Source organism: Haliotis cracherodii, unplaced genomic scaffold (genome assembly GCF_022045235.1).
Source record: "Haliotis cracherodii isolate W230 unplaced genomic scaffold, xgHalCrac1.p SCAF_4, whole genome shotgun sequence".
Classification (NCBI taxonomy): domain Eukaryota; kingdom Metazoa; phylum Mollusca; class Gastropoda; order Lepetellida; family Haliotidae; genus Haliotis; species Haliotis cracherodii.
The window spans coordinates 62,077,615-62,149,703 of record NW_027266297.1 but is presented as its reverse complement, the minus strand read 5'-3'; the positions used below and the strand labels follow the sequence as shown (position 1 = coordinate 62,149,703).

General features: G+C 39.4%; 1 protein-coding gene across 1 annotated transcript; it reads left to right on the top strand.

Moving 5' to 3' along the window:
• Positions 1-50,818: 50,818 nt before the first annotated feature.
• LOC139479582 (uncharacterized) lies at positions 50,819-51,613 on the top strand. The gene has a single exon (XM_071262420.1). The coding sequence runs from the start codon at positions 50,819-50,821 to the stop codon at positions 51,611-51,613; it is 795 nt and encodes a 264-aa protein (XP_071118521.1).
• Positions 51,614-72,089: the final 20,476 nt, after the last annotated feature.

Genomic DNA, 72,089 nt, shown 5'->3' with positions numbered 1-72,089 from the left:
TTTTATCATGATCAGGTGTACAATCAGATCTCATCATTCTATGAAGGAGGTATGATAACGTCCTTTAACTGTTTTAGTTACAACCAGTTTGTGTAAGTGAATATATCGCATGTGTTTTAGATGAGGTTGGGAAAGTTTGAGATTGGAAGTAATACTTGAATAGAAGGAGAAAAGAGACATGCACAGTTTAACATAGCGATTAAATCCATGCACGTTGAGACATAAAGACATAAAACTAGAGACTAAGTGTTGCCACTGGAAATGTAATTAATGTCCTGGGACAATGATCCCTAGCTTACGATGGCCTACTTTCCTTTCACGCTGATTGCATTAGTTTACGCCTCGGAGAATGTCACTTTAATTTGGGTTGAACCACGGTATGAGTGGTCCAGTTATCTAGGACGCTGTCATTTTGCTGTGGGCCGTTGCATCCAACGGGCGTGGCTGAATTCTACGATGATCAGGTCGAATCCCTGTTTATGATTCTCGGTTTGTCAGTACCGTAGCTGTGTTCATGAGTCGCATGTTATACGTCCTAAACCTGCATCACTTAGGGATGCTTCATCCGATGTCACTCACTCACTCACTCACTCACTCACTCACCCACAGACCCACCCACCCAACCACCCACCCACTCACTCACTCACTCTGGTGGTGACGTATACTTTAACCATTGTATCACGACGCCTTAGACATCAAGTCCGGCAGTCGGGGCAATTATTTGTATTTACACTCGTCTTCATAACGTGCCAACAAATCACATTTTAACAATATCTAAAAAAATCTACCAGGAAGACTGGAACCAACTGCGTGATAAACATTCTAAAATCACATGATGATCAGTACACCTGCACTGAAGGAGGGGAGATCGTGACGGCGGAACTTTCCTAATTGACGATGGTGCTATTAGATTGTTTTTTTTTAGTGGCAAAGGATGCTGAGAGTGAATTTCTCTTTCATCCCTGATCTCGGAGAAGATGGCGCATTATCTGTACGTGGCAGATTCAGAGGGAAATAACCAACAGTCGCTAGAATGTCCTTGGTCGACATCCGCACCACACTGACGTCTTTGTCAATGGTTTATAAAATCTACCAGTGTAATACATTACACAACCAGCCTGAAGGTAGCGCTGTTAATATAAGTCGTGAATTTCAAAAGTACATTTTGCAAGGTGTGTTTGAAATACGTAATCCCTAAACATTTTTGCAGTCTGCATTTACCAGCCTTGTTACTGAATGAAGTATGTTTTGAAGATGTGCATTGAAAGGTTTTGAAGTCGTCCTTGATCTGTCTCGTGTTAGTATTCATTTTGAAAATCCTCCGAAACGATGCTTACTGACTTCAAGAATTGCATCTTAATAATATAATCGATGAAATATTACATATATTCAGTCCTTAAGACAACATAATAACTAAAATAAAATAACTCATTGTAATGGTTCTTATAGACCAATGATTAAGAATATCCTATATCAAAGCTGAATTAGTACAATAAACACACTTCTGATTATTTCAATTACTACAGATAATACCATCATCAGAGTATAAATTGCTTCATTGGAATCAGTTTCATTCAGCCAGACACAATGACAGAAACACGTACATCAGATAAGGGTTTATTAATCCCTTTGAGGAGAGTGCGCCAATCCTCTTTGTTGATATGACATATCGCGAATGCTTTGAACTTTGATAAAAGAGCCCTTTCAAGAAGTTCTAACTTATACAGTGCGCTGTTTTGTTCTGCCTCTGTTCTTGTGATGCGAGTCACCTGCTGTAACCTTATTACAGTAATGTAATGTAATGTAATGAGTTGGTTTCAAGAGGCTGCGGATGTTGGAAGTTAAGGCGAGATTGTTCCTCATCCAGAAGATCATCAGAGGATTGCTTTAATTATAGTAAGGTGTTGGTATCTTTGATAAAACAGAACGTCCTTATCAGAGGGGTTGTAAGAGCAAATTAAAGGTGATTTTGTCGTGTATCCAAATGTAATTAGGTATTTTAATTTATATTTACAAATACGTGTAAATGATCTTTCAACTGTACCATTCCATTGTTGCCATGTTATCTGGGATGAGTAAATGATGCAATAATTCTAGCGCTAAAGTTTCTTTAACAGTTTGTTCTAAACAGCGAATCGTTTTTTTTTTTATATAAAGGAGCATGACAGGAAATTGGAATGAACGTTGCTATTTGCACTATTGCTATTTCATCTGATAACATGTACTAACCATTGGTTAATTCTTATAATATCGATGCTTAAAAAATATATGTCAGCTGTGACGTTTACTCTGTTGTCTGGAAGGATGAAAATGTTCACAGTCTGCGCAGTGATCATCCATATTAATATCAACATCCAGATATCATGAGTTTGATGAACAACATATTCGCGATATGGTATGTTGATATTGACACTCTGTCGACTGTTTATACAATATCTGCACAAGGATGAAGTGGCCCGATAACTGCGATGAAAACAAAACAGTCAGTGATGCACATTTTTTAACGGGAAGATGATTGGTGATACGTCCCACCCCAGTCTCAGTAAAATCAGACCTTAGTGAATGCTAACTACACCAAAGGTCTGATGATATCCCATGACAGGTCAGAACAGTATGAGACCACCGAAATGACTAACAGGAAGTCGACATTAGACAGGCAGAAAGTTTTATGGCACCAGTTTCAAGAATGCGACCTCCATTCTAAACCCCGCTTTGAATTTGTTTTTGATTGAAAATCTGAAATCTGAAAAAAGAAAATTCTGTTGGAATGTCTAATAGGTGGCCGAGATTGTGTGAAAGTATTCCCACGAACTACAGAACATCTTCCGTTTCAATGTTTATCGCATTGAAGCGAGAGACAGACGATGTCCAGCGTTCGGAATCAGTCGTACAGTCCGTAACTGCCGTTTAATCTTTTCGAGGTTGCATGATTAGAAAACACATTCGGACTTTCATTTTCGCGACGCTCTGATTGTCCGGATGAAAGGTCGTGAGATTGGTCGCACTTCAAAGGAAGGTTCTACAACTGACCTTGTGTCACGTCACGCATGCGCCGGTAGGTGATTCACTGTGACTGATACATCGTACGTTGTGGTACGTCAAACACAACACAGGAAGTTAACTGATACATCGTACGTTGTGGTACGTCAACCACAGCACAGAAAGTTAACTGATACATCGTACGTTGTGGTACGTCAAACAACACAGAAAGTTAACTGATACATCGTACGTTGTGGTACGTCAACCACAGCACAGGAAGTTAACTGATACATCGTACGTTGTGGTACGTTAAACACAACACAGGAAGTTAACTGATACGTCGAACACTGTGGTACGTCAAACACAGCATAGGAAGTTAACTGATACATCGTACGTTGTGGTACGTCAAACACTTCATAGGAAGTTAACTGATACATCGTACGTTGTGGTACGTCAAACACGGCATAGGAAGTTAACTGATACATCGTACGTTGTGGTACGCCAAACACTTCATAGGAAGTTAACTGATACATCGTACGTTGTGGTACGTCAAACACGGCATAGGAAGTTAACTGATACATCGTACGTTGTGGTACGTCAAACACAGCATGGGAAGTTAACTGATACATCGTACGTTGTGGTACGCCAAACACTTCATAGGAAGTTAACTGATACATCGTACGTTGTGGTACGTCAAACACAGCATGGGAAGTTAACTGATACATCGTACGTTGTGGTACGCCAAACACTTCATAGGAAGTTAACTGATACATCGTACGTTGTGGTACGTCAACCACAGCACAGAAAGTTAACTGATACATCGTACGTTGTGGTACGCCAAACACTTCATAGGAAGTTAACTGATACATCGTACGTTGTGGTACGTCAAACACAGCATAGGAAGTTAACTGATACATCGTACGTTGTGGTACGTCAAACACAGCACAGGAAACTGACTGTTTCTGGTGTACGCCGCCGTGATATTGCTGGAATATTTCTAAAAGCGACGTAAAACCATACTCACTAACTCACTCAGGAAACTGACTGATGATACAGCGCACTTTATCTTCCATGTCGGCAACGGTACTGAAACTGTCAAAATGGCAAATGGCATGTTACTACGAAACTATACTCTTAACAAATTAGGGGATCATGAAATATAAATGTTATTATCAAGTATTAGAACAAAGATAAATGTTCACGACAAACATTCCTTGCAAGGACGTTTATGTCTGTAAACCTCAAACACCAAAACGTCACCTTGTAGTTTGCACGTGACTCGCGCAGTAGTGCCACACACGTGCGTATAGTGTCATTCCAAGGTTTGGCAGTTTCAAGAAAGGTCGATTAATCTCTGTGGACCATCAGGTCTGGCAACCCTATTTATACTGCTTATCATACAGACTTGATTTACTTGATTTCATTCATTATTTGTATGTGAACTAGCGATGCGACGTCTGCAACGCGTGGAACGTCCACGGGCTATTGGCATACTGAAAGCTGGCAGAAGTCAGCGTGCAGTGGCCAATACGTTCAATGTTTCACAGTGTGTGATTAGCAGGCTATGTTCAGGGCGTCCCAGGTCAAAGACAAGATTACAGGATCGATTGATCCGAGACCAGGCTCTAAGAAATTGAGCTCAAGCGGCGAATCAAATCGCTCCAAACTTTAATCAGGCTACTGGAGAACGAGTTACGGGTCAGACGATTAGAAATCGTGTACATGCAACTCATCTCTATGCTTAACGTGTTGTACCTCCCTTTACATTGACGTCATATTGCAGACAGACGTCAATGGAGTACATAACGTCGAGACCCGGGAAGAGAATATGTCTTCAGCAACCCATGCTTTCTGTAAAAGGCCACTATGCTTGTCGTAAGAGGCGACTAACGGGATCGGGTGTCAGACTCGCTGACTTGGTTAATGCATGTCATCGTATCTCAGTTATGTAGCTCGATGCTCACGTCACTGGATTATCTGATCCAGACTCGATTATTTACAGACCGCGAACAAATAGCTGAAACATTGCTGAGTGCGGCGATAAACAAGAAAGCAACCAACTAACCACAACGTCGCTGGTCACGACTGGCGACTTAAAAATGAACGTCAAGCCAATGTCAACCTGAGATCTGATGACAAAATTGGCTGTGATGGGTTATGGTGTGGGGTGGCATCATTTTGACTGACATCAAAGGATCACAAAGGAAACACCACTGGGCAGTACTATCGGGACAACATACTGACACCTTCTGTTGTCCTGCGTGTAAGATGTGTGGGTCGACGTTTTGTCTTTCAGGACGATAACGCCCGTGCTCACAGTGCACGAATCGTCAATGCTCACCCCCAGCAGCACAACATCCATAGGATGCCATGACCAGTAATGAACCTCGACTTTCTCCCCATTGAACACGTCTGGCACATGATAGGGAAACGTGTCCGTCAACGTCATAGGTAGTGGACCACGTTGGCTGAACTTGGCCGGTCTGTGCAAGAAGAGTGGGACAGACTCCCTCAAATCGCCATTAGGAGACTCATAAGCAGTATGCCTCGTCGAGTGAATGAATATTTCACAAAACGTGGCGATTTTACCACAACTGATCCAAAAACGTCACATTAAAATTTCCAATCTTGCCCCTATCGACCTTCACGATCGTTGGCGGTCATAACATCTACTGTCATACTTCGGTACTGGTTGTAACGTGTTCCCAATTCGTTCATTATCATCATACAACTATTTCTCTATTTCTAGAAACGTATATCTCTTTCAATTTTGGAAATTACAAGTTATGTCCTAGAATCATTTACTATTTTTAAAGACGACACTGAAATCAATGATAACTACAGATTGATCATAAAGATAAGATGATAAATATGTATTTATAGATTGACACAAAATATCACTTGTCAGGACAGATGAGGGTACATTGATGTTGTCTTAATACGTACGTACATTCAGCCCCCTCATTTCCTTTTCCGTCTCAGACTTTTGTACTTCTCTTGTCAATGAAACTAACTGGACATTTCGACATAAGTTGTTTAAGGAACACATGGTAAATGGCCAGAATTTCATTAAATTGTTTACTTCTGTAAAGTTTTTAGTTTTGTGCTTTTAAAGAGTGAGTGAGCGAGTGAGTGAGTTGAGTTATATCACTGCATGTCAGCTTAATGTAGGAGGAAAACCCGATGTAGGTCTCAGACGTTTACCACTTCTGTGAAACCCACGAGCACGGGTATGGTGCTGACAAACCTAAAAACATAATCGGGGCGAGCCGGGATTCGAACCCACAATCATAGGTTTCTGGCGTGCCTAAGGGCCGCAACTCTGCACAGCGAATCGCGGCGCCTTAGGCGACAGGGCCCCTCGTTCCCCCTGCTTTTAAAGAGATCACACTATGTTGTAACACCTCGATGGCTTGTCCCATTGAACATATCAGTACATTGCATTGAAATGCTATCCGTATGGTATGCAATCATAGGAAGGAGTCCACGAGAAGGGCAGTCACCAAATCCAGATGGCGGGTGGTGATTTGTGACTTTTAAGTAATGAGGCACCAGTAATCGATATGAATGATACCAGAATTGAAATGGCTTCGTATTCAGTCAGTAAATCATACATTCCGAAGGCTTTACTGCATCCTGGCGGAGTACTCTCATCTCAGTATGTACATGCATTGGAAATATTACTTCATGAACACTAACAATTCCATATTTTATTCGATTGTTGGTTTAAACCTTAAACTGAATGTTTCAGCGTTCATGACTTAATGAGAGCGATCTAGTGCTAAGTCGGAATCGTACCATGAAGCCTGCTTTTAGCAAAGATTTTATGTGATTATGTAGAGGGTTTTGTCAGTTTTATTTAAGAGAATGTAGTATAACGCATTATTGACGGCGACTGATATTTTCCTTTAAGGACGCAATTTGCCCACTTAAATTGAAGCTTTTACATAAATTCACCAATCTCATTAAACTTAGATCATTTATGTCGATATCGCACCGGGTGAACTTTCTGATCAAACCAAGTAGTTTGACGCTGATTGACGCTGATTGGTTGAACAGAATATATATATAGGTTTCGTCACCTAACGTTGCCATATATTTATATAGGGTATCTGTTCAATATTAGAGTGAGTGAGTGAGTTAGGTTTAACGACGCTTTTAACATTATTCCAGTTATATCACGGCGTGTCAGCTTAATGTGGGAGGAAAGCCCGAAGTGATGCAGGTCTCAGACGTTTGCCACTTCGGTGAAACCCATGAGCACGGGTATGGTGCTTACAAACCTAGAAACATAATCGGGGCGAACCGGGATTCGAACCCACAATCCAAAGGACGCAACTCTACGAATCGCGGCGCCTTAGACGACAGGGCCACCCGCGCCCCCTATTCAATATTAGATCACACACTCACAATCTGATATCGACCCACTTGACCCACATTGGGAGGTAGTTGGCTGATGATATAATCACCATATTGATCCAAGTGGAATTTTGTATGCATATATATTCAAAGACGAACCATGATAGATCTTATCTCCTCTAACATGAGCTATTTCACTCATTATTTAGTTACCCTATTTGTAATGTTCCCCCGACTTAAGGGGTGACTGACCGTACCATCTAGCAATAACGCACACCAAGGAGTCGGTGGAACGAGGGAAATTGAAAAAGTGTCATTTGTCACTTTGCTTTCTCAGCAAATTATATTGCTTCCGCCTCCTCCTCAAGGTCAACTGTTGACCGGAGTAGGTGCTGGATTCCCCGACGGCGTCCGTGACTGGACATGCAGTGACCACGCAGTCATCACTGGACTTAGGGGACGAACTGCCTCCACATACGTCTCGGTGTGAGTGTGAGATTAATTGACATTATTTCACACAGGAATGAATCCAGGAGTAGCATGTTGTCCTCATCCAATGGATGTTTGTTGAGTGCACAAGGCTGGACCAGATTATTTGATCATTTGAGGTCAATTTGGAGATAAACATGCTGTGTTTTCAATGAAGAGCTAGTGACCTCTAGATAAAATCTCGTTCGGTTCCAAATGTAATTGAGCGAGGTTAACCATTATCTAAATTGAAAACGAAGCATTTCTATCTTCCTTCTACCAGTACAAAAATTAACATTAACTCTTTGGGGTTAGCGAAGGTGTTGAGTGCAGCGGCATGGGTCCATTGTTTGGAAGGGCGTCGATTTACATTCAGAAGACATCGATTATGACCGTTAAGTAAACTAAGAATGGCGCTTTATGTGCTTGGATATTGTCTTTTTACATCACTTTATAACCCACACAATAAGAAATAACCGATCTCATAAAAATCGTATGAGCACAAGTACAAATATCACTTCTCGTGTACTAGTGCATTGTTTCCGTCATTCGGGTGGCATTGTTGACGTCATTCGAACCTCATAGTGACGTAAGGCAGGATTGACGTTACATTAGAAACGACGTCATAGCTGAAGATTGTTGAATTGGACAAATTGTGTTTTTTCTAGGACAGCGGTGGTGATCGATGCATTTTTTGTAAAGGCGAGCTCAACAGGAAGAAATAATGGGTAATAAAGAAGATATTACACTCACATGTGTGTCTCACTGATTTTACGAAACTCTCGCTCGGGAAATACGAGAATACTGAAACTCGTTCCGTAAAACCAGTATTACACACATGTTCGTATAATCAATCATCTTTATGTACTTTACTCGCATAATGATAGATATGATGTGTAGCACAGCCACGTGGAAAACCAAGATGACATAGGCACCCCAAAGAATGACTGCGTGAATTTAGTTTTACGCCGCTTTTAGCTATATTCCAGCAATATCAGGGCGAGGGACACAAGAAATGGGCTTCACACATTGTACCCATGTCGGGAATCGAACCCGGGTCTTAGGCGTTACGAACTGACGCTTTGCCCACTAGGCTACACGACCGGCACCCTGAAGAAGATCAGACACGCTTTGCTAGGTGTAGTTGTACATCGCATGTCACTGTTATGTCACGTAGCTCATTGTGATGCATTAAAAACTCCACAGTCGTTAACTCCATTGTCACGATATATCATTAGGACATTACTGTGAAATCTAGCTATTTTGACCTCCATTGTCTCGATATATTATTAGGACATTACAACCTGGTTAAGTCGACCTCTATTGTATCGCTATATCATCAGGACATTATACTGTGAAACCCAGTTAATTTGACCTTCATTGTCTCGATATATCATGAGAGCATTAAAACCTTGTATGTTCGGCCTCCGTTGTCTCAATATTGTCTCATTAAACCCTCGTTAGTGCAATCTCCACTGACTCGATATATCAGGGCGTAACAACCTCGTGAGATCGGCCTCCATTGTTTCGATATATTTTCAGGACATTAATGTGAAACCCATTTAATTTAATCTCCATTATCTCGATATATCTTTCGGACATTACAATGAAACCTATTTAACTTTACCTCCATTATCTCGATATATCATTAGGACATAACAACCTCGTAAGATCGACCTCCATTGACTCGATATATTTACAGAACATTAATGTGAAACCCATTCAATTTAACCTCTGTTATCTCGATATACCATTCGGAAATTTATGTGTACCCTCATTAACTCGACCTCCATGAACTCCATATATCATTCGGACATATTCCTCCTCCATTATCTCGATTTATCGTTTGAGAGAATGTAACGTCTTGGTCACGAGGGGGCATTGGAGGCCCAGTCGTCTCAGGCGCCGCGATTCGCTGTGCAGAGTTGCGTCCCTTAGGCACGCCAGAAACCTATGATTGTGGGTTCGAATCCCGGCTCGCCCCGATTATGTTTCTAGGTTTGTCAGCACCATACCCGTACTAGTGGCTTTCACCGAAGTGGTAAACGTCTGAGACCTGCATCACTTCGGGCTTTCCTCCCACATTAAGCTGACACGCCGTGATATAACTGGAATACTGTTAAAAGCGGCGTTAAACCCAACTCACTCACTCACTCACTTGGTCACGACGGTTCTTACTGTTACTATAAACACAAATACCCCTTACACGTCATCCGCATATTGTAGCAGCTTCATTCCCTCTCGTCCAGACAAGGATTTGTGTGTAATTGCCGACGTCCTCATCTCTGTCCTACGGATTAAGCTGTGTTGTTCCACAAGATATTCAGTCCAACACACTGGCGGTGGTTTGTTAGTCCTAAACTTGTTACTCAGGTCACACTGGTAGACGTTCTATTGGATGAGTTTGGTGGTTTATTTTCGTCGTTTGCGACCGGCTGTTATTGACTTAATGGCTTGAGGTCTCAACGCAATCCAGAACAGAGTGGCGGAGTTTCACAAGAAAATCAATCTAAATTAGTTTCTGGTGATTTTAGCTGTCACTGAACTATAATTCGCCATACCGTCACGAGGTGACCTTCTTGAATTATTGCTTAGTTGACTAACAGCTCTCTTACCAACAATGTCCCTCTCCATAGCAAAACATCTCTTACCAACAATGTCTCACTCCATAACAACACCTCTCTCACTAGACATATCTCAGTTCATAACAACACCTCTCCTACCAGCAATCTCTTACTTGAAGCAAAATCTCTCTGTCTAGCAATGTCTCACTCCTCGGCAACACCTCTCTTACTAGCAGTGGCTCACTCCATAACAACACCTCTCTCATTTGAAATATCTCACTCCTCAGCAACACCTCTCTTACCAGCAATGTCTCACTTTATAGCCACACCTATCTTACTTGAAATATCTCACGTCATTGCAACACTTCAACAATGTCTCTTTCCTCAGCAACAACTCTCTTCCCAGCAATTGTCTCATTTCATAACAACACTTCTCTTACCAACAATGTCTACCTCCACAGCAATGCCCCCTTCCCAACAAAGCTTCTTTTCATATTAACACCGCCCTTACCAGCAGTGGCTCATTTCATAACACATTTCTTTAAATTGTTTGATAGGCATTTACTTAGAAGTTGACGGATGACAAGATAGACACGATGGATAACAACTTTAATACTGTACTGTAATATTGTACTGTAAAAAGAGACGTTTCGGTATAGATCCTTATATTGTTGTAAAGCAAAGAGTTGGGGTTGAATGCCCCTTTGAACAGTGTTCCAGTCGTATCACGACGTGTTATAATTAGCTTAATGAGGGAGGGAAACCCGAAGTGATGCAGGTCTCGTTAACCACACAGGCACGGGCACTTAATCGGGGCGAATAAGGATTCGAACCCACAGTAATACGTTTGTGGCGTGCCCAAGGGACGCAGCTCTTCACCAACGGCCAGATCCCCCATCCGCCTATCTAATACGTCAAAAGACATATTTGAAGACAATTGAATTATTGGAATAATATAATCAGCCAAGTATTGCTTCAGTCGTTTGCAACTAGTATGTAATAAATACATGATAAAGTTATGCATGCATCTCATAGAGTACAAGAGACTCAAATTATGTTTAAATTATGATTTAAAATTTAACATTTGGAACGCCACCAAAATGTTTTACTTTTATTGTAATGGCGTTTGATGTTCATCTCGTAATTATAATTAATGTTGAAGTTTACATTCGTGAACGAAATACAAGTAAACAACATAAAGGGGTAATTTTTGGCATATCTTTTTAAGAAACGTGATTTATTAAGCATATGTTTCTTTAAAAAATCTACAAATTTGGTAGAATCTTTCATTTTTACTCAATATTTGCTTTGAAGATAAACTTTAGAAAAAGTAGCTGATTAATAGAACTATTGTATTATATTTTGCCACTGATATATTTTGCATGTTTTACGTTTGTAACAGAACAGAACTTTGTGTGAAACCAACAAACAACCAGCAAGTTGTATACCATCAACAACTGTATTACAAAAATCACTAACTTTACAAATCAATACAAATTTCTGCACAGCAATTACAATGGTACTTAAAAAATAGAGTAGTAGGACAATATTCAATGGCAATAAATAATATGATGGCAGTGGCCAGTATAAAATACAAAATACAGTGGCGAGAGCAAAAGCACCCGAGGTGGGCTATGCAGGGAATCAGGGATGATGTGCAATCCTCACATAAAAAAGGGGGTCCGAAGCGAAGAGAGATCCGCAAACACACCACTGCCCCCTTATATACAACCTACCCAGCAGCTGGAAAGTTGGAAACATTACAGAAATGTCCAAATGTTTCTACGTCATACTATCACCGTCCGCGGTATACAGACCGCATGCTTACACACCACACTAGCATTTAAACAGAGTAACTTCCTGACTACTGATCACTGCCCAAAAACAATGTAACACAGAAAACTAAACAATAAAATCCTTTGCCACATAACAGATTTCACACTCCGATGTGGAGATAAAGTTCACATTCAAGTTGGTATTTCCGCTATACAAAGTGTTCAGTGAGGCCGCCTAGATCTTATTGTTAATGGTCATTTTGGAGTCATAAATACGAAGTTAATTAATGCTAGCAAAGACCACTCCCATTTTACGCATTTAATTCACGCTCGCGTTATTTTCAAGATTTACAGTGCGTGTTTGTTTCATGTTTAGCAACCATCAGACGTATGTCTACCTTCTTATATTTATTTGATAGTAATTGGACAGACACTTCAAGATGTTTCCGAAACAACTCATTCCTCAATCGTTCGTTTTCTGAATAAGTCTTACAAATTGCGCCCACGCAACGTCCCAACATATGTAACTCAAGTAGACGCTGGAAAATCATAGATTTCAAAGGCTAAATATTGCCCTGGTTAATTCGTGTGATGGGAATATGATGTCCAAACAGGGAACGCTCTTTTCGAAGATAACACTAAATCACAAATGATGTGTTCGTATATCCAGTTTCTAAAATACATTGGAGTTTTTTGGAGCCTGGAGATCTCATGCTTAATCTCCCAATGCCATTGGTTTAGAGGGCTGCCAGTAGCGTCAAACTGGGGCTCCGTATGTACTTATGATCCGCTGATAAGTTCCGTCGTATTAATAGGCTTCCATTTCCCAGATAGATGAAACAACAATATTTTCAGCACAGTGACATTTCAGATCATCAATCGACCCAGCCATATTCCATGGAGATGAAGTCTCCGATTCCTTGTTATTCCTGATTATTTATGCTAAGATTCACATATATCTGATGAACTGCACCATCATGTGTTTCCCGGTTTCCATGATACTCGTCAGTCGGTTGAAATCCCAAGCGACCAGACAGGGGGCAGGTGGGAATGGTCAGCCTTGCTGTGACAGCATCATATGTCATGTATCATTCGCCATGTCATATTGCATGCCTCCTATGGGTCTCAGTTATCATCAAACTGATACTATAAAGCTGTGTAATAAATACAATATACCTCAAGACAGTATCGCTCAATGGAAACATGTCCCATGATCCAGACATGGAATGCATGAACTGCACTAAATTAAACATTTGAAATCTCAAGCTGCTGGGTTGCAAATTCAATTGAAAGTGATTGAATGTACAGGTAACTTAGATCTAAAAAGCAGTGTTTTAATGTCTTATTGTTCTTGTCCCTACATCTTTCTGTTACAACAACCATTTTCAGATTAGAAACAACAAAGAAATGAAAGGAAAAAGTATTCTTACTGTTTATTTGACAAAAACTCTATTTTAGCCAAGATATAATGGAACATGAGATCGGCGAGAACTGTAATAATGACAATTTGGAAACTGTTGTCGAATGATTTCACCCTATTCTGCTTGTGATCGCTTTAAGCGGTTAATCTCGTAGGTATTAATGGGCTTAGAGACCAAACGTTCTGAATCCTATTGGCTTCATCTTCTTTAAGCATGAACACTTTGGCCTCATCAGTCATGTGCGTGATCCATTCATATAATTCTCACCACTATTTGGCATATTTGGGTAGAAAATCGAGATTGATTATTCTCTGGTGTGGATGTTTTGAATTATTGAGGCATGAAACATTTACGATGTTATGTTAGATGTGGAATAAAAACGGCTTAAACGGAATAAATTTACGGCTCCTATTCTATACTAAATACGTTTATGTAACTGACTCGTTAGCACCGAACGGAACCATGGAATATCATTTCTTAAAACTCACATACATGTTCACTTGAAACGGATACCCTGCTGAATATGAAACATCATTGATGCCATGCAAGCTCATATAATGCTTGTGATGCCATTTCTGAGATCAATAATGTTTGCATCATGATCATATATCATTTTGAACATGCCAGACAGTTGATGAACTATGCGATGAAACTCAGCAGCTTTTGTTGACCATGATCTGTGCTACTGTGATAGCAATATATTTGAGGTCCGAGAAATATCGGGCACGCAGTTCTGCATTTTCAAACGAGGCCGAGCATGAGACCACAATTTCACTTTCATTTTATACAGAACATAAACGACTAGAATATGCAATGTGTATAATAATCGTACATTACCGACATTTTGACTGACATTTCCCACCGATGACGACTGTAATGAGAACTATAGGTTCAGCTGAAAGATTTAGTTGTTGTGTTTCTGTCTACTTGGCCACCACATCCAGCAATCGATGTCCCTTGCCAGGTGCTTGTTTTCCTGCCCATTACCGCCTGCAAGAAAAAATGATGTACTGGTCGGAACATTCAGGAAAAAGAAGAATCTGCAAAAAATCATTCACCAGCACCATTTATCTTAGGTTAGAAGAGTTTTCTCGTAGAATAAGTTTTGTTGTTTGTTGTTTGTTTAACGCCGCATTCAAGTAATATTTCCATGTGTATGACGATGGTTTCTAACTTACTGAGTTTGGACCAGACATTCCAGTGACTGATCTTGTGAATAACGATCCACGCCGACGGGCTACGATGACACGCACTCAACCCAGTCACAGAACCTGACCACCTGTTCTATTTTGTAGTCTCTGACGATAAGCACAGGGTGCAGGGGATATGTTCAAACCCGGAATCCCCGCGGTGTGTTGAATAAGAAGACGGACTATAATTCTGTGATAATCTGGAATTAGTTTTATATTGAGGTATTTCGATATTATGCACAGTCGTTTCTATCTCCCATGATAATACTGAAATATTGTCATTAAGTAACCTTGTATTTAGCATGTCCTGTTGATGTTAGTGATTATCGTGTTATGGTGTGAAGAAAATGACTTTGATCTACCTGGGAATCCTGTTTATGTGATGTGTAGAGCTAATGACATGAAAGCAGTTTCGGACAGTGCCTTATTCCAGAGAATAATCGCTAGATACTGACACGGGATTAGAAACATCAGCTGGATACACAGACAAATATAAAAAATATTTTTACTATCCACATCCTCCGAAATCAGCAGTAGTAATATATGTTGTGTTGACGACCATGTTGTGGCGCTGACAGGACCAACATGACACCAACAATGATACACTTTGATGTCATTACTTTTGTAGCGCCGTTATGTAAAACATTAAATCAGCAATGTTTTTTTCACCATGTCAACGAAATTAGTTGCATCACATAAGCAGTGCTGCAGAGTTATTTTTCCAGGGGACATCTCATTACCGTTTATGTTTTAAATATGGCGCAGGAAATCATTTTAAGCCTTTCAGGTTAACTCTGTTCTCAAAACTGAAGACATTGATATGGCAGATATAGTTAATACATATAGTTAATTTCCCAACCCTGCATTACCATTCAAGCTATACACATTTCTCGAAACAGATAAAAGCTGCTCAATTATTAATTCGTTACGATATGCCAGATGTGCAAGGGAATTTAGCTCTTTATCTCATAAGGAACATACGACAATACCATTTGAATACTTCTGTTCCTGAACTTTGATTGCTAGATGTGATTAACAGCTGATTAAGATGTGTGTCCGGTTGTTTTAGCGAGTCCATTTTACGATACAAGTATGCATAATATCAATACAATCCGATAAACGATAACATTAACCACATTACTGTTATCACCTTGTACAGAAAACGAAAATTCCCTTCCAAATCATGGTGATTAACATTTGTGCACTCTGAGTAGTACTCAAAACTCCATGTTCTTCCGACATAACGTCCTGTAATGATATTAGTAAAGTTCTTGTCATATTTTTCTGAGATACTTCTAAACAAAAATTTGATTACGAGCGTTTCATGTTAGTGTGTTTCATGTTTATCCTGTGTGATCAGGTTAGATTTGTTTCCCTGAAGAAAATACCCATCACCGAGATGCCATTAACCTAAGTTTACAGGGGGATTCTTTTTCTGTAATAAATTTAGCAAGTACCAGACTTTGAATACTTTGCAGAACTTTCCCAACATTTGCAAGATTTCTAGAAACATTAATTTATCACCGTTTGATGTTTGAGCTGAGTTATTGGGTAGTGGTCTCAATCTTTCACAATGAGTTCGGCAGGGTCAGGTCTACTAAAGATGCATTGATGACTATTACATTCATGAATGCCACTACGTCAACAATGATGCATCATTCCATTTTTGCATGATTATCGGTGACGTTGATACAATCTAATTATCATTGAGCACACAACAAAGCTGCCCATCACATCCGTATTGATTGAAGTGTTCTATGATGTGTGATCATCGCTCTGACATAATGTCCGTTGTCATTCAACGTTCTATTACATTATACATGAAGCTCACAGAGTATAACTTCAGCTTGTCAACCCTGTTCGGTGTGGTAGGTTTCTCTAATGGCATTGATGACTCATTATTAGTGTCGTGTTCTTGTAACTGGTATGAATGGCACACGTATTATATATAATAAGGTAACAATTTGAAGAATAATCCAGGTGTTGATATAAAATCTGCAAGAATTCTGTCGTAAATTTACTCCAGTGGAGTTTTTCTGATTTTCTCAGAGTGAGTGGCACATCACGGCGGAGTACACCAGAAATGGGCTTCACACGTTGTACACATGTACCAAATTAAACCCGGACATTCAGCATCATGAGAGAATGCTTTAACCACGTGGCTACCCAAACCGCTACTCCTATGTACTCAATGACCTAACAGTCACGGAGGCTATGGTCTCCACACCTTAACGTCGTGATAGTGCCAAGAGTGAAATCGTCAGTACAATTGCCCTTTATTTTGCAACATGGAAGTTCAATTTTCAGTGGAATCATAACGGAAAGTATGTTGATGTTGCACTTCTATCGGCGTTACTTGCTCCTGCACAAGAATACCTACTGGGCGCACATTGGTGTTGTCTTGTGTGGTGGATGGGAGCGCTTACCAAGACACTACGTAACCACCGACCCAATATAAACTGGGTTTATGAGATGGGAACGACTAATTGACTGTATATCCATGTGATATTACTGCCTGAATTGCCAATACATGGTGGCCTGGGCACCAAGGTACAGACACTGTGACAATAACGGAACTAGAACACCCAGCAGTCTCACACAGCAGAATCGTTTCAGGCTTCCAAATTATAGCGCCAAAGTGTACACATGAAGCTCATACACAACGCACAGGGTAATGTAAAGGCTAAATGTATCTGTAGGTCGGTATTCATTGCCGGGGAAAGCCCTTACTTGACAGTGAAGCTATTTTGGGAGGGTATAAGTTGAATGAAATACCCCATCTTGTCTCTCAGTCGTTTAGTTGGTAGCAGATCAGTCCCATGTGGACAAATTCAGTCTGATTCAATTGAAATACTGCTGCGATATCCGCTCTGATTTAGTCAGCGCTATATTGGCGTACTCTTTGTTGTCACCATAACAAAGTCAAACGGTACATTTCAATTTAAATCTGGCAGTTCATCATAAAAAATTGAAAAGGTGTTGCAGGCTTGGTAATGTAAATGTCTATTTCGAGGGACGCTTTTTCGACATTTTTTGCTGTTTATATTTCTTGAAAGCAATCTTCGTTTTCAAGTACCAGACCATGGCGGTGTATTTCAATTTAAAGATGGCAGTTTATCATAAAAAAATCAAAAGTTGTAGCCGGCTTGAAAACGAAGAAATGTAGAAGTCTGTTACGAGGGACGCATGTTCGACATTTTTTGTCGTTTATATTTGTTGAAAGCAATTTTGTTTTTGAAGCACCTGACCATTCATAGTATTATAGCTAATCTGTCATGGCAAGACGGATTAACGATAGTAATATGAAAGGATCGGTTATCCTTAACTTCTTTTGAGTAGTATATGTTCATGAAATTAAAGAGACCAAACGCATCGCGAATAACTTGATGTGATGCCAGTCGTTAAAGACCATTGAACTCTGTGCCATGGAATATCAACCTAACATTGGCACAATTCAAGAGATAAAAAAAATCCCCACAGAATACAAAGTGTAGTTTCTTGGGATATAGATTTGTAACTACCTGACGGAGTTGAATTGTACTGTGACCGAGGCACCTCAGCTTTCACATCTAAGGCAGACAGTTTATGATGTAATCAGAAGCACAGGCCGTCAAGTGCAGATCAATATAAACATGGCGTATAAAGTTAATATTTCACTTCTAAAAGTAACGAGGCCAGATTAATTGACGTGACATATTAGTCAGACAGTATCTATCTCTAACTTAATATGGACAAAGATAATGGTTTGTTTGAGACACTTTTAAGTGACGATGCACAGAAACGCGCATGTCATAATTGCGCGGAACGACCCGTCTTATCGTATTGCACTTTGAAAAAAAATTCTTAAAAAAGACATGCATATATATGTCAATCGACAAATGATCTTTGATAGTCGTACTATTTAGAAACTTCTACTTCATGTCAGTTAACATGCCATGGCTATGTATAGGCAAAATGCAGAAAATAAGGAGCTAAGTGACATTGTCGGTCTTGCCCCACACAGGAAGACTAATGGATCATACAAAACACTAATGTACAGTATCAACTCAGATGTACATTGATAGCGTCAGTATCAGTGTCACGCTGTATCTCAGTATAGGCGTTTATGTTCATGGGCGGTGCCTGTGCTGCCACACATATGCATGGCGACATTGATGTGAAACCAGGCGAAGTTTAAAATTTATAACTGAAATTTCTCCAAGACGAGGATATGAGACGTGTTTTGCTGTGCACTTGCACTTTTTTTGAAAGAGGGGTGTGATGTATTTTTTAAGCGTTTATCACAATCGTTATCTGGCCTGCTGATGCATGTGTAGAATGGAGAGCTAGTGACGTTTTTTAACAATCGTGAGCAATATGTCAATTTACTACTGTGGTAGATTACAAAGTAGAAACCTGTGTTTACGCGAGTTCTAAATTACCTACACATTGTGCTAGGTTTCGGCATCGCAATTTTTGTTGTAATTATGAGTAAAATATTATTGGGATTGTAATATTTCATGTTACATCGGGTCACCCTGAAAGTAACCTCCACGTCGTTATGCTTTCTTGTAGCTTCACAGCATGATGGAAATACGAGCAGAGAAAGGGTAAAAAATAACCTCATCAGAATTATGCATTGCCTTTCTCGTTTTACAAAGAGCGGCAACATTCGTCATTTGTAAAAGCAAACGATGAACAAGGAACAGTTGCTTTTACTTGAAAACGAAAATGTTCGATTGGCAATACGAGCTGAAAAAATACACCCTGTGAGATCGATTCATCGTGCTAGTGGGTGGTCAGATCATGTATGATACACTGAGCATATTTTGTATGCCTAACTACTTTTTAGGACCTATGTCCAGTGAACGATGCATGGTTTTGGGTATTTTCTGAGGACAAATGATTGTTTCCTGCACTTTTAGGAATAGATAATTTAAAACCAAACCCTGGGCACTGCTAGTGAAGTGTGTTAAACAGAACCACTAGGTTAAAATCTAGTGTTTGCTCTCTACACACAAGTATAAAGACAGGTTATCAGAAGAAGTTTTTTCGGATTGCAAATAGCCTGTATTAGGAATAAACCTCGTTTTTAACGATCTTTGGATAGACAAGAAAGGCGCTATGTTTGTTTGCAAACACTAAAGAAGTAGCTACCTGACTTTTAACACTTGCATATGTATTTATATGTGAGAAAAGGGTTGAAAAAACTGAATGGAATTATGCATTGCCTTTTTAACAAAAAAAGCGAATCCACCTCACAGCATCGAAATTCGCAATTCATAAGACGTTTTGAACATAGAACATTTTCGCTTTCATGTCTAGAAAATGTTCGATTGGTAATACGACCTGAACAATTACAGTTTTGACGATCGATGGCTCGTGAAGATAAGATATGTGTAGCATGTTACACTCAGCATTACGTGTCTTATGACCCTCAGCATGTTATTTGCTAGAACATCCAGTGAAAGATGTATATGTTTCTGGTAAAACAAATTGTCTTTTCAGTGTTTGCATGAATACACTGTTTAAAAGAAAAGCTCAGACCCTTGTATTTAAGTGTATTGAACAAAATCGCTAGGTTAAATACTAGTGTTTGTCCTTCACACCAAAACGCAAGGACAGGTTATCACGTGAACTATATACATCGTCTTCATATTATTTCGTAATATAGAACATTCTTTGATCGAAAAATGAATTTTTGTCTCTTTCAAAAGATAACTAAGCATTGCAAGCTTTCCTGGAATGTGGCCTTGTTTTCTAAGGCGCCGCAATTCGCAGCACAACATCCATAGAATGCCATGGCCTGCAATGAGCACAGACCTTCCCCCATTGAACACGCCTGGGACATGATAGAGAGGCGTGTGCGTCAGCGTCATAGGCCGCCGATCACGGTGGCCGAACTTGGTCAGGTGCAGAGCCAAGACCCAAGTCGTCATTGGGAGACATATACGCAGTATGCTTTGTCAAGTGAATGAATGTTTGACAAATCGTGGCAGTATTACGCACCCCTGATACAAAACGTCAACACTGACATGTCCCATCCTACTTCTATCGTTCTCGTTGGCGGTTATACAATTCACTGTCAAACTTTACTGCTTGTTCCTGTAATGTGCTCCCAAATCGTTCATTATTATCATAACTGGAAACAAATATTACAGTGTTGCAAAATTTTCAGATATGTGCAGTCACTTGCCACACACACCGACAAAATGAGACAGGGTAGGCAAAGACACCACGCCGCAGGCGTCACACAAATATGGAAAACTGATCCTGCCGCAATTTATGTTTCAAAAGTTGCCTACGCAAAGCCCTGTAAAAGGCTTTGGCTACACCCTTGTAAGACACTGATATTCGATATTTAGGCAATTACTTTGATAATGCTTACAATTATCGCAATAATTTTTCTAGATCGCTAATGGTCAATTGTGACTCGATTGGCTAGAGACAAAGGCGTCGCCATGTTTATTGTAAACACTGAAAGTACCACCTACCTGACGTTTATCAATAAATGACCACAACTTGGATACTGTTTTCATCCATTGGCTTTCTCTTGCCGAGAATCCTCCCCATTATATGATGATAATGGTTATAGCCACTGCTGAAGTGTGTAGACAATCTTTAGGATACAGGGGAACATAGTGACAATACGTGGGCATGACAAGGGATCAATGGTGATGACTAACGCTGTATGGTGATGAATTGGGCTGTATTGTGATGACAAGGACTACATGGGGATGATTAGGTGTGCATGGTGATGACAATGCCTGCATGGTGATGACTAGGATTACATGGTGATGACAATGCCTGCATGGTGATGACAAGGACTACATGGTGATGACAAGGACTGCATGGTGATGACTAGGATTACATGGTGATGACAATGCCTGCATGGTGATGACTAGGATTACATGGTGATGACAAGGACTGCATGGTGATGACTAGGATTACATGGTGATGACAAGACTGCATGGTGATGACAAGGACTACATGGTGATGACAAGGACTGCATGGTGATGACTAGGATTACATGGTGATGACAAGGACTGCATGGTGATGACTAGGATTACATGGTGATGACAAGGACTGCATGGTGATGACTAGGATTACATGGTGATGACAAGGACTGCATGGTGATGACTAGGATTACATGGTGATGACAAGGACTGCATGGTGATGACTAGGATTACATGGTGATGACAAGGACTGCATGGTGATGACAAGGACTGCATGGTGATGACCAGGACTGCATGGTGATGACTAGGGCAGCATTGTGATGACTAGGACTGTATGATGTTGGCTGGAGTTGCATTGCGTTGACAAGGGCTGCATGTCGATTAATACTGTTGCATTGCAATGACTAGGGTGACGCACTACTGCTGCGTAAATTGCTTACAGTGCGTGAGTCAAATTTAGATAACGGCGCTTTAATTATTACTGCAGGAAGAACATATTGAGATCATTAGATGATTACCACGGAGTTGCGTTGGTGAAGTTGCCAGATGCCCATGAATTCTGGTCATGTGTCAGCTTGTTGACGCCGTACCTTCTCTCCCTTCCACATGCGCCTATTTTCCACCTCACTTGACTTGATAGCCTGTGTTTTAAAGAAACGTTGATATGCATTCAATCATCTGTTTTCATTACCGACATGGCTTGTGCGAATGACATTAAGAATAACTTGTCAATTACTTCTTCAAGAAATATGAACTCCACCAGAGCGTATGTTTGCAAAGTAAGGATAGTTATTGGCTGCTACAATAATTGCAACCCGCTGAATCGTTTCTTTGAGAGCGTTCTGGTTTGGCTTAAACTGTAAAATGCCCTCCGTAGTCTGGTGGATAGCGCGTCTGGCTGAAGAGCCCAAATCAAAAGCCGTTGAATGATTATACTTATTATTACCCTGCCTTGAACTCGACATTAAGCAGATACAAAAAGTATTGGTCAGCTCGGAGTCAGTATGTTGTGTCTGAGTTCGGCATCCGTGTTACGGCGGCATGTTATCTCAGTCGGTATCACACATACACACACACACGTGCATACACTTCGCTTTACTCTTGAACGAGACGTTAAACCCCGTTTCACCTCACCTCTTGTTTTTGTTGTTGTTTAAAACAAAACACAACCGCACACAACTGTATATATCCCATATATGACGGCGGTCTGTAAATCTGAAAATCCAGTGATTGACATCATGTGCATCGGTCTGAGCTATTGGGATACAATGACATGCATCAACAAAGTCAGCGAGTCTGATCACCCGAACCTGTTGGTCGCCTCTTACGACAAATATAGGAAGGTGAAGGCCAAATCTAGTCCGGATCTTCACGGAGACGTCATATGTCAGCACAAGCATGTACTCGTGGGTGTCACTACGTGCCAGATGTCACGCCCTGTGTCATTTTAGGCTTCTGTATGAAGAGAAGAGCCATGTTGAGAAGAGTCCCTTTCATTTGTTGTTAATTTAAAGTTCATCAGTTTTTATGTTATTTCCGCGCTTGAGACTTCCGAAACGAAGCTATAGGATTAAATGGGTTTATGGTATTTCAATTTCATTAACATTAGACCCGATACCCTCTGCGTGAAGATCTGAAGACATTTCAATATGAGATTTAGTTTCAACATGTATTATTCTAATGAAAAGGATTGGTCACAGCCTAGAACGTCCTCTCCCACAGATTTACATGAACGTGTATCTACAATTTATACATTGAATAACATTAAATACAAAGACCGAACTGAAAACAAAAGAAACGTACATTAACATTGCTCATCCAAACTGTATGTATGTACTGAAATGCTTTAGGAGATCGTGTCAGGTGAACTTCCTTATACGCTAATCAGCGTCGAGGCTTCTTAAGTCTCAGTACTAGTGAGCAAAGCATTCAGACATGCATATCGAATATCTGGCCTTTGAAACGAATAAAATCGGAGACTTCCGATTGCCAAAACACAACACCACGCCATTATATTGTGTGATATTGTGTTGTACAGTTTGTAGTGTCTGAGCTGCCTGCGTCTGCACCAAATATACCATCTAAGGAATATTAATTTTGTGTTCTGTGTGGGATTTCATTTGTACAAATCGGTATTATCAAATCGATGTGGACATGAACAGTTCACTGAAGTCGAATCGTTTTAGAAAGCTGACATCTGATTGGCTCAAGAACCCACCTATCCTTCATCCACTTTTGGCTGTCTAAGTTCAGTTATGGTTCACATGGCGCGATCGGCGTTGGAGGAAAGGATCTCATTTTAATGTGTTTAAAAACTCATAAAGAAAGAAGAGAAAGTTGCTGTACAGAAAGTACGTCCCTATGCAAGAAATTGAAATAAAATGGGCAATCAAGACACGAAGTTGCAAGTGTTTTATTCATATTGATAACTTGTTTCTCCGAAATGTCATATTCCATAATCCAGATCAATATGGAAAACAAATGTTTTATTCTTTTTTTATACGTCGAAGTTCGGAGACATTTTATACATATTACGACATAATATGATATATAATAGAAATATCGGATGAAATATAATAGTTTTATGAGATTGTAGGTACTAAATAAAAATACGATATAATACACCATCAAAACGAGGATGACATCATACTGACAGGTTGGCATATCCTGTTATCATGGAGGTTACGCCCAACCAACTTACGTATTGAATAAAACCCGTGAATATTCCCGCAATATCACGACGGTGGACACCAGAAATGGGCTTCACATTGATCGATGCTCATGATGTCAATCACTGGATTCCCCGGTTCAGACTCGATTATTTACAGACCACCGTCAAATAGCTGGAATATTGCTGGGTGCGGCGTTAAACAACAGATAATCAAACAAACTTCAGTTTTTGAATAAACATAATGGGAACTTGCATAGTGATGCAGTATGTGTTCAACCCGTTTCCAACTTCAGCAAGATGATAGACTTTAACTTCGTTTTATTCATGTACCCAGTCTTCCCACATGCAGCAACATGATTAGTCACGTGATTGTTTTTGCATTACGAATATCAAGTAGTTTCTGATTAACGAAACAAATCAGTTATTTAGTTCTTGTATCAACTCGTCTTTCTCATCTGACGTTTGTGTCTGTTTTCCCATTTCATCGATTTGATTACTGCCTTCGTTCCACCCTTCAGCACACAGATAAAGATCTTGCAGATCTGACCACCTTACAGGTTGAATCAGCTATTAGTTTTGGAGCTTCAGATCTCTATATCTTTACAAGGTGTTTCGCACGAGAAAATGGCAAATGATCAGTTCGTATATGCTGCTTCAACTAATCCCACGTCAGTCAATTGATCTGCTCCCTAATTCTCTAATCACGATGCTCAAGAGAACACCTACCAACACTGCCACTGTGGTGGCTCCATGCCGACAACCAACTGACCAGGATCACATTTAAAAACTAAATGAAATAAGACCGAACTTAAGTTTAAGTTACCTCTTCCTTGCACGCTGCAAGTAATTTACCATTGTGATGTTCAAGGACACATGCTATGAATGGCCTTTGGGGAAGGTATTTGATCATATTTGTCAAGATTGGAGAAGGTATTTGATCACATTTCTTAAGACTTGTAAAGTAAGTTAAATCTGGTTTGTTATAGATGTGTATTATAACGTAGCAAGAGAACACTATCTGGATGGAAGTCCATTATTCACGAAGATATAAATGATAACCTCTAGAACTCAATAACTCTGAAACTCCCATCGCATTTGCTAGTTCCAGCGAGTCGTAATATCGTTCTTTACGTACGAAGCACATCCTTCTGCATGGAGGAAGGCTATCTCTCAAACCTTATCGAAGTTACTGCAGACACATTTACATTTTCGAAAGAATCACCAACACAAAGATGTAAAACATAATTCTCAAAATAACAGCAGTGAATGGTACAAAATGCTGTTCATCGCATGGAGTTTCACAGTATGTCACAATGAATCGGGTCCATCTTATCAGCCTATCGTCGGCCCACGTTCAATTTCGCTAATAAAGAGAACACATTTCGGAGATTAAAACACATCTAAGGTGAAGCTTGTTAGATTATGGTTGTTGTATATGCTCGACACGTGTTTTTGTAATCTTCTGGAGTGTGGAATCAGCCATCATTCTTCTCAAAATACCAGAATTCTTGTTGGAATTAGAGCTCTCTTGCACTCCCTGATCAGTCACGTACTCAAAAGATGAAGACGTTGAAAGCCCAACAGACAAACATACAAACCTTTTTCAAGAATTGTCGAGTCTCGCTCGATATCAACACGGAGCGGTCGGACAGCCTTTTGGTTAAAGCGTTCGCTCGTCACACCTAATACCCGGGTTCGATTCTAGACATGGGTACCATGTGTGAAGCTAATTTCTGGTGTCCCCCACCGTGATACTTCTGGAATATTGCTAAAAGCGGCGTTACAACATACTCACTCAATCACTCAACATCAACACACTGTCACAGTCGCCTCTACCATAAGTATCAACACACTGCCAGCCTCTTGGATCCTCCCTCAACATCAATACACCGTCATAACCGCCTTGGGCCTCCCTCAACATCAACACACTGTCAAAGCCGCCTGTACCATCCCTCAACATCAACACTCTCTCAAAGCCGCCTGTACCATCCCTCAACATCAACACACTGTCAAAGCCGCCTTACCATCCCTCAACATCATCACACACTCAAAGCCGCCTGTACCATCCCTCAACATCAACACACTGTCAAAGCCGCCTGTACCATCCCTCAACATCAACACACTGTCAAAGCCGCCTGTACCATCCCTCAACATCAACACACTGTCAAAGCCGCCTGTACCACCCCTCAACATCAACACACTCTCAAAGCCGCCTGTACCATCCCTCAACATCAACACACTCTCAAAGCCGCCTGTACCACCCCTCAACGTCAACACACTGTCAAAGCCGCCTGTACCATCCCTCAACATCAACACACTGTCAAAGCCGCCTGTACCATCCCTCAACATCAACACACTCTCAAAGCCGCCTGTACCACCCCTCAACATCAACACACTCTCAAAGCCGCCTGTACCATCCCTCAACATCAACACACTCTCAAAGCCGCCTGTACCACCCCTCAACATCATCACACACTCAGAGCCGCCTGTACCATCACTCAACATCAACACACTGTCAAAGCCGCCTGACCATCCATCAACATCAACACGCTGCAATAGCCGCCTGGAACTTAGCCGGATTGTGCTTAAAGACAAACACATTGTTTTTCCAAACAATTTAAAGATCGAATTGGATCGATGTCTTCATACGAAGTTGAACGCCATATGAATGATGTTTCAGAAGAGTTCAAAGTTTCATTTTGATGGACATGATTTTGATAGATGTAATTTTGTCAAAGCTCGATAAATGAATATCTAAATCGATCTTAATCATTGTCATCGTTTTATTGTTTATGTATTCTCAGTTAGTGACTGAAATTAGCCAGATGAAGTGCTTTGGATGTTCGTGATAGAAACCTTCAGGTCAATACTATGCCATGTCTATATGTATGTCGTCGCTGCTCTGACTGTAGGTTTGGCAGCGTGTGTTTTACATGATGCGTGTACATTGTGCGGAGAGCCAATGAATGCTCATAAGGGATATTAAGCAGCCTACCTGCAAGATGAGGTATTCATTTAAACAGTAAATCACATGTATAAACCAGATGCTATGAGATCAATGAGTGAGCTTGTCTACCGATCCTGGGCATTGATCTAACATTTATAGGGTATCAGATGTCAACCAGTGCTATTACATTTCGGAAGCAGTGACTTAGTGTTAGTCTTCACGTTCAACCGTCTTTACTAAAGCCGAGGAAAATTGCAGACAGTGTCTAATGTTCTATTTCTGCCTTTGCTATAAGCACGAAATAGGTACCCGCTCGTTACATCCTAGTGAATTCACACTATCCCCATTTAAAACCGGTTGATGGTTCCAAGGATTAATGGTTTTATAAATGTTTTGTTAAAGAACATATTATTCAATTTCAATCAGTTCCTCTTGGTGATCGGATAATAATCCCGAAGGAATTATATCTTTGGTTCTAACCTATAGTTCTCTTCCTTCTAATACCGTAACGCGCTTGCAGTATACAATACATACAGATAACGTTCATTAAAACCACACACGTGTGATATTAAACCGATACACTGTCTGTCCATTTGTCTGTCTGTCAGACTACACAAATGTGTGTCAAGCTGAATACAAGGATATATCACGAATTATCTTTATATCGTTTAGTGTTTGTATAGATATGTTGGAAAAGATTCAGAGGTGGGATTCCACATTCGCTTTCATAAAAGACGATATCGTCTACTTTGCCAATTAATTGACTACCAGACCCTAAATTGTCTGTGAGCAAGGTTCAAAATGACTAGCTTCAGTGCAACAACATACACATTGAAAAATCACTGGTTGGTGATGGATGAAAACTGGAAGCACCCTTCAGAAATATTAGTTGTGCTGGAGTAACTCAAGGTCGGCCCTCAATAACGTCTTGATTTAACTGTCATCTATATGGTGACTGCGACGCATCCTCTCGTTAACCTTGGCATCAAAGACCCACACTTGTGAGGTCCCCTACACGCGCCGGCCAGTAATCGACCGTGGTTATCTGCCATTCACCTCCCTGCATCTGTGCGGCGATATGAGACACCGGCAGTGTCTGACTCCGTTTCCCCTCTGATCCATACAACCGAAACTCTTTGTGTTTCATAGACGTCTCCGTACCTTTCAACAGATTTATTTCTATTATTTCACAGGATTACAGAACACTGGTGGTCTCGCGTTCTATCGGCCATATTGGTAGATCTCCTATTGAGTGAACAGGGTTTCTGTAGTAATTGAACTGTTGTTTCATCGTGAAGAAGCTACTGTTATTGGCCAGGGAGAGTCAGCGTGTTGTTTACCATCTGATAGGACGGTTAGTGACCAGTCTGTTTCAGGTGTCAATCCGGAGATGCGTGAGAACTACGCCTTTGCATTCCTTTCATATGTACATTTAATGTCGAAGTTATATTTAGTTTTTGCAAATAAATGAATCTCTATTAAATAGTGATGATACTACGTGTTCGCGAAAAGGTGAGCGTATCCTGGCCCATCTGTGGCACTGTCACACTCTCATGAAAAGGCAGGTCAATTGTTCACCTGAAAAAGACCCAAAAGTTTTATTCGTATCTCTTGAACAATATACCACTGCTGCTTATCAGTTGATTTTATCATGAAATAAGATGGATAATATTTGGAAGCTTATAATGAACTCACATGTACGATGACACATGTCGAATTAACAATTCTTTCAGTGATCCATTCATATAAGTTTCATTACTATTTTGCCTTTTACACCTAATGGAATGTGTTTCAACAGATAATCAAGATTGACTATTCTTGCTCGTTAACGTTTCATATATTGTAAAGAGAGTATTATCAGGGATGAGAACACCTTCTAAAGATACTTTAGCTTGTATTATAATCTTATCACGTTAATTGCAATCATTTAATGATGATAACTGACGATGGATACTTGTTCCCTTCTCTTTAATAAAAAAACCCAAGAACATTCTTGTAATCGTCAAGCGCTTTTGTTGCTGAATACTACTGCTTATATCTGATATCAATTTGCATGATTGAACATTTTCGTGTTTATTAAAATTGATACATGGAATCCTCATTCCTCATGTTTCGATTGATGATCATTTTGTTGACTTGTAGTTACTTTTATTTCAGATTGCAACATCGACGAGAGGAATAGATTTGATTCCATGATTCAAAGTGGAGTACAATAAATAATGATCAAATCTGTTGATTTCAAATATTATTTTTTCCTGTGTGTTGGTTTATCTTGGATATACACTTTAATAATTGACAAATACTTTTATTGAACTTGGTTCTGCTCATAAATATGATCAGATTAAAGTTACTTCATTTGTCATTCAATTCTTCATCATTATGGTGTTAATGCAGATCATTCATCATCAACTTCTAATCTACAATTCCTCTTCAGTAACCCCTTGTGCACTACTGACTAATCAGGAGTAAATATTTGTGGTATATCTTCAGTCAGGGATAGGTTTCCTGTAGGCTACATAACACATGTTCAATCCAACTATAAATTTGCATTTGTCATCACATGAAAATTGGCTTTGAAGGATGTGAGCGCATGCTCTTAAATATTAATTTAACTTCAGGTTCGCTCCATTCTACAACATGAACGTTATGATGTTTCTTTTTGGAAGGATTTGTGTTATGGGATAATAGTTATCTGTCCTACATAACCTTTGGGCGCTAGTGGTAACGTGAAGCAACTTTATTACATTTATATAAAAATTATAAATATGCATTTAGGTCTAATTTTCATAATAATTATGTTCAAAGTATGAAGATTCGTGTCTGACTTATTTGGCAGATGTTTTATAGTTGCTTTGAATGGCGTAGACGGCAAATAGCCAGTATATGTTAATGCTGTGTGTGAAGGTCAGTGGCAAGGTCACATCTACTTACCTTTGTCTAAGTACAGGAAATGTTTTCTTATGGGTAATTTGAGGATAAAGACCATTTAAGTGTGTAAAATTATGAGGTTGTCATGGGAGATGCATCCTTGGGCCTTGTATGAGAAACGGTAGCTATCTGAACAGCTAGATGACGGAAATGACATTGGTAAACGTTACCAATGAATTCAACAGTAAATTGCTCACATCAGAAATGTTTGAAAGAATCGTCCCTGGGCTTCATTGGTCGACTTCCCTGTTCATGGAAATGAAGTTCCTTGAGAATTACAGAAATAGGAAGTTTTGAAACGTGTGTCAAAGAAATTATGGAAATGCTGATGGACCATTATGCATGATTACAAAATGTAACTGACAAGAAGAACATTCAGATTATGCACTGCCTTTCAGTGATTATTGCCTGCACCACGATACATAATAACTGGTTCTCTTTGTTACAAGAAGTGATACGAATGCATATCTGATACGTATGTTGTGTGATAAGAAAGAAGACAAATACTTCAGAAACATCCTTTATTAGATATCACAGAACTATTTGAAAATAACATAAATCAACCGAGCCATTACACAACCATGACATGAAATATTGATACATGACGTCTACTGAGATCACAAATATGGCCCCTTTACTGTACAAATCAATACAATCTGAAGCTTACAGCTTTTCAATGTGCCCTAACAAAAACAATCGTAGCCTTCCAGGGAACCTGATATTCGATATCCCCTTTAACTATTTTATGTGGATCCGTACTTTTTATCCTTCTGGTTGCTGACCGACCCTCTAGTACTACTACATATGGATAATTGAGTCGTTATGATGGGATCGTAGCTGATTGCTCTCATGTCAAACTCTCGTTCTGCTTCCCGACACCATTGGGCTGATGGTGAACCTTCTGTGGCATTGCAAACTCCATTGACTGAACACAGCAATATCGCCAACACTGTTATCAAGACGATCAGAGGTCTTATACTGTCACAGACGTCTCGATGTGGAAGTTACTGATTAGTTGCCATTATTTCAGACGGATTTCCAATAATTCCACTTGAATTTCCAATAAAGACACTACTGATCGTTTGTTAAACCCCTCACGTGTTATATTGCCGACAAGGAAAGATTTTCCATTGAGTGAACAATACCAGTCAAGTTTATGTCACCAATTCCGCGCTGGATTGTCAGTTCATTATTGATGTATTGTGTGTCTTGGTATACGATTCGAACACCGATTACATTGTCTCCATCTGGAAACACAGATGGCCTAGTTTACACATAGTCTCCATCGAAAAACACAGTTCGTGCAGATCACAATATATGAACCTACAGCTTTTCGTGCACATCACACTATAGGAAACTAGCTGTACCTACAGTTTTTCGTGCAGAAAACTATATAGGAAACCAGCTGTACCTACAGTTTGTCGTGCACATCACAGTATAGGAAACTAGCTGTTCCTACAGTTTTTCGTGCAGATCACAACCTACGAAACGTGCTGTACTCTCAGTCCTTTGCTCATGCTGACGCTAAACAGAATTATCGTTTCACTGAAAATATCACGCCGAGAAGGTCGCCGTGAGAGTGTTGTGTAACATCCTTGAAATATACTTGTAATATACTTGCAATATACTGATAGACTAATATAATGTGTGTTTGGGCATGGGCAGGGTTTTGTCGCTTTTATTTTTATTCCTACTCCTATGTCAGAAATATTACATGTAGAAGTATCTTTGCCGCCGTTTTGATTTTTTGATTCTCAGTAACAGGAGGACAGAACAAGACTGGTGTTCTCATCATTACCCTCGTCTTGAACCAACTTCATTTAAATGTTGGATGTAGCGAATGCCTTCTTTTGACTACTCCTTTACCAGTACCTCAACGAATTCTTAAAAGGCGACTTTGCTTGTCGTAAAAGGCAACTAACGGGATCGGGTGGTCAGGCTCGCTGACTTGGTTGATGCATGTCATCGATCCCACTGGCGTGGATCGATGCTCATGATGTCAATCACTTGATTGTCGGGTCCAGACTCGATTATTTACAGACCGCCGTCATATAGCTGTAATATTGCTGAGTGCGGCGTTAAACAACAAACCAACCAACCAACCAACCAATCTTGCTATGGAAGATCGACTGTGTTTCCCAAACTGGCAACTTGGGAAGCTCGGGCAACAGCAGATTGTATTCCCTAATATTTGGTTCATATCATCCAACTGATAAAATCATCACCTTGTCAAATTGTTGACGAGATTATGCTGTCATGTGGACATAACATATGAACTGTGCTGAGAACAGAGCATAGGGAGTTGTTTGTGAACACTATGGTACATCATTTGTATTAGGATGGCTTGCTAGCCTAGTGCTTAAAGAAGCCGCTAGTCACTCTGAAGACATTTGTTCCCATTATTTGTATATGACCTGCCTTTGCCAGTCATTATCAAAATGCTCTGTCAACAGACGTTCCAGTTATCATGAGCCGACGAAATGGGGAACGGTTGACCATGATCTGTGTCGTGATCGATGGCACTGATCTTAAGCTTTCAGACATTTGAGTTGTTTAATCCCATTCAATTATTTACAAGGAGCCATGATCAAGCTAGGCTATTGCTGACTATGGCGTTAAACAATATCCACTATCCACTAACAAAATACACGTGCATCGTCTTCGCGTAAGGACGAAGCTATTTAGCATTGTCAACTCATTTGATGTTTGTCAATCCGATAGTTGCTGACATGATCACGTGCAGATGAGAAACAAGTTTGATTCAAAAGATACAAAATGACATAAAATAAATGAAAAGATCCTTCATTTCAATCTTCACAGTATGAAAGTGTTTGATATTTTCGGAGAATATTTTCGAACAAAGTGTTGAAACAAAATGCAAAAGAGATTAAGTTTTTTCTAGTGAAACACGAGAAGCGTGCAATGAATGGAATATCTGATTTCTCGTTGGTTCGTCAAACGACTTAAAGCAATTAGTTAACAGGAATACGTGCTTCAGATGATTTTGGTTTGAAATGAGTACAAATTAGTCACGTTATCATATAGGAACATGTTTGTTGGATATTGTTAAAGATAGCAGTTTGATTAAGAAATATCCGATTTGTTTTAAGGAAATTCAAAAATTCAAAAGACATTAACCAGCCTCGATCCACTGCTGAATCAGATTCCATTGAGCGCAAAGAGTGAAAGTATTTGAATGGATCACTGAAACCAGGTGTTCGCAGAAAAGGGTAAGCATGTCCTAGTCTTCAGGTAGCACCCACTCACACAATTTGCATAAATAAGCATGTGTTTGCTGCTTGACTTTCGACAGTTCTCCTGCCTTGCGAAGGCGGCTTGCAAACAAACGGCCTGAACACACGTCACTGAATGGATAGGATTGTTACATTCATCGATTCCCAACTTCCTGACACATGGCACTTTCCAAATTTACGCTTGGGCCACTGGGTTTCAGATGGGTAATATGATATATAACGTAATTATGAAGTACAGGAAAGACACATGCGGATGCATATCAATCGGCAAAGTTCATCATTGCTGCACTAAATGAATTTATGTATTTTGTTTGATTAAATTTGCAATCTTGTTTGAATAGCGTTATTAAAACGATCACGTTCCTTTTATATGCCTTGAAATATAAACCAGATAACATTGACAAGATTTATGTGTTTAACAAAATCAAAGCTTTGATAAAACTGTAAACATTAAAGTATCAAAATAGCAATATTCTGATCAATGATCACATTGAAGCACATATAATTTCGCTTCTGAGGTTAGAATTGGTCTTCAGCATACCATGCTTGCTGTAAGAGCCGACTAAAGGGATCGACTGGTCAGATTCGCTGACTTGGTTGATACATGTCTTCGTATACCAATTGCGTAGATCGATATTCTTAGTGTCGATCACTATATTGTCTGGTCCAGATTTGATACTGTCGTCATATTGCTTGAATATTGATCAGAGCGGGATAAAACAACAAACATAAACAAACAAATCTGAGGTGCCAGTACATGTTCTGACAAACTAATTTTCTGCAATGAAACACAGTACATTTACACATTTTAGCATTTGACGTCTCAACTATGCTTTGACCAGAAAGAACACAACAGAACCAAGGATGAAGGAGTGACTGAAAGGTCATCTCCCTCGATGGTTTACATAAAGTTAAAATGGTAAGCGCCTGGATCGGTTGAAACGAATCCATATGTATTAGAACTGTTTTTATATCCGTGATGCATTATTTATAAACACACTAACGTTTGGTACAGAGGGGTCTGAATCAGATTACTGACAGCTGATTTACTCGTATCGCTTTATCGGACTTAACTTAATCCGTTTTCTTTGGCTGGACATGATATTCAAGTATCCGATTCTTTAGGAGAACAGTATAGATCCAAGGTGAATAATGCTGGCAATCTCACGTATCACAGGGACAATTGTTCATACCCTATAGCTCTCTCAATATACGGGATGGTCACTGACAACTGCAACATCATCGATCCGTGAATTTCTAATGAACACTAAACATCCAGACATCCACCCACGTATCGCTTACAGAGATGGCAGTAGCCATTTACGATGTTAGACTAATATAAAATATATAAAATATACGGCCGAACGCAACATGTACTGAAGAAAGTTTGTGTGCACTCGACTAGGTCACATCGGTCCAGGAATGAACCACTATCAATTTGCAAATATTTGGTATAGGAGGTTCAATTTCAAGAAATGATAATGGAAGGAAAAGTTGTTCTTCTCTGAACAGAGCAGAAAGCAGCACATTATCACTAAAACACATGGCCAGCCAAGTGTAATTAATTGAATGGATTTGCAATTTATCACAAACCAGATCCTATGTTGTTGCTATTGAGCTTCTGTTTGTAATATCAATATGATCAATCCTCATTTGATAACAATTACTATTTTATAATAACGAGGATGCAAGTGCGAAGCGAAAAGGACTACAGCTGGAAGAACAGGAAGGCAAACTCGTTACACTTGGAAAATGTTTCATTTGTCCTGTATATAATGCGTGTTACCTACAGAGCACACTTCGTGCGCGGTAATGGCGTATGTGTTGCATAAGAAAACGTCATATAAACAAATTTAAGTCGGCATGCTGTATCATATGCTCTGATTAGGTCACGTGGACATGTGGATGACATTTCCTATATGACGTATCAGTGACAAAAATGATGTCCGATGCAATCCCCTGTATTGTAAGATATGTTTTTAAGCTTAATAATTGACGTCCCTTGTAAGTGTTTGTGGTGGGACAGGATACACTCAACATTACAGTCGGTACAACCCGGGGTCATCCCTGTTAGACAGTGAATCATAAACTCTTGCCCCATGATAATATCAGAATCGTACGATGGATTCAGCATTTAGCAGAGATTATGAAACGTGTTTTGTCACTTTTCTTTAGAAGCCTGAATACACGGGTTTGATTTAAAGCAAAGGTACAAACTGTGATTTATTGTGCGAATATGGTTTTACGACACTCGTTTCAGTACCCCAGCAATACCTTTTCGGAACACACCAGGCAAGGGCTTCACACATTGTACCCTTTTGGGAACCGCTCCAGGTTCTTCGGCGCGACAAACAAACGCTCCTAGAAATTGCGATCCCATTCTTTGGAAATGTCTGGAACATTGGTGCTCGTACGACCAGTCTTTCTGTGAATCATTGAATCAAACATTATCACCAGCGAGTTAAAATGTTCACATCGATCCAATCGTATGCTACTTTGGGACCTACTCATCAAACAAAACATGCTGCGGAAAAGACTAAAAACAAACAGAACCATTAAATCATAACTTTCTATCGACTCGTTGGATAAAGTTCATCAGGAATTCACTTGAAAATGTCAAAAGATCTTTTTGTAAAGCCACATATTATTTTGTGTTAATTTTGGAGTTCCTGGTTTTATAAAGATTGATTGTGAATGCATCCATCCAATGTGTAAAGGGGCATTTTAATAACTGCACTCACGAGATCTATTTGGATGGTGAAACATTTGTGAGAGCAAAGTCGTGATATTGTGGCAATAGATAATAAGTGAGCAAATAGCGCGTCGACCAGGGGCGGTATAGCTCATACGAACCTCACAACGTAGCGCTTTTTTAGTTCCAATACAGATATTTGACACTGTTTACAACTACATACTTGGATTCCTATCATTTGTGTATCACGTAAAAAGTAGACTTAATTCACAATTCTGAATTATTCCCTCTCCTTTGGGTATTTTCATGTCTATATTGGTCAGCATCCATTTGGCACATCCAACTAAGTCATTTTATATAAACTAGTGTCCAAAAGAAACGATACCACCTGTTTGCAACGACTTAAAAGAAAAACTAAACAATGCAGAAGTTTAGGATTGGTGTTATGCTTTTGAGAAATCCTTTCACAACATCTGTACAAAAATTTCATTTCAATAAAATCTGTACAACCAATATGACAAGCCTTTAAAGATGGGTGGGGTCGAAAAATGAACATTTCGTTAGAGCACTGATCACAGAAACAACGGGAAATGTCACACCACACGTCTCAAAGTCAAGTCAGTCGCGGGTATGTCCACCGTGAGCATCAATACATGCCAGAACACGCCTACGGACTAATGACGTCAAACGTCTGATGACGTTGGGAGTGATGCGTTGCCATTCCTCGAGGAGACATTGTTCCAAGTCCTCGACGTTGACTGGAGGCACACGGCGACGTCGGATTTGCCGATCGAGGTGGTCCCATAAGTGCTCGATGGGATTCATGTCCGGTGAACATGCGGGCCATGGCAAAACCTGTACGTTGGCGTTGGCAAGGAAGTTCTGTGTCAATCTTGCTGTGTGTGGCCTTGCATTGTCATGTTGGAAAAGGAGTCCACGAGGCTGTTGCTGAATAAAGGGCACCACAGCAGGCCGTAGGATGTCATCAAGATAACGCTGTGCATTCAGGTTTCCACGAATTACGACAAGCATCGTTTTGACGTCACCACATATGCCACCCCAAACCATTAACCCTCCACCTCCAAACGGCCGGACCTGTTGGATACAGTTAGGCGCCAAACGTTCACCAAATCGTCGGTATACAAGCTGCCGTCCATCGTTTCTGAAGATGAGGAATCTGCTCTCATCAGAGAACATAACACGTGCCCAGTCCCGCCGTTGCCAACGTCGAACTCGCTTGGCCCAGATCAGTCTGTTGTTCCGGTGTCGAGGCGTCAGGAGCGGTCCGCGGTAGGGATGACGTGGCCGGATACCATACTGCCGTAGTCTCCTGTAGACGGTCTGTCGACTGATCCTGTGTCCCATTGCTGTAGCCGCCGTGGACGTCGCTGTTACGGTGCGGTTCCTCAGGTGTATTACCTGGATGTAACGATCTTCACGGGGCGTGGTTACTCGTGGTCTTCCACTCCTGGGCCTGTCTGACGTCTGACCTGTCTGACGTAACCGCTGCATCAACCTGGTGATAGTGATGCGTGCGCAGCCCAACCTTCTGGCGACGTCGACGTGTGACGCTCCTTGTTGGACCATTCCAACGTCTCTCTCTCTCTCGATGGCTGTCAAACGTGGCATATCTTGTGTTCTTTTTGTTGCTGTGATATCAACGTGTCTGATCAGCCGTTTTATACAGTTTTTATGCACGTGCAGAACATGCTAGAGAGGGAAATGTCACTTTCACGAAATTTAGGTTTTTTCCCAGAAGTGATCACGTGTTCCCGGTATTTTTTATCGACTATGCTGTGTTTGGGATGTGCAATACCAATTGGCATGTTTTCATACTAGACAATTCACTACTGCAAGTATCCTTCAGAAATATTAGTTGTGCTGGAGTAACTCTAGGTCGGCCCTCAATAACGTCTTGATTTAATTGTCATCCATGTGGTGACTGCGACGCATCCTCTCGTTAACCTTGGCATCAAAGACCCCACACTTGTGATGTCCCCTACACTCGCCGGCCAGTAATCGACCGTGGTTATATGCCATTCACTTCCGATATGAGATGTCGGCAATGTCTGACTCCGCTTCCCCTCTGATCCAGATAACCTAGGGTCTTTGTGCTTCATAGAGGTATCCGTACCTTTCAACAGATAAATTTCCATTGTTTCACAGGATTACAGAACGCTGATGATCGCGTGGTGATTCTAAACGTGTTCTATCGGCCATATTGGTAGATGTCATATTGAGTTAACAATGTTTCTGTGGTAAGTGAACTGTTGTTTCATCCTGAAGAAACATTGCCTGTTATTGGACAGTGTTGTTTACCATCTGATAGGAGAGTTTGTGACAAGGCTGTTTCGGGTGTCAATCCGAAGATGAATAAGAACTACCTCTTTGCACTTCTTTGAGTGGCATTTAGAAGTTGGAGTGATGACGTTTCGGTGTAGATCGTAACACCTTTATCAAGCAAGTGATCACTTGCTTGATAAAGGTGTTACGATCTACACCGAAACGTCGCACTAATTGTAATAAAGAAGTTGTTCCTCCATAGAACTCGTCTTACTTTACCTCTTTGCAGTCTTTTCATATATACATGGAATGTCCTAGATATATGAATCTGTTGCAAATATAAGCGACATAACCCATTTCCATAATTCTTCTAGAAACAGAGTCCATTGTACGATTCAAGAGCATGTATTTATGAATTACCATTAAATAGTGATGATACTGGGTATTCGCAAAAAAGAGAGCATATACTGCCCAACCCGTGGCACCCGTCACACATTCATGAAAAGGCAAGTTACTTGAAAACAAAACAAAATTGTTTATCGTATATTCACAAAGGAAGTTTCTGCTTTAGTATATACCACTGCATCTTGCGATTTAGTCATGACGAGATGGATAAGATTTGGAAGTGCACAAATCATAACTCAATGAACTCACAATGCACGATGACACATGTCAAATTTACAATTCTTTCAGTGATCCATTCGTATAATTTTCATTACTATTTTGTCTTTTACACCTAATGGAATGTGTTTCAACAGATAATCAAGATTGACTATTCTTGCTCGTTAACGTTTAATATATAGTAAAGAGAATATTATCAGGGATGAGAACGCCGTCTTAAGATACTTTAGCTTGTATTATAATCTTATCACGTTAATTGCAATCATTTAATGATGATGACTGACGATGAATACTTGTTCCCTTCTCTTTAATAAAAATAACCAAGAACATTCTTGTAATCTTCAAGCGCGTTTGTTGCTGAATACTGCCCATATCTGATATCAATTTGCATGATTGAACATTTTCGTGTTTATTAAATTGATACATGGAATCCTCATTCCTCATGTTTCGATTGATGATCATTTTGTTGGCTTGTAGTGTTACTTTTATTTCAGATTGCAACATCGACGAGAGGAATAGATTTGATGCCATGATTTGTAGTTGAGTAAAATAAACAATGACCAACCCTGTTTCAATTATTTATTTGTCACGTGTGTTGGTCTAACTTCGATATACTCATTAAAAATTGACAAATACTTTTATCATATAATGGGTATGTTTCTCGGCAGGATAAAGCCAACGGGTAAAAACTATATCCGTTGGGGTCATCTGGGGCTAGAGATGCAAATATCAAAGGTCAAGTAGGGACTACTTTCAGTGTTTATAAACAAACATGGCGTCGACCTTGTCATTCGGCGATCGAGTCAGAATTAACCATCGGGAATCATGATAAACTACAGGGATAATTGTTATCATTATCAAAAGAACAGTCTAATATATTGAAAATCAGTGTCTTACTGTGACGTAGCTGAGGCATGTTATAAGTTTTGACAACTTTGAGATATATATTTCAAAACAATTTTGCGAGGGCACTAGGCCTTGCCCAACGGGATCAGTACCCATATGTGTGCTTGTAGACCTCTGCGGTTTGAAACCTTTTCCACGAATTATAATAGTTGGATTTGGCAGAAATATGTTTGAATTGTTACCTTGTTTCGTTCTGTCGCTGTGTGTACATCTGACTGCACAACTTATCGTTATGACAGGACAGCCCGGCTGTCAACAACGTCTGAACGTGGCCGTGACGTCTCATACACTAGGGTTAGAGTAGCTTCCCGTTTGACAAAGGGCAGTTACCCTAGCGGACAGACTGATGGATTGCCGCGAAAGGCAAGTAAAAACAATTGTTGTTTTGCGTATATGTTACTTCGCCACTGTATAAGAAACATATTACAGTTGGAACTATATTGGCTACTGTCACTGTCAGACTGACCACATCACTTACCCTGTGACGTAATAAATATTAATGCGCGCATTCCAGGAAAACTCGCAATGGTTCGGTAATATAATGTTTGTAAGAGAGTGAAAGCGATTTTCAAGCACAGAAATAAAGAATGACATTATATGAGAAAGAGGTTATCACGCTTGTGTTTTCGGGGATAATAAATGTCCTGTTTTAGGAATAAACACTATGTATGTAGCCAAGGCTCACCAAATACAATGTTTATTCCTAATTCAGGATATTTACCATATCAAAACACATACGCGTGGTAACCTCTATTTATTGAACAAGGTACTGGTCGTTGCTTTATGTATTACCTTTGTTGAAGTAATGATAACATTGTCATTGATCGAACTTACAAACACATGTCTCATAATTATGATCACATTGAAGTTATGTCATTTGTCATTCAATTCTTCATCATTATGGTGTAAATGAAGATGATTCACCATCAGCTACTAATATACAATCTTTAACAGTGTGCATGACAATATTGAACGGTTTGAAGCCATTATAAAACTGGTAGTATTTGTTTTATTACTGATTACACAAATGATTCTGTGAGCCCCTGATATTCAAAGTGGCGGTGACCTCTCCAGTTCCTCTTCACTAACTCCTTGTGCACTACTGACTGATTTGAGGTAAATGTTCGGGATATATCTGCAGTCAGGGATAGGTTTCTTGTAGGCTACATAACATATTATCCATCCAACCCTTCAAATTCTCTTTTGTCAGCACAGGACAGATTATTTTGAATGATGTATGCACATGCCCTTAAGTTAACTTCAAATGCGCTCCAAGCTACAACATCACGAATGTTTGAAAGGAACTTTCCTTGGTTGCATTGATCTACATCCACGTTTATGGAGATGAAGTTCCTTGAGAATTACAGAAATATGTCTTGCACCGTGGTCTTAATAAAGTTCAGCAACCACACAACATGTGAACAGTTTTGAAATGTGTGCAAAGAAATGATGGAAATGCTGATGGATAATTATGCATGATTGCATAATGTAACTGACAAGAAGAACATTCAGATTATGCATAGGTTTTTAGTTATTATGGCTCGTGCCACAATACACAATAACTGGTTCTCTTTGTTACAAGAAGCGATACGAATGTATATCTGATACGTGATAAGAAAGAACAAAAACTGCAGAAACACCCTCTATTAGATATCACAGTGCTATTTGAAAATAATATAAATCAGCCGAACTATTACACAACCATGGCATGAAATATTGATATGACGTCTTCTTAGATCACAAATTTGACCCCTTTACTGTACAAATCAATACAATCTGAAGCTTACAGCTTTTCAATGTGCCCTAACGAAAACAATCGTAGCCTTCCAGGGAACCTGATATTCGATATCCCCTTTAACTATTTTATGTGGATCCGTACTTTTTATCCTTCTGGTTGCTGACCGACCCTCTAGTACTACTACATATGGATGATTGAGTCGTTATGGTTGGATCGTAGCTGATTGCTCTCATGTCAAACTCTCGTTCTGCTTCCCGATACCATTGGGCTGATGGTGAACCTTCTGTGGCATTGCAACTCCATTGACTGAACACAGCAATATCGCCAACACTGTTATCAAGACGATCAGAGGTCTTATACTGTCACAGACGTCTCGATGTGGAAGTTACTGATTAGTTGCCATTATTTCAGACGGAATCCCAATAATTCCTCTTGAATTTCCAATAAAGACACTACTGATCGTTTGTTAAACCCCTAACGTGTTATATTGCCGACAAGGAAAGATTTTCCATTGAGTGAACAACACCATTCAAGTTTATGTCACCAATTCCGAACTGGATTGTCAGTTCATTATTGATGTATTGTGTGTCTTGGTATACGATTGTAATATACTTGCAATATACTGATAGACTAATATAATGTTTGTTTGGGCATGGGCAGGGTTTTGTCGCTTTTATTTTTATTCCTATTCCTGTGTCAGAAACATTACAAGTAAAAGTATCTTTGCCGCCTTGAGGTTTTAATTTTTTTGATTCTCAGTAACACGAGGACAGAACAAGACTGGTGTTCTCATCATTACCCTTGTCTTGAACTTCATTTAAATGTTGGATGTAACGAATGACTTCGGCTGACTACTCCTTTACCAGTACCTCAACGAATTCTCAAGACAAAAGGAAAGAGAACTACTTGTAATTATATTCTTACAATGGAGGTACGGCTGTGTTCCCCAAACTGGCAAATTGGGAAGCCCGGGGCAGACTAGGTTGTATTCCCTAATGTTTGGCTCATATCCAACTGATAAAATCATCATCTTGTCAAATTGCTGACGAGGTTAAGCTGTCATGTGGGCATGACACTTAAACTGTGCTGAGAACAGAGGATGTGGAGTTGTTTGATAACACCACGGTACAGCAGTTGTATTAGGGTGGCTTGATAGCCTAGTGGTTAAAGAAGTCGCTAGTCACTCTGAAGACATTTGTTCCTAGTATTTGTATGTGATCTACCTTAGCCGGTCACTATCAAAATGTGCTGTTCCAGTTATCATAAGCCGACGAAATGCGGAACGGCTGACCATGCTCTGTGTCGTGGCCGATGGCATGGATCTTAAGCTTTCAGACATTTGAGTTGTTTAAACCCGTTCAATTATTTACAAGGAGCTATGATATAGCTAGACTATTGCTGACTCTGGCGTTAAACAATATCCACTATCCACTAACAAAATGCACGTGCATCGTCTTAGCGACAGGACGAAGCTATTTAGCAATGTCAACTCATTTGATGTTTTTCAATCCGTTAGTTGCTGACATGATCACGTGCAGATGAGAAACAAGTTTAGATAAAATAAATGAAAAGATCCTTCATATCTATCTTCAATAACTATGTGAGATAGATTCAGTGTAAAAGAATTGACATTTACGGAGAATATTTCCAAAAAAAACCCGCTGTTAAAACTAAAGGAAAAAGAGATTAAGTTTTTCTAGTGAATCACACGAAGCGTGCACAGAATGAAATATCTGATTACGCATTGTCAAGCGACTTAAAGCAATAAGTTAACAGGAATACGTGCTTCACATGATTTTGGCTTGAAATGAGTACAAATTAGTCATATTATCATATAGGAACATGTTTGTTGGATATTGCTAAAGATAGCAGTTTGGTTTAAGGAAATTTCCAATTTGTTTTAAGGAAATTTAATAATTCAAAAGACAATAACCAGCCGTGATTATCCGCCGAAGCAGAGTGAAAAGTATTTGAATGGATCACTGAAAATCAGTGATGACACAAGGTGTTCGCGAACATTTGCATAAATAAGCATGTGTTTGTTGCTTGCCTTTCGACAGTACGCCTGCCTTGCGATGGGGGCTTGCAAACAAACGGCCTGAACACACGTCACTGAATGGATAGGATTGTTACATTCATCGACTCCCAACTTCCTGACACATGGCACTTTCCAAATTTACGCTTGGGCCACTGGGTTTCAGATGGGTAATACGATATATTACTTGATTATGAAGTACAGGAAAGACACATGCGGATGCATATCAATCGGCAAAGATCATCATGGCTGCACTAAATGAATTTATGTATTTTATTTGATCACATTTGCAATCTTGTTTGAATAGCGTTATTAAATCGATCACGTTCCTTTTATATGCCTTGAAATATAAACCAGATAACATTGACAAGATTTATGTGTTTAACAAAATCAAAGCTTTGAAAAAAACTGTAAACATTAAAGTATCAAAAAAAAGTCGGATCAATAATCGCATTGAAGTACACATAATTTCGCTTCTGAGGTTAGAATTGGTCTTCAGCAACCCATGCTTGTCGTAAGAGCCGACTAACGCGATCGGGTGGTCAGACTCGCTGACATGGTTGACACGTCTTCGTATCCCAGTCGCGTAGATCGATGCTCATAAGTGTCGATCATTAGATTGTCTGGTCCAGACTTAAATCTTTACAGACCGCCGTCATATTTCTGAAATATTGATAAGTGCGGCGTAAAAAAACAAAGATAAACAAACAAATCTGAGGTGCCAGTACATGTTCTGACAAACAAACTTCCTACTATGAAACACAGTACATTCGCACATTTTAGCATATGAGGCCTACACCTTGCTTTGACCAAAAAGAACAGAACAGAACCCTCGATGGTTTACATAAAATTAAAATGGTAAGCTCCTGGATCGGATATAATGAATCCAAATATTTCATATATGTACTAACGTTTGGTACAGCGGAATCTAAATCAGATTATTAAATTATTATTATTACCAATACGATTCACTCGTATCCCTTTTTCAGACCTGATTTTATCCGTTGTATTTGTCTTGACATGACATACAAGTATCCGATCTAAGGTCTAGCAATCACTCGTCTCACAGTGACATTTGTTCATATTATTTTTTATTTATTTCTCAATCTACGGGAATGGTCACAGACAACTGCAACATCATCGATTCGTGAATATCTTATGGACACTCAACATCCAAACATCCACCCACGTATAGCTTACACATAACAGAAATGACAGAAGCCATCTACGATGTAAGACAAATATTGAATACATAAAACATTCGGGCGAACACAACATGTACTGAAGAATGCTAGTGTGCACTCGACTAGGTCACGTAGGACTAGCAATGAGCTCATATCAATTTGCAAATGTAGGATACAAGATGTTTAATTTCAGGAAATAATGCATAATAATTTGATGATGGAAAGAAAGGTTGTTTTACACTGAACAGGGCAGAAAACAACACATTATCACTTAACCACATGGACAGCCAAATATGTTAAATTGTATGGATTAGCAATTTATCACAAACCAGATCGTCTTTAATTTGTTGCCATTGAGCTTCTGTTTGTAATATCAATATGATCAATCCCCATTTGAAAACGGTAACTATTTTTCTAATAACGGGGTTGCAATTACGCATATATCGGAAAAGCAACGTGAAATTCCCAATTTAAGTAAATATGGAAGCGAAGTAAAAAAGATTCGAGCTTGAAGAACAGGAAGACAAATTCGTTAAACCTAGAAAATGTGTGATTTGTCCTGTATGCACATACGTGTTACTTACAGACCTCACTTCGTGTGCGATAATGACATATATGTTGTATAAGTAAACGTCATTTAAACAAGTTAAATTGATCATGCTGTATCATATGCCCCGCATACGTCACGTGGATATATCGGAGACATTTCCCAATATGACGTATCAGTGACAAAAATGATGTCCGATGCAATTCCCCATCTTTACATGTGCGATATATTTGTTTAAGGTGATGAATTGAGGTATCTTTGCAAGTGTTTGTTAGGAGTGCTATCGGTGGGACAGGATACAGTCAACCTGTCATCTGGTACCACCTGGTATCATCCCTATTTGACAGTGAATTTGACAGTGAATCATAAACACTTGCTCCATTATGAAGTCGGAATCGTAGAAAGGATTCAGCATTTAGCAAGAGATTATTGAAAGGATTTTGTCGCTTTTCTTTAGAAGCCCGAATACACGGGTTTGATTAAAGCAAAGACACAAACTGTGATGTAATGAGCGAATATGGTTTAACGCCGCTCGTATCGGTATTCCAGCAATATCCTGTTGGGAGACACAGGGCCTGGGCTTCACACATTGTACACAAGTGGGGAATCGAACCCGGTTTTTTTCAGCGGGACAAACACACCCTCCTTCAAATTGTGATCCTATTCTTTGCGAAATGTCTGCAACATTGGCGTTCATACAGCTCGGGTTCCTTTTGCCCATTAAATCAATCTCCAGCGAGATATTCACGAGATCTATTTGGATGGTGAAACATTTGTGAGAGCAGAGTCGTGTTATGAGGCGGATAGATAAAAATGAGCAAATAGCGCTTCGATCAGAGGTGGCAGAGATCGCACGTAGCGCTTTTTTAGTTCCAATACAGATATTTGACGCTGTTTACAACCACATAAATGGGTTCCTATCATTAGCGTATGACGTAAAAAGTAGACTTCATTCAAAATTCAAAATTATCATCTCCTTTGGGCATTCTCATGTCTATATTGGTTAGCATTCATTTTGGACATCCAACTAAGTCACTTTATAAATATCTAATGTCTGGCGCGGTTTTTCATCAAAACAGTAATAGCTGTATATTTTTGCGTGAAGTTGAAACATGTACAATTACAGTCCCCGATATCTGTCTGAATGTGGAGCATATAAGAGGTTTCCTATCAGAAATGTTTCGCATGAGACGGATATTGGCGACAATCAACTTTACTATAACAACAATAAATGGCACTCGCTATACACCTGGGGACATTTGTATGGTCTAGACTTTGGGCTCTAGGAGTTGTGAGATACCGTTAAAGAGTATGTCATCAGGTAGAAAATATCTGGGTGCTCTGAACAATCTGTCGAAATAAAACGAATAAAACGCTTGTTTATAAAAACAAACCTATCAATCAGAAACATGTGATCCTATATGAGCTTTTGTAAATTTTAAAACCTTCTTCAGGGCATTGGATATGATTTCTTGTAAAGTCACATCATATTACCATCTGGAAATCACTGTATCTTAAATGGTAAATTTGGTGTCGAAGTAACACAAAATTCCATAGGACCCTTTAACATTGGTCACTATATCCTTTCCACTGCACGTGATTTGAGAGTTTATGCTACCTTAAGGCAAATGATATCCGCTTCTGATTGTTTGGTAACAGGTGGCAAAGTACGTAATACGAGTATGAATATAAGTGAAAGGAACGTCAGTGGACCACATACACACTGCAAAATCACTGGTTGGAGATGGATGAAAACTGCAAGTATCCTTCAGAATTTAAGTTGTGCTGGAGTAACTCAAGGTCGGCCCTCAATAACGGCTCCCGATTGTTTGGTAACAGGTGGCAAAATACGTAAGACAAATATGAGTATTGGCCATGAAAGGATGCGAGCGCGAATAAACCTGATTGAATTTGATTACAGTGAGGTGAGGTGAAATGGGGTTTAACTTCGCGTCCAAGATTATTGCACTTATATAGCGACGTGCATGCACGTGTGTGTGTGTGTGTGGCTGCTTGTACTAGTCCGGACTGATGCCGATTTATATTGCTAGCTCACTAAGATACCATGCCGCAGTTTACCATGAATACCCCACTCAGATACAGTATACTGATTCCGAGCCGACCAGTCCTTGTTTTAGCCCCTTAATGCCGAGCGCCAGACATGGTAACAACAAGTACCATATTTTAACGTCTTTTGGTATGACGCGGCCGGGGATCGAACTCCGCACCTTCTGCTCCCCGGGCGGACGCTCTACCACAAGACCAGGGAGGCGGTCCTTGATTACAGTAAGTATGGCCTTATTGTATCGAAGATCAGTTCCCTTTAACTTGTGTCTGACTTGTGTCAGCTGAACAGTGACGTCCACCTACACTCTCAGGTAATAATACTGGCATGACAAGACATGACAAGACATGACAAGAAATGACAAGACGGAGATATACGTTTGTCGGAGTTACCAAAATGTTGATGTGAGATAGAAACTACAGCAGAACCATATTAACATTATAAGACATAGCAAGACAGGAGGAGAGGACAACACATGACAAGAGGGAGATATACGTTTGTAGGAGTTTCCAGAATGTTGATGTGAAATAGAAACTACACTACCATATTAACGTTATAAGACATAGCAAGACAGGACAACACATGACAAGACGGAGATATACGTTTGTCAGAGTTAGCAGAATGTTAATGTGAATAGAAACTACAGCAGTAGGAAGGTTTGCCCCCACCAAAAGCATAAAATTAAAAACGATAGATTAAATAAATAGACGATTACTTGTTCAATATCATTACTTAAAGGTTTCTGTGACACTGGAGGAACGTAGATCCCAGTACACCATTGAACTGTCCTGTTCCATCATCTGGTACTACTATAATGATGATACGTAAGATATATAGTTGTGAACCCTAAGCGCAAACAAAGTCCGTATATAGTAACCACGCATACATGACACACCAATACACACCAATGCGGTAAATAAACAACCCTTTAATCATATATAAGGCCAGTAGTGGGCACCAACAGGCTACCCCTTAAAACGCCCACTCACGTCGCTGGCCCCGGGTTAACTGCCCGTTCTCTGCAGCAATAATCACAAATAGGAAATTTCATTCAAAGTCACTATTCCATCTAGCCTGAAGACGTTCTTCTACCTGTCCCTCTGGTATCTGTATACTCAGCCATCTCTCCCCAGCGGCCACTCCGCCCACTGCCGTCACTCCACACACGGGGCTGGGGGTCATATTACGTTCAAGTTGTAATCAGTAGGCTCGAGGATTCCTTGTTGCAAACATATCATCAGTGCAGTGATATATTATTTCTCCTCATTTCACACCAGGTTCTTTATGACATGACATCACAGACCCGCGTATGCTTCACCTTGCCCTGTCGAGGAGGCAACCAGCATTACCCAGGTCAAAGTTATTTGTATATTTAGTGTTGAAAACACTAGTCTATTCCACTTTTCTGCAGGTTTCAACAGCCTGGCTACTTTAGTTTTCCCCTACATATCGATTTTCTGTTATATATTGACTATAAATGTAATATCCACCTTCTTCATGAATATAAACTGTCGGGCAAAATATATACACCCAAAATTACAAACGTTGTCAAAGTTACTATGCTGAAAACAGTCGACATTGCAACCTTCAGTCCTAAACCACAACAATGATTGCCGTATCAAATACACCATCCAATAACCATTTTTTGTTTGTTTCATTATTAGCCACCCTCATGGGTGTTTAGTTCACTTAGGAGATAAACATATTGCCTTTGTTGAAGATGTTGTTGAGTATTTGATTGTCATATATTGCATTAGAAACCGAGAAACCGAGGAAGTTTCAAATGTGAGAATTTCCGCATGGCTCGAAAACCTTTTTACATTAGATTCTAGATTCTATTTGTGTGCTTTTGGGTTTTTTTCCCCAGCAAAACCTTCATTGGAATCTTGTTCTCTCAAACGTAATCAATATATAACATATAACAAGTGAAACAAGTGAAACATCGTCCTATAAACAATACCATGAGGTGAGATGAGGTGCAATGGGGTTCAACGTTGTGTTAAAAACAGTTTTCACTTATAAAGCGACGTTAACGCACGCGTGTGTGGCTGCTTGTACTAGTCAGGTACAATGCCGATTTTACTGTGCTTGCCCCCTGAGATACTATGCCGCAGATTAACATGGATACCCCACTCAGAAACAGTGTACTGACTCCTAGCCGACCAGTCCTTGTTTTAGCCCCTTAACCCCGAGCTTTGGGCAGGAATGCCATATTATAATGTAATAATAAGTACCATCTCATAATGTATTTTGGTATGACGTGGCCTGGGATCGAACTCTCCGGGCAGACGCTCTATCCACTATACCATGGAGGCGGTCCTACACCGCACACACCTTCAATATTGCTATGTTTTAGTAGGTATGTCTCGGTGCCGGTTTGATTTGTTATACTCATACATTAGAGCAGATACATTTGTCTAACCTGTTTACACCAGTTGAGTATGATATCTGTTCTGCACAAGTTCTCAAAAAATGCTTGCCGTCGACAGCATATTTTGTGTATCTGAGAATGTTCAATGATTACCACAAGTTTTCGGTTTCCCCAATACATAAATATATACGTTGAATATTGATACATGTTGAAGAGACTCTGTTACGGACTGAAGCTGGTGTGTCATATTACACTCTTTCAAACATCTTACAGTCCAGACAGTTATGGTTTACATAGTCTGAATCTTGGCCTCTTAACATTACTCTATTATTGACATCCGTTGGGTGCAATTTCGTTATCTCTTTCATTGACGTCCTCGTTCAACCGTGAACGTCAATTCTAATATGGTTAAGATTGATTTAGTAATTCAGTCGTGAATGCTAATCAAACACTCGGCAGATAGACAGGGAACGAACGCAGTGACATTGCACAGCACAGCCACATTCACATGCCGTGACAGAAAATCATTCACAGCACCCTTACATCATCAACACCATTAACCTTCATGGTGACGGAACTGACCTTCGTGGTTGAAGCACTATGTGGACTAGAACCTCTGCAGCATCACATGTACTAATAACCTCCACGGTTCAAGCAGCATCGGTGACAGTATGAACGTCAGCGTTGCAGCATCACTGGCAGCCGTATCCCCCACGGTTGCGTCGCCATCACTGGCAGCATTAAACTCCATGATTGCGGCACTATATAGAAGATACTAGGAAGGTGGTGGTGCACAAATCTCGATGGTTGCATCAGCATTACTGGCAGCATAAACCTCCATTCAGCAGGATTGTGGATGCTGCATCGCTGGCAGCATTTATATCAATGAAGGCGGTATTAGATACCTATAACCTCCATGGTTGCTGCAGCATTGTGGATGCTGCATCGCTGGCAGCATTTATATCGATGAAGGCGGTATTAGATACCAATAACCTCCATGGTTGCTGCAGCATTGTGGATGCTGCATCGCTGGCAGCATTTATATCAATGAAGGCGGTATTAGATACCTATAACCTCCATGGTTGCTGTAGCATTGTGGATGCTGCATCGCTGGTAGCATTTATATCAATGAAGGCGGTATTAGATACCTATAACCTCCATGGTTGCTGCAGCATTGTGGATGCTGCATCGCTGGCAGCATTTATATCAATGAAGGCTGTATTAGATACCTATAACCTCCATGGTTGCTGCAGCATTGTGGATGCTGCATCGCTGGCAGCATTTATATCGATGAAGGCGGTATTAGATACCTATAACCTCCATGGTTGCTGCAACATTGTGGATGCTGCATCGCTGGCAGCATTTATATCGATGAAGGCGGTATTAGATACCTATAACCTCCATGGTTGCTGCAGCATTGTGGATGCTGCATCGCTGGCAGCATTTATATCGATGAAGGCGGTATTAGATACCAATAACCTCCATGGTTGCTGCAGCATCATTGGCGGCATTTACCTCCATGGTTGCAGCACTATAGAAGATACTAGAAAATCTGTAGTTGCAAAAATAACCTTCATGGTTGCAGCATTACAGGTAGTAATAACCGTTGTGGTTGCAGCATCATTGGCAACAGTAACATATGAGGTTGCAGCAACAATGACATCATTTGCGTCCAAATGATATAATGTGTAGTTTCATAAAATTAACCAAAGTGGTGAGATCTACATGTATATTTGTGTCTGTTAATGTAAGGTTTACATCATGCTATTTCAGTCATGCAGTTTATTCTAAAATCTAAATGGTTTAATTTAAGACCAGAACTTACGGAATTTGTGTAAGTTACAACACTGCACTTAATCACAGCCTCCGCGCTATCACCAAGACATGCTGCGCATACACACATTAAACGTGCACACTCGCGCTCCCGCACAGAGGAAGTGGGAGAACAAGGATTGCAGGATAGTGCATCTCTGGGATAAATTTAGCTCTTCAAATAATGGTTAATGCATGTGGTTCTTCACTTCTTTATAGCATCGAGATGCAGTGACAGAGAAAAGTTAATATGTCTGCATTTCATGTCAGTACTATCTCAAAGACAAAATTCGTAAGTCCTCTCTCATCTTTTAACATTTGATCATTTCATCAGCATCTGCTTTATCCCCGAAAGACATTTTCTTTGAGTTCTGTTCGGACAGCTGTCCCATATTCTATTCAATTAACATGAAAGTGTGAAACACTACAATCTTCTTTTCCCTGACATTTTGACCCACATATCCGACAAGAAACAGAAGTGGAAATATAAAGTGAACTATAGATATCTTGTGGATAATAATGAAGACATGCTGTGTTTTATGTGACTCATTTGGCCTTTTCATAAGAAGCAAACGTGTTCAATTTTCTCAACCGAGGTAGTGAACATAAACCATATTTTAGTAAAATTCATGAGTATATGTACTGGTACGTCTGTGGATCCGGGGGATATTTAAATGTATAAACAATGAACCCGTTGGGGATATTAATTAGTGTAGAAAGCCTGGGCTTGGTGCCATTAAGGACAAAAATTGTTAGCCCGGGAATGTGTAAGTGTAGAAACTGTAAAATACTTGTAAAGTTTTGTGTTGTATTTGGTTATATACCAGCACTATCAAGGCAGGTCACCAGAAATGGGCTTCACATATTGTACCCTTAGAGACTATCGAATCTGGGCCTAGGGCTTGATGAGCGAACGTTTTAACCACTAGACTACCCCACCGCCCTCTTTCTCTTGGAAGAGATGTATAAGCGTTGTTGGACATTGCCACTTGTCGTTAGAACTAATTTGAACAAAATATATGCCTCTTTTGTATATGTCACATACCAAAATAGGGTGGTCGTTGGTGTAACGCAGACGTTGGCGCTGAGCGAAGGAGAAACTGGTAGTGAAGCATTGAGGAGACAGTGTCGACACAAAACATACTATGCTTGAACTTTTATTACAGAGAAAGAGATCACGGGAATTCGTTGTTACGGGTTACAATGGCGTGATGATTGACACAGGTATGTCAAATAAATTATACCATGCAGGCGATGTTGACATGGTAGTGCTAGTCAAACCAACTGACTGACCAACCACGAGTGTTGGCAAATGATCGCATACCGCCTCGTACGCAAAAGTTTCAAAACGACCTAAGATGGGCAACTCATTAATGTTATATTCCATGTGTAACTTTAGGGTTTGGCGGACAAACACACTGATCCCATATTGATTCCTTCAGTTTATTGGGAACTGTATTGCTTTACCCATGTGACTCTTGCTTCACAAGCACGGATGTGCATGTAGCCGTCACGCACCAAAAGGAGTCACTGCATTTGGTACTTTGCATCTGTTAAAGTTTGAGAGGGGCATCCTGTAAATATATGTTTCGTTATAAATGCCTTCCTGCAAACCCATCACGCCATATGGTTATTTCTACTACAAGGTTTGTCTTTTATAGTTAGGGGTTGGGCCAGCTGTTTTACCACTTTAAACTTAAATTGTGTTAACTAGGGTTAAGATATATGGACGAACAATTTGTTATTTACAATTAGGCGCGACGTTTCGGTGTAGGTGATCAAGTACTTGATGTACAGAGTGATAGAACCTACCAAGGAACAAAGCTCCTAATTGAATAAAAAAGTTGTTCATCCACATTTGTCATCCGAATCTGGCTCCCACAGGCGTTATCGCTTGGGTGAGATCACTGCAATGAAATTGCACCACAATGCTTTGCTGACCATTATGACGTCATTGGTTACCATGACGTCAAAATCAAATGGCATCATTGATGGGTCTGCTACTGAAGCTGTTAGCAGTGCTTTTTACACTAAAGACACCGCTTATTACTGTCTACAAAAAAAGTTGGAAGAATAATGTTGAATGATACATAAAATGACACCCAATGACACATAAATAGTGAGTGAGTGAGTGAGTGAGTGAATGAGTATGGTTTTACGCCGCTTTTAGCAATATTCCAGCAATATCACGGCGAGGGACACCAGAAATGGGCTTCACACATTGTACCCATGTCGGGAATCGAACCCGGGTCTTCGGCGTGACGAGCGAACGCTTTACCCTCTGGGCAACTCGACCGCCCTTACACATAAATAAAGTTGACACTCTATGTCTTATTCTTTCTAAGTTCTCCAATTTCCAAAAGTCTCTCACAGAAGTTAAATTGTTCTTGTCGCTTAACATATTTCATTACCTATCTTACACTAACTTGAACTAAAAACGCTCAAACCCTCATAACATGTTTATGTATCAGTATAAAATTGTGATAAGGAACCTGCCAGATTAATTTCGTCCTGATCTGATCCCCAGCTACTCTCCTCTACCTCCCGTCCAACGCTGCCCTTCTACACCAAATGTCCCTAATGATACAAATTACGTTGTCAGCGAGCACTAATTTTACCATTTATGCTTCAGGCAGGTATAGATTCAATTCAACAAATATCCCACATATCCGACCTAAGGAGGTGTCTTACCACATTATCCAACAACAAGTATTTACTGCCACTCACAACAAGATGGAGTTCCATATGTAAAGAAGATGTGTTTTAAGTGTCCTATCTTTAGCAGCCACGCAGTGTTACAAGTACGTTGCCTCTCCCTGTGCCCACTGGTGGAAAGTCAAGTAGATATGCGCCTTTGTCGGAATGCTTGGAGAGATAATGGATGCAGTGTGTGGACAGCATGTCAAGTTTTAATAACCAGGCAGCAGGTATTTATTGCCCAAACCGTCATGTGTTTGTCATCATGTCTACGATAAAAGTAAGATCTTTCGCAAGTAGGGTAATTCTAATCCCCCGACACTCAGCTTTATTAGCGAGGTGTCCGGTTAGGCTATAAGAAATGTATTTTTGGTGGCGCTAAGCTGCATAATTTGCCAACTTTATGAAGCTCCTGTTGGCTGTGGTCAGGTTTATGGCAACGTCCACACAATATAAGTACTTCTTAATCATATGCTAGTACTTTCTGAATTGTAAAAAGTGGCGACAGATTGAGTGAATGTGATGTGTTAAGCCTATTAATGATCTGGTTCACGATATCAGTACGAGAGCTATGCGTGTCCTGGGTCACTTTTAGAGTATGGTTTTCTGAATGTTAAGATCTCTTCAATGAAAGGGGGTCTGAACGTCAGCTGCAATATGGACATTCATGAAACTCTAGATATATCGGATACTAGTAATCAGGGTCGGTTGTTACAATGTTTAGAGAGACGTCATACATACTATTGTTCATTGTTCATGTTGGATATAATTAACTGATTGTGGTCAGCATATACGTGGTTGACTACATCTCTGAAGTAAATAGAATCGGCAGTTCTCCAACTTTTAGCGGGCACGGGTGTCTAAGTCTTCTAAGGCACCACAATTGGTTGTGTGTGTTTCGTCCCTCATGCTCACCAGAAACCTATGATAATGGGATCGACTCTAGATTTGTAGATTTCTGTCTTCTCTACCACATCAAGCTGAAGCGCCATGCTATAACTGAATATTGTTCAAAGCCGCGTAATACCAAAAACACTCACACACCCACTTACTTTCTAAAATATCCATATACACATATAAGAGACATACATATATGTGACCTATCATGCGATAACATCAGATAAGGAACTCTATGGGTGAAAAATCACACTTTGAGTATTCAATATATTTCAAAACAACGGTATCCCAGGACCGGAAAATAAATTCATATCCTTCAATGTATATTTATTACAGAGATACATGGCATCAAAGATCTGAACTAATTTTCTGCAAAGTCCCATTTTCAGAATTGTAACTATTTATGTAATGATTGAAATAATGCTTTTATAACATAACGAGCCAACGAGAGAAAATAACATGATTGATGACGTCGCAGAACAATTGTATCCCAGCACCCATGAGGTCCCTTTTCTCCTTGTGGGTCACATACTATGCCTTTGAATTACCGGCAGTTCTATCTATGCCTTGTATCGATGGATGGTCGTGGATGTATGTTGTTGGAGGTTGACATAGGGAATATTCAAAATAGTATCATATTTATCGATATCCTGTTCTTCAGACTTTGAGATTACATCATTATTATGTACATACAATACAAGCTGTGTCAGTTTGTACTGTTTTACTTGATGACAAGAGGGACATCGAGTGTAGGTAATAACGTAGGAATAGAACACCGTGTTCATAAAAAAGTAATTACGAGGATATGTATTTACGTATTTGAATGTTGGCCCATGAATCACGTTATTATTATCGATAGACTAACATTTAGACATGTGTAAATCATGTATATATAAATTGAATTACCGTCATTCCTGTTAGTTGTGATTGTTTCAACGGAGGCAAATGGAATTTCTTCGATTTTTCCATATCAATCATTCTGAGTGTTTTGAATAGACACATAAAGGAACGTTTCAGCCGTTCCTGCGAATATACACTGCCCAATTGACTGAAACTTCAAGACATTGCTCACTCGCTGTCACACGTGATGAGTGGACATGGAGAGACGTCCAGTTGGTATTATCCCGATAGTCATAGTCTTGGCCATATTGGCTTCCTTACCAATCATATATCTTGCTTTATCAAGTTCAAGGTCGCTCAATTAAATGACTGTCACTCAACAGCATTGACCCATATTATTCCCGATAGCGAAGGTGGCTGAGGGCGAATTCGAAAAATACTTCAGCTATAGCTAGTGTTCCAAATTGCTTCAATTAGTGCACGGCGCTAGTCTAAGTCAATATGATAGATGTGGCATTTCTATATGCAGTGTTGTATGAGCTAGGCTTATTGTGTTGTCCTGCTAGATCAAAGTAAAGCCTGCTTTCAAAACACAAGCACTTTCTGAAGTAAATGCTCACCAAATTGTAAACTTTTCAAACTTCCGTGCCATACTTTGATGTTAATTTACAATTATAGATATGCAGCAGTGAGGCCTAATCAAGTTTAGCCAATTAGCCGGTACACACGTCACAAACACATGCAAAGGCAAGGCAATCTTTACCGACAGAAACATAGGCACTTAAGGTACAAGTTGAAGTAATATATTGCATCTGACATAATTTTTGTCACTGATGCGTCCGATTTGGAAATGTCCTCCACATGTCTTCCATAAAACATTGAAAGCTTAACTGAGTCTTGAATGTTGACGGACGCTCTTTGAAATCTTCACAGAAAGAGATATGGAAACACCAAGGACTGGAGCTGCTGGTATATTACTCGACATAAAGGGAAGGTTGACCACTGGAAATTTCATGTCATGTGGATACATATAAAATCTCTCTGTGTCTATCGAATCATTCCAACTATATCATGACCATGTATTTGTGAATCACCACAAAGTAATGATGATACCAGGTGTTTGGTTTCCCAATCATGGTCACAATCTAATGTAGACGTGACACACTGAATATTCCTCACGGTAAGGTTACGTTGGTGACACCAGGTGTCCGGTGTGAGTGAAGTTCAAGGTCACGATACAGTTGGCAATAAAACATTCACGATATGGTAAGATTTGTTTGTTTAACGCCACATTAAGCATTATTCCAGATTTCTGAAAGCTGCCTTCAGATAACCCAGGTTAAACAAACCAGTGATATTGCGAGCAACGAGACATGGGGACGGGGTCCGTTGACATGCCATTTTTTCCACCCGATCCATTAAGTCACCTTCATAGCGTTGTATGCTGGTTTACCTGTTGAAGAGACATATTGTCAGAGTGTAAATATACATCCGCTGTTATCTTACACTTTCCCTCCGGATTCTCAACTTGGCGCACAGAATGCCTTGATTGCAAGAGAAAGGTACAAGAATCCTCCATCGTAAATATAACCTTGTCGGAATATCCCGGCACCTGGAGCACACAATTAAGGCAGTAATTAAACGTTTGATCGATTCAGTTTCTTAGGTTTGTTTACTTTGAATTTTTATATTTTCGTTGATATTAAGTTAACTATATTCTTATTTTAGTTTTTTAACTGTCCCAATCAAGCTTTGATAAGGTAAAGAACAAGAATTACTTCGCACATGTATATATATACTCTCATTCTTTACCAACAAACAGAGAACAGTATTGCTTGAAAGTCTAAATAGAATCTGAGAGATACTTCCCAGACATAAACATGTTTCATGAGTATATGTACATGATACAATGTACACGAAACACGTATAGTTGCGATGACATTCCGTCACCTTATGCGTGGCCATAGCCAGTATGCTGGTTTAGATGCGGTGAATGTTTCATCGTAAAAGAGGATTATTGTCAATATGCTTATAGAACAAATTGAAGTTGCGCATGGAACAAAATAATCTGACATGCGACTGAGACAAGTTTCCTTTGATATGTTCGTGTTAGCGGGAATAGAAGGGATTTATTGTTGAGTATAATTACTATCATAGGATGCTGCACCAACGTAGTCTGAACACATGCTCAACCGCCACGCATAACCAACCCACTTTTAACTAATACATGTATAGAAAAGAAGTAAACTCAACAATTTGTTTTTCGAACTCTCAACAACAATAGCAAAAAACATCCCCAAACAAACACCACATTCTGAATACCCACTGAAGAAGCAATGCAGTTTAACAAAGAAATGTAGTTTCGCTCTTTGTATTGACGACATCTGTGTTCTGTAAAAATATAATGTTTTTTGCTTGTTATACGTGTCTCGCGACAATGTGGACTGGAAAGTGAATCTGACTGCTTCGATGCAGATGTATTATAATTTGTTTCCAAACTTTATCTTACAATCCTCTTGGGTAATGCGGTGTTATTCATGAATTGTTTGGTTTTGGCAGCCTGTCATGAAAGGCCCGTCTGTCACGTTTCGAAACGTAATTGAATTTTCAAGAAATTGGAGGAATAAACGAAATGGTGATTATAAAATCTTTATCTTTATGTGTCATGTATCATTTACACGAATTGACCGTTATAGTAGGACTTATGTAGATGCAGTTTCTATACACTACCTTTAGATTTAGCGTAAATAAAGTTCTACATAGACGTATATGAGATGAGATAAAACAAAAATATATTCTCAAGTATATATTATAGAGAAATATATTCTGTTAACGTTCCAGTTGGTATGTCGTGACGATAATTTCACTATGACCAATCTACTTCTACGAATCTCATATTGTCACTGAATTCCCTTCTGCAATTAAATACAATCATAGGTTTCTGGCGTGCCCAAGGGACGCAACTCTGCACAGACATAAGCAATTAACATCTAAGAAACATAATCACCGCACGTAAGATGCTTGATAATCCTGGTGTACTTGTCTTAGGCTTGTTAACCAATTAATCGACATGTATATAGAAAACAACTCCTTGTGATGTTGACTGATGTAGTTTTACACGGTTCATGGTTGAACTCGATCTGCTCTCCACTATGTTCCATGAGTGTGATAAACTACTACATTCAGTGATATGTTGGAAGCTGTATATATGCATACAGGGATATGGCTAACGGTCTGCAAGTACGGTAACCATGAGGCAGGCGTCAATCAATGTACCAGAAAAATATCCAACAAGATTCAGTCAATTCAGCAGTTCTTGCAGTTTCACAACTTTTGAGATTCAATCGAACATGCACTTTCTTCGAAGATTTCAAAGAGCGTCACATGACTCTTGCTTAAATATCGTTTGGTCATGGTTACAACTTTGACGGTTTCTGTAAAGCTTTCAAACTGTTTTATGGAAGTCCATTGAGGACATTTCCAAATTTGACGCATCAGAGAGCAAACTGAGATCCGATGCTGTTCCCTTGCTGGACGTGTACGATGTTTGCGTGTACATTAACTTGGTACCACCAGGACCTGCTCACCGGAAACAGTTCTTTTTGCATTGTTATCATAAAACTGTGGATGCTTACTGGCATATATGTTGTTCAGATGATAGAGGAAATCAGTCATACATTTTTAAAACAAATGACAGACACAATTCCTCAAACAATCAATATATGTATGTCTGATGCAAAACTTTTGTATGTGTGTGATGGTAATGCCTTTGTTATACACCGATGAATACGTGGAGGAGAAATGCTATATTAGAATGTAATAATCAGCCTTTGCTTTTAGCAGGAATAAATGAACGCGGTCACTGTGCTTAATGAGGAAAATACTTGAAATCCATTGCGTTGGCGAATATAATTTATAAAATTAATTTTGACTTTATACCTTAATTCTCTTTGAGTGCAGCTACTGATAAAATTGGTTTTTCGAAGTCGCCTCCATTTCGATACATTGTTGAATGCTCCATCTTAAGCATGCGTTCATAACGGAAATAAAAATATATACGCCTTACTGCACATTCAATTATCATGGTGTAGAACATATGAGAACATCAAAGTGAGCAAGTACTAGCTTCATTATGTTCGTGCATGTTACAGATAATCATTTACAAAGTTTAATATCGTTTCACGAAACCTTCTGTTTGAACTGATAATTGTTAGTCTCTGAATACACTTCACTGACCATGGACCTAATATCACCAGGGGTCTTCAGATTGTCACGTTTAAAAAGTAACTGGAACATTAAGGTCCCGAAGTGCCTCTCAACGACATATCCTTACATTATAAGCCATCAACTATTAGTCAACTCAAGGACAATGGGAAACCTGAAATGACGCCCAAATTATTCTAAACACTTTGTGATAGTGGGTGACGCATAAGTGACAAAAATGATGTCTGATGCAAGTTCCTATTTTGACTTGTGCCAGAGGATCTGGTGTTTTTATCAGGTATAACAACTGACTTGCTTTTGCATGTGTTTGTGACGGGTGTCACCGGTTGATACGCGAAGTGTTATCTCCTCGTACTAATTTTGATTCATCTATTCATTGGTTCATTTTAAGTTTGTTTACACATGTATTCAAGAGGAGATAAATTATGATGTATGTTTCTTCACTGAAACAGTTGTATGATGAGGCATTTGCATTGATAAGTAAATGTTTCGTCAGTGACATACACGTGTCATTCAACTTAATGGTTTAGATGTAAATGTAGTTTCATTTAGAATAGCCTGCTGTTTGAAAAAAAACCTGTCCCCAAAGGAAATAGACGGAGATGCGAGAAGCAGAAATATATTTCTCTTTGTTACTTAATACTTGTACTTGTGTACAATAACAGGTACTGCTTAGGATAACGCGCTTTTTGCACACGACAAACGTGACAGTGTAGCTGGTCACCTGGAATTCATTAGATATTTAAACATACATCCCAAGTATGCTTAACAGATACCGGTGTGAACATGACTGTTCCTTTAATAATATAAACACACACAAACAGGGATTCAGACCAGTTCCTTATCTAGGATACCCTCACTACATCGACACTTAATCAACCAAGCCGTCACAATACCCATTACATTGTGGTGCATCTCAACATTAAGAGAAGCTCAATGCCAATTTCTTGCTAAGCAAGTTTTAAACACATCAGCCAATAAGATCCACAACATCCTATCAGATCTGTTTTGCTCTTTCATTTGCTTGAAGTCAAATAACTAACAGCGGACACGATAGGCCAGCTAAATCTTGATCAGGGCGGTTAACACAAGTGTAATAAGACAATGTAAGGAATAGTTTAACTGATTAAAACCAACGGGAACATGAACAATTAAATATCTCATTGACACTGACATTAGTACAACGTACGCTACAATTAAATGTGGCCGTAACTGGAATCTTTGGATTTGTATTTTAGCACTGACAAAGACACAGCATACTGAGGGGGTTGTTGCGACTCGAGAAGCATTGTTGATGAAACAGTTCACATCTAAGTGTTTGTCCATGAGAATAATCAAAACGTACTGACTGCAATATTCAGTGAGTGTGGGCTACGCTGCTGAGAGCATTATTTAGTGAGTAAGTGAGTGAGTGTGTGGATATCGCAGTTACTGATTAAATAATAATATATTTCTGTATCTCATATGTACGCCATAGATACTAGATACATAACAACATTACCATGGCAATTTCATATCTTCGTAGATTCCAGCAATATTGGGGTGTATAACTTCTGCAAGCCAGTTTTATGGCGGTTTCATCTTAACGCCGGCAGATGTTAATCATTTGTTGGTAAGGTAACTTTTGTGCCCATCAAATAACGGTCATAGAATTACACCAAGGTATACAAAGTATTATCTGGGAAATATTCTACATAGTGAGCCCAAAACCCCACTCAATAGTCATCCGTGCCCCAGTGGTCACCAGGGTATGATACGGTAGTAAATGAAGTGTTGCTGTATAAATGGCCGAGCTTCACTAGAAAATTGGATTTGAAACGTTACAAGATTACAAACGTTATGACAACGCTACCAGGCTGAAAACAGTCGCCGAAATACTGAAACCATAATGTCAAAACCCCAGCCATGATACCGGTTTCAAGTACATCACCATCGAATAATATTTCTTGTTTGTGAGCCACCATCAAACATGGGTTCCTACTTTATCTACTGTTATCAACATAATTACGGATATAGTAATTTCACGATCGCTTTTAAACATCACAGACAAATTTCACTGCACCATCTAGTTACATGAAATTTGCTTTTAAGGTTCCTTCACAAATATAAACTTGCAACGGAAATTAAATTCCACTTTCTTCCAAATTCAGATAAAATGTATCTGTAAATTCCTACAGCCGAAATGAAAGACGAAAACAGGCTGAATTCCATTACACACAGAAAGGGAGGTCGCCATGGGAGAGATAGCTAATGTACAGGTGTGTGCCATCTAACCGTTGAGGCAAGCATTACGTAAAGGAACAATCCTGACAAAAGCTGCTGTCTGGCAATGTGAAGGCACTGGGCGTCGTGAGTGTAAACAGCATGAGCAAGAACTACATTTTAGAAAACCCATATATATGGTTATTCTAAGAAGGACACAATTGCCGCAGAATGAGACTGGAAGTGGAACAGGATGCAATGTTCTGATCGCTGTTCCATGTTCTCTGTATGTTGTATGAAAGTTTAATATGTTGGTATTATGTACACCTCGCTAAGATTTGATAGAACTGTGTGAATAGTTCAAACTTTGAAACATTGGAGAACGGATGTGTGAAATGCATGTGTGTGTGTGTGCGTGCGTGCGTGTGTATGTGCGTGCGTGTGTGTGTGTGTGTACATACATCACTGTTTTCGGACAATTTTGTCATTTGGGATTCAGGTTACATTCTATTTAAACAGTTCTATTTGTTGTTCTTGTGCAATTAATCAAGTTGACTGTCTACATACCCTATTGTTGGGTATTTACACAATCCTAGAGAGTGGACGGTATTCAGTATTCATTGTGTCCGTACAATGTGAGCTCCGTTGAAATATTCTTTGAATAAAATCATACATATGTTGTAAGGTTTAAAAACTTGAAACATCGACCAAAAAACTTTACGGCAACAATTGTATAATGCTTTTTTAAAAATCACCACAGAAAGTGCATGCTCGATTGTACCTCAAAAGTTTTGAAATGTACTCATTTAAGGCTGGATCTGTTTTTTTGGTTGGCATTCTAGAATCTTTATAGATAACAACTTCTGGTTTATTGCATATAACGCGACGTTTCGATGTAGATTCTTACTCCGTTATCCATTCGGATCTAATACATCTGTGTTGGATCATTTCACGCATTTTGACATTTAAGTTATTACATTATTGTCATAGCTTGCTGAATGTCAGTACAATCAACAGCCTCAGATGTTTGAAATCAAAGGTAGTCCCGTTTAATCGCATTCATAAACAAGACACTTTAGGTGTCCCCCTCTCCTGAATCCATTAATTCCCTAATGATATATAGCTACACGCGCTTAAGTGAATGTAGATGTGGAATGGAGGCTTGCCATTGCTTAACATTTGCAATTGTGATGATGAAAGAAGTTAACATGTGTTATCTATTTCCTCATGTGAATTACATTAATTACACAGGTTACCCACGAGGGATAGAAAAGATTGATATCATCTTGTACATGTTGTCTGGGTAAGAAGCAATTCATCAGCTTCCCGGGCCAGTGTCCCACACCCAGATACTGACCTGACGTTGTGTCGTCCCACAACACGTTGTCAGCCTGAACAATGGAGTGATATCCCCGAAGTTCATCCTCGCGCAGATGAAATGAACATGCAAAAACAGGTTTTAGATATAGGATATATAAGAATATTCCCTATCAATATGCAACATGTCAACACAGGGTCGGTTTTACAACTGACACATGGCAATAGGGAAAGGTTTAACCATGATATCATACAATAGCGATTCTTCGGGATAAGAAGACTGGGAGGACGCAATACGTAGGTTCAAATTGCGTGAGGGACTGGAAAGACGCTCGACGCTGCTTGAACATAATTCCAGTTATATCACAGCATGTGTGCTTAATGTGGGAGAACGCCCGAAGTTATGCAGGTCTCAGACGTTTACACTTTGGTGAAACCCACGAGCATGGATATGGTTCTGAAAAACCTAGAAACATAATTGGAGCGAACCGGGATTCGAACGCACGATCATAGGATTCTTGGATGCCCAAGGGACCCAACTCTGCACAGTGAATTGTAGCGCATTTGATGAAACGTAAAAAGTCAAAGTGTATTGAAGCAGTAAAATACATTTCATTGGTTATGTGCATATAAAGGTTGATGTGTAGTCAGACACCGGCCAAATGAATCGACTGTACCTGATAAATAGTACCTACATTTGATATCTTCTCTGAAGCGTTTGTGTCCATCAAGCTGTATAATAAAGTGTTGCATATTCAATATGTTGTATGTATGTATGAACAAATATTATTTTCTATGTAGTCATTTTTGATGTTCCGGAAAGTGCGGCTACATTTGACAGTACCTTCTCAATCAGTGAACATCTATTTGTTATTTCATGTTTACGTCATGATATGGCCATTTCTACGATGTCAGGATCAATTGAATTTCATGATCAGTGGACATGCATGTACAAAGTTACATGCTTCGTCATGAATGATAGACTAAACACAAGTGTGAAAGGAACGCTCGTGCTTCAGGTCGTAATGATATGACAGCAGGGTTGATGTACAGCAGGAAAAGAAACAAGGGATAAAAGAGTTATGGAACGTCGACGGAGTCGAATCAGATGTCATCTTACGTACTTATTTAGAAATACCTGATCTTCTTAACGAGATTCACTATTCATTACAATAATAGACCCGTGAAGAACCAGGTTAGAAAGGTTTTCAGCAACCCATGCTTGCTATAAAATGCGACCATGCTTGTCGTAAGAAGCGACTAACGGGATCAGGTGGTCAAGCTCACTGACTTGGTTGATGCATGTCAATTCAAATTGCGTGGATTGATGCTCATATGTTGTCAATCACTTGATTGTCTGGACCAGACTCAATTATTTACAGTCCGCCGTCATAAAGCTGGAATAATGCTGAGTGCAGCGTTAAACAACAAACAAACACTACAATAATAGCATATATGATCACGATTGAAGTCGGTCAATATTATATTTTTATGACAATGATTAATGATCTAAATTATGACAACCAAATTGATTTTCCACATCATTTTTTAGTTTTGGGGATTTTTAGTATCTGCAAAGTTATTGAGAGTCATTCATTTACTTATTGTCACGAAAACAACACAAATTGAACTCTCCCACTTCAACGCGGAATGTCAATTCGTCACCGGCCCATGTCTCTTTGCCCCTGTTCTGTATATGTGTGTGGCTAATGGTCAACATGGGAATTACTAATGCGGGTTATGTAATTATATATGCATCCTATTGCCACATTAAAGAGTAACGAGATCACTCAATGTTACTGCGTGTAATAGCTTCCCTTAGACACACATCACATTGATACCATTTATCATCTCATCTTCCATACATAAACATGTACACTTGTGTTTTCAGCTCTTCTGGGATTACACCCTCCTCTCCATTACACCCAACATACACTAACAGGACCCTTTTTAAATCACATTCAGGTCATAAAACACGGCAATCATGTTATTGCATCACATAAACCATGGTCAATGTGCAATCAATTGGACATATTGCTTAACTTCTTTCTAGACGTAAGCGGTATTGAAGGAGACATTATTTATATTGCTCCCTATATGACCTAGGAGAGAAGCGTGTCTCAGACTCTCCCAGCATTGCCCTTCTTACGTGTGCATTTTTGTAATAAAACTGCATTTATCTGTTAACATTGTTTGCATGTTAAATTCCATCAACTGCTGACAAAAGAATATGATAACTCCGATGAGACATTGCTAGAAAACGTGGTATCTAACCAAAGGTGGAGACAGTTTCATACAGTAAGAAAACGAATAATTATGTAAAACATGACAATTCTACACATAGCTCTTTCTTGTATTTGATTACAAACGTGTATTACTTCACAATCATTGCATTTTATGATATGCCCCCGACGTTCTGATACAGTTATCTCATGTCCAGCGTCCGATACTCTAATACAGTTATTTCATAAGGGTGACTTGTCATTCACTTGATGAAGCAGTGAGTATATACCCTGACATGTTGTGTTCCTCATAATATAGAACTTCACATCAATAAATTCTCTCTCTTATATGTATCACATCTAAACACCATTCAAAGACTTGACAGTTATCTAGTTTTTTTGCACCTGATACTCTTATACAGTTACTTCATGTACAGCGCGGGACGTTTAAATACATTCACTATACTCTGTGTCATTGAAAGAAAGAAAACGATTCCAGCAACCTTTGCTGATGGGTGGGTCTACAAACAAAAAGAGCCCGCAATATCAACTAGAGAGTATAGTTCCTGATATCGCTTTGAAACGATTGGCCAAACAAGAAACAGACTCCATTAAATCAGAAAAAGAAATTTGCAAATAAGGGAATTGATGCCTAAAATTTAACACTTCTCAGACAAAAAGCAAAAGTTTCCGAAAATGGCCAACAAAATTTCAAATTTCAGGAAGTATCAATAATTTCATTTTCCATACACCATTTCATTCAGGTTGTTCAATTAAAGGAACGTGGTGTAGAACGTTGACCTGGCAGCTCATGATGTCAATTCCATTACTTTTGGCTCCCATGACTCATCATACTGCTATCAACCTGCAGATAATATAACCACAGGTAACTTCTCTATTGTTGATAATAACAACCTTCATTGGTTGTTCAAATATGGATCAAACTATCATGATCAACCTCCTCCCAATTGGGATCACAACTATAAAATAATTATGGACGTTGCCGAAGCATATGCCACATAATGAGCCAAATGAGAAGAAGAACCTGTTGAATATCTTTCAGAGTGGGTTAAGTCAGTGCGTGATGTTGTCATTGGTAGAATGCACAAACTTAGAAAGACGAAGCGGAATTGGACTAAACCCATTCTGTCCCAACCAGCTGTCATCCAAAGTCTGGCTGCTCTACATGAAAAGTTTGCAGGCCTCAAAAAACGTAACTAGTCTATCACTATAAGCATCACTACATAAGTTGCTTAATCAAAGAACTTGTTATAAATCACATATCAAACAATGCCACATGTATAGCCAGTATGTTAACTGAGAAAGAAATCTGCCAAAACCATGCATCAGTACTTTCAACTTTTGACTTGACTCTAAAACCTGAAGACATGTCCATTCTTCTTTTGTACTGGATACCAAAGCTCCCGACATTATCCACACAAAGAGAGATAAATTGCTAGGACTAGGCAAATGTACCTGTCTCAAAGAAAAACCATAATCCTTAACTTCTTTGAGAGGCATTTAGAGTACTACGTAAAGAAAAGATTTATGGACTTGCTTGATAACGGTGTTGGAACCTACACCGAAACGTCGCTCCTAATTGTAATAAAGAAGTATTAATCCATAAATCACTAGCTTGATAACGGTGTTAGAACCTACACCGAAACGTCGCTCCTATTTGTAATAAAGAAGTTGTTCATCCATAAATCTTATCCTTACTCATTATCCTTTGTACAATCAAGGAAGGACTTTCTTCATACTCACAGAAAGCATTTAAAACAAGTGAAAATGTTGATTCTCAAACACTCAAAGGATTTGCTTGATTTTTTGCAATCTCCATTTTGTCAAATCATTTGATTTTTTACATTTATACACAATTATCAAACACGGCAAACTTAAGGAAAGACTTCATTCCTTTATCTATGGGGCTTTTGTTACAGGTTCAGGACAATTTGTCAAAAACGAAATGCTGGACTTCCTCATTGATAACATCTTTGTAAAATATGGGGCTAATACTTTTAGGCAAGACGTATGCATCCCTATGAGCACCAATTGTGCTTCCCTTCTTGCGGATCTGCTTCTTTATGCATATGAATCGGAATTTCGTATCAGATTGGCAAAGTCTAAACAAGGTTATTTGGCCAAGATGTTTAACTTATGCTTCAGTTACATCGATGATCTGATATCATTCAAATAGCCAATTCCCTTCCACTGATTTACCAACCTGAAATAGAAATAAAGGAGACTAGTGGGACCGCCTCATCTGATTCATATTTAGGTTTATGCATGAAGATCCAGAGTGACTAAACGTTTTCCACAAGACTGTATGACAAGAGGGATAACTTCAACTTTCCAAAAGTCCACTTTCCCTTCATGTCGAGCAATATTCCAGCAGCGCCAACCTTTGGTGTTTAATTTTACATTCGTTTTAGATACAATCGAGCAAGCTCTTTCGACCAAGATTTCATAGAGACTCAGACCATGTTTACTCAAGTTTATGATATTCAAGGTCTCAGAGAAGCTTTCAAAAAGTTGTATGGTAGACATTTGGAGGACATTTCCAAATTTTGACGTATCAGTGACAAAAATAATGTCCGATGTAATTACCTATTTTGACTTGTACATCACGTTTTATTCATGATCCATTGATATGACTTTGCATGTGTTTGTGACCGTTGTCAGATATAGTCGGAATCGTACAATCAGTTTTGCTTTTAACAGATATTTCTATTGTATATGGAAAGGGGTTTGTCGCTTTCATTCACATACCCTTGTACAATTACTCATTCCATCACCCAACTCCCTAATAGAGTTATCTCCCGCCCAGTGTCTGAGACTGAAATAGTTATGTCATTCCCAGCACCTGACACTCATATATAGTTATCTCATGGCCAGCACCCGACTCTCAGATAAAGTTATCTCATGGCGAGCACCCGACCCTCTGATACAGTTATCACATGGTCAGCACCCGACTCTCTGATACAGTTATCTCATGGCCAGCACCCGAAGCTCTGATACAGTTATCTCATGGCAAGCACCCGAAGCTCTGATACAGTTATCTCATGGTCAGCACCCGAAACTCTGATACAGTTATCACATGGTCAGCACCCGACTCTCTGATACAGTTATCACATGGTCAGCACCCGACTCTCTGATACAGTTATCTCAATATATTTTTTTTTCTTCTTTCTTTAAATGCATGTCACGCAGAGCACGACAATAACATGGCTTCCTTTTCTGGTGAACTAAGAATAAATAAACACCATGTCCTTAATACACGTAGAACAACAACAACCATTCCCCCACCATCCCAATTAGTGCAAGAACCATGCACTTGAGACATGAACACTCTACTATTGTTGTTTTACGTGTACATGCATAGCATAGGAACCATTAAGTACTCATGTCACGGAATATTCCTTTGACGAAGTCCATAGATTGCAAAACGGATTGCACATATTCATGAGGTATTTAATTAGCAGATCTATTCTCGATATATCATGCATGTGCATATTACTTCATTGTATAATAAAACGGTTCATTAATACGCATTTGGGCATTCGGACAACGCTGTAGGTTCATTAGCTGGTCAGGCAAGGAATGTTGTGGGCATCATCACTGTTTTAAGTCATCTGACAACATATAAAAGTGTGATAGTTTCGAAAATATTGCAGTAACCCCGTCAATATTAATCCAACAAACTCTGCATTTGTCAATAACTTTCAAATAATAGTTCCTGCGTAGGGATAATGCAAGCAAACGGACTATTTGAAAAAAACTTATACAGAACGGGAACAGTATACGTTTGATCTACAACTGACGTTCGCCGTGTTTACTGGGTAAACATTTACTGTTAACGTTTGGCAACTGTAGCTCAAATGGAAAGCTATTTTAAAGTAAGAGCTGTCTGTGAAATATAAAAGTAGCGGGAATGTTGTTATTTCGGATGTGGACATTAGGCAAATACGTTTTTGAGATGGTATAAAGGGACAACTCAACAATTTTGTCGTTTATCTTCTTTCTACTGACTTGCGTTAAGGAGAATTTGACAGCCTGGTAATCATGTTCCAAATGTCGAGTGTAAGCTGCTTTGTAGAAGGATGCCTCATTCTACAGACGGATTTAAAGAAATAAAACACGGCTTTGAAAGAATAATCAATTTGTCTCCTGCACAAATATTTGATAACAAGTGATAAAAAAAGGTCTGTTGAACAATTGCAGGTGATTTACGGCACATTGATGTATTCCATTAAATACAACAATTTATTGAAATTTTGACAGCAAACGTTAGGCACAGGTTTTTGTATCAAATTTTTTTTTTTTAAAATGGGTTCACATGCTCGTTCGGGTGAAACATGTCATCAAAAAAGTAGCATAGTTTGAACATTGTCCGCAGTTCACTTTCCAATATATGTTCGCAGAAAACTCTTATTGAATGAAATTTACTAATAAATATAAAATAGATATTTTCAACACAATAATCTTTGAATTTTGCATTCAATAAACCGATTTTAAAATAATAATTGATTTTGGTCTTTTTAATGTTTAAGTGTACATCTACCCGTATTATGCAAAACAATATAGATACTTGACACCATTCAGATAATGAAATCGTTGTAAAGTATAGGGTCAACGGATAAATACTAGTAAATGATCCTCAGTAATGCTCTCGGACAAGCCAAACATCATCGAACAACGTTCTGGAATAGATTTGACACATTTACAATGTATTTCGCTACTGAGCCAGATTTAAATGAAACAAGACAAATCAGTTTATTAGCTCTACTTAATTTAAAAGGACAGGAAAGGACTGCATTATAATATGATTATATGTATGTTCACGATAACTTGTGAGACAACATAACTTGATAATTCCAAAATGATCTCTCTTTGCGAACGACAATTAGTGTCACTTTTAAATTTTTCGATAGACACAGTATAAATCACGTAACATCAGACTTGAACACGCATCTTAAAAGCTAAACGCCTGCTGTTCCATCAAAGGTCTCGTCTAGTTATTGTCATTTAGAATAACGTCCCTTACTTTCGTCCTGGACGTGGGTACGCAATGTGTTTACATAAAGTTCTGCGCGTTCGCGAGAGGACCATTTTGAAGTATCTTTTTGCAAATATTTCAATTCTAATAGCTATAGTGTGTTAACATTCATTATACTGTTTCAACAATGTCTTTGCATAGCCCACGAGTACTATTTGTGTTCGAGTAGTCATGGCATCTTTTATCACAAGAACAAAACGTCTACATGTAGGACATATGTAGGATTGTTCTTCGGAATTACATTCAAATAGCTGCCTGTTTAACAATGTGAGCTGACAATGTGATCATGAATTCCGTGTCACTTCTCCTTGTTACTGTTATTGTCACCGTCTGGGAAATCCCCTTGACGTCACTGGGAAACACCCCGTTTGTTTCAATCTCTGACACAAAAGAGTTCTCTGTCAGAGTTACGATAGCTATCGTACCTTTGTGCGATTGTTTCAAATATGTTTCTTATCTTAAACCTAAGATATCTTATCTTTGAGTTGTTAGGCTTAATTCGTACCTAAGCCTGTTTCGAAAATCTATAGCTAGACCCTGAATTGGGACTTCTAAACCTCGTGTATGGTGTTCGGGGTGTAGCCTCTGACATGGTTTGGGGCGTCTCAACTCAGTGGATGATGAATGATGGATGATTGGAGGACTATAGACGGATAGATGATTGGTTGTCATGTATATTACAATTACGGCCTTGAGATAATGGTAATCAGACATTGACAAACGCCTGTTTTGTTAACATATCCTGCTGTGATTTACATTTAACAAGGATGATGTTGTTCACCAGATTCTGTATGGTTGTACACCTTCTTCAAAGCGGTCTACAAGATGTATGCTTTGAAGATGCCGTCACCAAGAGCATTCATTATATGCGATGATCAAGTCAAACAAT

What these genes read in the sequence shown, in the direction of transcription:
- LOC139479582 (XM_071262420.1), top strand. Translation starts at nt 50,819, where the DNA reads ATGAAGGCGGTATTAGATACCTATAACCTCCATGGTTGCTGCAGCATT.